Genomic DNA, 61,063 nt, shown 5'->3' with positions numbered 1-61,063 from the left:
TACAAAGGCATGTGGGGCACATAACCTGCCAAATTAAAAATAGGGCATTAAATCTGAGGTTGGTTATTGTATCAATATATAACTTGAAAGAGAAAATAGAGTGAAGTAGTAAAGTATACCTAGATTGCAATTTCATAAGAATTAGACTAATGGCTGATGATGGTTTTCTTTTGATTCCCTTCATTAGTGGGGAAACTAATAATCCGTTTAGACTATCATTCAAGTTTTATATGATCTTACTTGCATGCCAAACAATAGAGGTAATGACAATTTTCCCAAAAAAAGCATCACTACTTCTATTTTCCAATCTAATGAAAATCTACATCATGTGTTCATGAATCAACTGTTCCCCTATATGCATATGAGCCTTGTACATTGAAGTGTCAGGGAGAACCAACAATTCAATATCCGCATGCACCAAACTAATATTAACAATTTTCAAGTTTATAGAATCTTTATAGAGCCTAAGTATTAACAACCAAATTGATATTACGCATCTGGCAAGCTGTAATATACCTAGAATAGATCCATCAAATGTATATATATACGCATACCTAGAACAGAAAATTACTAAAATTTCTAAGGCAACCATAAAACACATGAAAATTTTGAGTAGGGGAGACATGGAGTGGGGTATATACATCATGAATAACAAAGTTAATTTTGGACTTAGCAAATGTTAAGCGCTGGATGGGAAAGTTACTTCTATCTAGTATCTACATAGAAAATCTTGTGGCTTCTTCAACATCCAGAAAAATTCGTGAACACATATACCTCTGCACGTGTATTGTGTTGCACACACTACCTTAAGAGTCTTAAATTTCTAGTTATGTCCCTACACTTATTTTACGTGAATAATGTTACCTGGACCCAAGATCACTGCCAATTACTTGGAGCCTTGGACAACTACCCGCACTAAAAGAAACTCAACTCAAGCCTTTACATTCTTCTTGATACTTTCAAGTATTTGTTCCTCAGTTTTTATATTTCATGGGCAGATTATGTTTTTGGCTTCAATCCTAAATCTTTGGGATCCATTTCTATTTACATAAAATTGGATATTGATGGATATGGATCAAGAAATTAACTGAATTTTTTTTTAAAGAATTTAACTACACCATGCAAAAAGAAAAATTATAAAATAAAAAACTCAAAAATAGGTGTCTTTTTTTTTTTTAGTTTTTTTTTTTTTTTTTTTTTTTTTTTTTTTTTTTTTTTTTACCTTGAGAAGTCGACTGTTTGGCTTGAGGTTGATCTTTTGGGTCGGTCCTCAATTCCTAGAATCATCATTCAGAATGTTAGAAGACCACATAGAAACTCAACATTCAAATTCCATTTAATCTTAACAAAAAAAAATTCCTGAAAAAATCTTTGAAGTGCTACTTTCTATGGAAACAAAAGAGACATTTTATTTTTAAGAGAAACAAAGTTAGAGAGATTTATGGACCTGGCGAAATCGATGCCAAGCATAGAGAACATCTCAGTCATGTATTTGAGGCCCTTTGAAGTCGTTGCTTTAAAATTGAGATTGAAACGGAAAAGTGAACAGTCAGAGCTCAGAATAGCTAGAGGTAGAAATGATGAGTTGGTGTAATTAAGGACAATGTTTGGGTTTTGTAAGAGGCATGAAGAGGAGAGGGTTGTGTTATAAGAGAGAACTTCAAAGCCACTACGTTAATTGTACCTGGCGTTAATTGTAGTTATTATTACTTATTATAGTTTGGCTGGGGTTGAAAATGGGCCTGGGCTTGCTATGAACTCTGATTTTGGACAAAACCTTTTGTTAATTTTAAATGCCAGCTCATGTTTTTGCAAAACTATTCTATTAGAACGCCACATGGCAAAACCTCATGCACTTCCGCATGAGGTCTCTACTTTTATATATACTAGCCTTTAATCCGCACAATGCGCAGGGTATTCCACAAAGTAACTTTTATTGCAGTCTCTTTTTTTTTTTGGGTAACTTTTCTGTACTTTTTAAAAATGTCAATACTTTTTATTCAAAACAGTATCTTTTTGATTCTTTGATTTGGCATGACCAAACTCCCAACTCTTTAAAATCACCATTTATCATCAACAATAAATTTCTATTTAAAAAAAAAATGCAGTTGTATTTGCAATTGACATGCATTCAGATTTACATAAATAAACCCAAACGCACAGGAGTACTCTATGTATTAGTCATGTTAAAACATGTAAAGTCTGTTAATCATTTGAATGCTTTCTATAAAATACAATAAAATTTTAGTAGGTAATTACAATTTAATTGAGTGTGAAATCAACCACAGATAAACTCTAATTATATAAACATTATATCATAAAAATTCTTATATAGCCGTACAAATCATCTTAACATAAATGTTATATCATCGAAGTTTAGCAATAAGTTGCTATTGTACCCTATTCAATTCTTTTCCCTATTCGATGCATTCTATTTAGTAGCCTTGTGACGTTTATGAAGCATTTGGCAAACGTATATGCTACTTCTATTTGCTGATTTTCAATGGAGTTGTCATTCTTTGATTTTCCCACAACAACATTTTTTATTTCCTGCAATGATCGACAATTTAATTAAATGGTGCATCAAAAAGTGTCTAAATATATGCATATTGCTCAAACATCATAATGCTATTTAATGATCAATATCAAATCAAGATGAAGACATCCTAAGCAATAAAAGTTTTGTTTTTTGTTATATATTTTTTTAACATAGACTTTTATCTAGAATGAAAACATATAAACATTAAAAATACCAAGACAAAGGAAAAGGCAAAATATAGAAAAACTGTGAAGTTACTGACTTTAGATAAAATAAGATGGAAATTTTTTAGCATGCTATTTGATCCATTGATATCTGATTGGGTGGGTGCGTGTTCAAATACTCATAATTTAGTAGTTCGTAACATTGCTATCACTATTCAGTAAGGTTCAGAGTTTATGCTCTTCTACATATAAACATCCACAATAATAATCTCTAAGACAATGCATTACTTAGTTTTTTTTTTTTTTTAAACACATTTATTCACAATCTGCCAATCTCACCAGTAATGGAGAATTTAAAGGTTGTCTCAACGGGAATGTGTCAAATAAATTTTTATATTAAACAAATCAAACAAAAACACGTACACACTGTGAAATTCCCCAATCATAGATAGTTCAAAGGTTTTCCTAGATATAACTCTCAAAGTAAATGAATTTAATGGGTTATAGCATGTTCTTATCCTGAAGTTAGCAAATATGACGAACATAATATTCCTATGTCTGTTGAAAAGAGTAGATTTAGATGTACTTCAATGTGAAAGTCATGACAATTAGCCCTACTTATTATGTAATAACCTTCAAATATATCAAACATAATATTTCTAAATCAGTTTAAAATGTGCACATGTCCCAGCCATATGAAAAGAGTGTTCTGAATGTTAGCCAAAAGATAATTCTTTACTTGAAAATATCAATTACATAAAACCAAGAGCTGGACAGAAAGATTTGTATTTACTACTACATGTCCAAATTGCTTTGTAGGAGAAACTGAAAAACTTTCAAATTTCATCAAAAGTTGAAAGTAGAGACTATTTTTCCTTCAAAATTAGGACAAAAGAGCTGTTAGTAGTATGGATTCAACTTTTCACTTTGGTCAACTAAAACAGAGTTATCAAGATGTTTAATTGTTAATTAATTAACTTATCTTCATTGCTAGTAATGTAAGATTTAGTAGCTTCAGTGTCAAAAGACAACATAAAATATTATTTAGATCTCAGAGAGTATGAAGTTGCTCAAGCGAACGAAGACACTCACGCAAAGAAAACAAACAACAAAAAAAAATAAAATTTTAGGATAAGATTACTTGCATTCAGAGACACGATATAAACAAATTAGCAAAGCTCCTATCAAAACACTTTTTTTTTGTTACATTTTTTTTTTTTTTTTTTTTTTTTTTTTTTTAAAACCCTGAATAAAGCAACTTGAAAGAAATGCAAATTTTATTTTTGATAGATCAATATAAGTTTACAATTTCTTATAGATAAATGCCACTAATTAGAGGTGTGCAACTAAAACAACCAAAATAATTTAAATTGACAGGACTGCAACAAACCTTCCATTTTACCCAAAACCCTTTTCATAGATCCACCTCAACTTCACAGACAACAAACCTTTCATATAGTTATATTAAAGTCCGTTGAAGTTAAAAGGGGGAAAAAATGAAGCTATTTTATTAAACGCTTAGTGTGCATATAACAAAAGGCAAAATTTGAGAGAGGGAGAATGGGGTGATTTTCTAGAGATTCTATCCCCATCTAATATTCATGTAGACAAAAAGAAAACCATTTGAAGAATAAGGAGAAAAGAACATAAAAAGGACAAAATACCTTGACCTTGAGATATAATGAGATTGAGTGAGTCTTAAAAAAACTGTTTATCTGGTTCATTGTGCAACGCAGGGAACAAAACAATTAAGCTGAAAATAATATAAAAGGGGGAATTCGAAAAGCTTGCTGTTAATTTGCTGGTACTCATTGTAATGAAATTACTTGCTTCAAACAATATGATTTGTGAAGTCTTCGTCATTTATATCACAAATGCAAGAAAAGCTTAATTAAAAGAGAAAAAGAAAAACCTTAAATAATTTGACAACCACAAAAAAGAACATAGGAAACCAAAACATAAAGAAGAGGGAATTATCTATTATTTAAATTAAAAACACATAAAAGAATGGCGTGAATTTATGTTCTTCCGCCAAAAAAAAAAAAAAAAACCTGATTCAAAGCCTAATATTAACCCAAATACCTAATCAAAACTAAGCCAATCAAAACCTATATAAAACACAACTATCTATTTATTTATTTAAATTACTGGTAGAGGTTTTAGAAATCCAACAGTAATGGATTGGTTTAATGATAACGGGTGGCAGCTTTTGTAGGGGTGACCCTCAGATTTCTCTAAAACCTTAGGGACTCTTATCTCTTAATTTTGTCTCAAATTTAAACAATGTAAATAGAACTATCTCCAACAGAGTTGTGTTTAGAACCTATAAGATGATTAATAAAACAACATTGTGAAGAACAAATAAAAAATCAAGAGCATATTTGAAACCTTAAACATGATATTTCTTTAAAGAATTTTGCATTCAAAAAATCACATACCCAAACCTAAGCCTAAATCAAAATCAAATTGATTGAAATAGCCAAGCCTAAATCATTTTTAAACAATATAATTTTAAAACAAAACAAAAAAACCTTACTGGTAAAGGTTTCGACGTGCTGACAGAACGGTAGAAAAAAAATGAAGCAGTTTGCTTAATCAGCCAAATGAGAAGGTAGAGGGTCTGGTGGTGGCAGAGGCTGGATTGTCTTACAGCTTGAAGCAGTTGGCAGTCTCAGATTTTTCTCTCTCCCTAGTCCCCACTTCGTGCCTTCTTTGTTTACCAAAAGTCTAGGTTTTGGGTCTGCAAAGTCATGTTCTTAAACTTTTTGATTTCTTATGCCCAATTGATGTAGTGTTTTGGGTTTCAGTTTTTTAGATCGTGCAGTGTTTTAGCGAAACATTGTGACTTTTGGCATTTTATTTGTAAACATGGCAGAATTTTAAGTGGTCTTTTTTCCAGGTGTGGGATGTTGAGGGTGCAAATAATGTCCATGACCTAGTTTCATTCATGCAATGATGCAAATGCTACCAAAACCAATAGCATCAAAGAGATATCAAGACAATTTTGTTCTAATGGGTCCCTTTCTATAGGTAGAATAGAAACATTGATAATGCCAAACTGCCATGATCCAGTGAGTGACAGTTTTTTGCCTACTGCTGTTTGGTTTCATTCCTTGTGATCTCAATCTTATGTTCATGTCCTAAAGTTTATGGGTCCCTGATGGCTTGCTTGCAGGTACATCTTGAGTTTTGTTTTTTCTTCTCATTGAATCCACATATATATGCCTTCCCCTTTATCTCTGTACTCTCTGTTTTTGCAATAGTTATAATAAATCATTTTGTATAATATGTTATAGAAAGATTCTCCAGATGTTTGAAAAGTGTAAAAGTTCATCAATCAATATGCCAAAGAATACAATTATAAGGAAATTCTATTAGTATGGAATTACAATTTTCACTTATTGTTAAAACAAAATTGACAGATACAGACTAATACAAATTAAAGTCATACCTCATTTTAAAAGGATAAGAATTTTAGAAGTTAGAAGGTTAACTACTATTCAACAACATTGACACCTCTGTTTACCCTTTGAAAAAAATATTAAATGGATATGAAAACCTCTATTTTGGTTTTTTTTTTTTTTATTTGATTATATGGTGTTCTTACTGTCAAGGAAACCCTACATAATAATGGAGTAGGCATGAAGATGTAGGAGAAACCGGAATAAATATGTTTAAATATTATTATTAAAAGACTTTTCTAAGTTAGGTTGAAGAAGATCACTAAATGCAAGAAGAGAGCAATTAACTAACAACACAAATATACATAAGAATTGAATCTCACATCAAATATTTATTTTTAAATTGCTACACTTCTTAATGCCTACCTCTCATGAATTCCCTCCCAAAGATTGGAGTTGATCAACGGATGCTGCTCCACTCTTAGTCACTGGACCTATTCCTATTTATTTCAGCCATCCAAATATTTATATTTACTGAAAACAAAGAAATTGTATTTGTAAAGAACTTGTGATTGGCTGCAAGTATCTTCAAAGGGAGATTTCTAAATAGTAGAAGATGAACAGTTTGGTGCAATTCAACACCATTTCAATTTCTTTTACAAAAAAACAATAATCTCAAAAAGAATCAAATCTAACCTAAATACCCAAAACAAAAACAATTCTAACCCAAAAACCTTAGCTAAAACAAAATCTAATCCATATAATCATGAACTGATATCAAAAAACCAATAGTTAAAAAAAAATAGTTTATATATCCGTACATGAATCTATATATATTCATTTAATCTAAGGATATAAAAGCATACGAATGATGTCAAGCATATAATTCCATAGATATATCAGAATCATAACAAAGATTCTAGTGCTTCAACTATTACATGACAAAACAAAAAAGTTATATCATATCTCAACAAACCTAGCAATCTCATTAGCAGTGTGCATCTGTAACCATAGCTTTTACGAATCAAGTTTGTACCCATATAAAATTATATACATGCCAAGCCATAGTATCCAAAAATTGAATGAATATATCACATATATCAATCACAGCACACAGATTTATCGAACAATAATTCTAAAAAAAAATTATGCAGGAAAATTAGGGTTTTAATCGCAAAACAGATCTAGGATATTCCGCAAATTCACGGAAACAGAGGGAACTTATAGTTATAAAACAAAATTATGCAGGAAAATTACTGCAGAAATTCGAAGAATCAATATTCTAGGGTTCTGCAGTCTTGTTCATGCCGTAAGAATCAATTTTCACAACAAAGCACCAAAAGGAGAAGAATGTACGCAGAATTGATGCGTACCTTTCATCGGAATAGCGCCGATCTCTAACTTCGTATCTCAAAACCTCTGTGACGTTTGATCGTATTTAGCTTTGACGGATGCCGATAGTGATGGTCTAAGTCCGGTAGGAAATGGCGGTGGACGGTCGTACGAATATCCACTGGTTCACAGAGTCTGAAGAGAAGAGATCGCTAGGGTTTTAATCGCAAAACAGATCTACAATATTCCGCAAATTCACGAAAACAGGGGAAACTTATCCCGAAATCACAGAGAAATTTCAAAACCGAATCCAAACAACAAAAACTCATAGAGAGAAAGAGAGGGAGAGAGCAAAGAACGTACCTGAAAAACTCAAAAGGGGATGGCGATGGCCGGCCAAACGAATTTCCAGTGTGTCGCAAGTTTTTTTTTTTTCTCCTTCCCTTTTCCTCTGTCACAGTATCTCTGGGGTTTTTTTAAGAGAGAGAAAATGGTAATAAGAATCTACTGAGAAGATGCTAGGGTTTTTTTAGTGTGACGTTTTTTTTTTTTTTTTTTTTTTTAAATATATACACCATCACCGTTAAACGGTGTCACCCTTGCAAATCAACATAAGGTATCGCTTTTTTAAAGTGACGTCACTTTTCTGATTTGTCAACACATCCTTAATTGTAGGCACTCACATTCTCTCAGCTTCGTCTATTATATATATATAGATATTGATGACTTCATTTCTGCTTCCACCATCACCTCCACTACTAACACATTGCCCCAGCCACCTTCACACTTAGTTTTTTTGGATAAGTACACTAATATTTAATGGTATTTTGCACAATACTTAAATGGACTTGTTAGATATTATTGCTATTATAATAAATATAACTCTGGCTGCTCATACTCATACTGATCCATAATTTTTTATTCCTTGTGCTTTCATCAATAACCATAGAGGAAAATGAATAGAGAAAGACATGAGAGTATTATGTGGTTCAGCCACAAGGCTTGCATCCACAGAACAAGAACCAAAGGGTTACATTTTCTTCATTCACTTGGATGATGAATCATTACAATAGAACCCATTTTTATAATGGGAATTATATACACTACAATCACAATTTTGAATTAATTGCTTCAATCCTACAATTTTCTTTGGCAATCAATTTCTTGATTGATTCTAATCCCATGATTTTCTCCAATAATCAAATGCCTTGATTTTGTCTTCACTAAGATGGAAAGTATATACTTTCCTACAACAATGTTTGCTGTTATATCATTGCTTATATTTTCTTAAGTTCATCTCCCACATTGCATGAGTGTTTTTTTTTTTCCCCTTCTTTTAAATACCTATCAGGGTCCCAGTCCACCACTAGGACACAAACGGAGAATACATCTCTAAGAGAGTTAGGTGGCNGTTCATTCGTTCCATTTGTGCAGGTTCGGGGTGCTTTAGAAACTCTTGTAGGTGCTCTGACTCCTATTGAGCATGCAAAAGGGCCAAAGAATGAGGTTCAACCAGCTTTAATGAACACTGATTTGCTTTCCAGAGAAGCAGACAGCATTTCTCTTCTTCTAAGTTTGTTGGTGAGAGCTCCTCACTTAAATTTTGATCACCATGGATATGTTTTGGGCGCGTTTGGTATTGCTGTCGGAAGTAGAGTTCTAGCTGTAGAGCATTTGAGATTAAAAAATTTAACTCAATAATGCTAAGTGCTATAAAACTGTTAAACTGTTTGGTACCCATTTCTAAGGAGCTTTCATTTGTTCAAATTTCATCTCTAACCTCAAAGTTGTTAAAAACTCTTCATTTCTGCTAAAAAGAGCTCTAAGAGCCTTACAGAAATTTTCACCTCTCTTACGTTAATACTAGACACACACATTAATTGTATTTGGTGGGTTTACTATATTTGCTTGGTTTATGCATAGCATCATGGCCTTTTTCATTGTTATTTTGTTTGGATGCTTTGGCAGTCAGAGGAGGATTTCTATGTACGATATTATACTCTTCAACTTTTGACAGCGCTCCTCACAAATTCTCCAAATAGGTATTAGTTTCTCAACTACTTTTTGCTTTTGTGCAAATTTGTGGATTCTTTTAAGTTGTAGCAGGAAGAATTTTTGCTGAGTTGTCTTCAGGTTACAGGAAGCCATTCTTACCATTCCTCGTGGAATAACTCGGCTGATGGATATGCTAATGGATCGTGAGGTACAAAATGTGTTCATGGAATCTTGCTTCTGCTACTTTTTCTCGATGTTACTTTATAAAGGCATATTTCTCAACAATATAAGCTTTTAGCAGTGATCTTATTTGGTAGGAAAATTCAAATTTTTTTATTGTCTCCCAGAGTTTTTCTGCTTACAATTCCTGCCTGTTAGTTGAAATTTTGGCACTTGCAATACTTTATGAGGAGAACAACGTATCTTTAATTGTTTGTGTTAAAATAATGGTTAGATTAAAATCACTACTTGGTAATTTATCAGTTTGATTATCTTGTTGTACTCTTATTGAAAACAATTGTGGTTCTTAGGTTATTCGAAATGAGGCCTTACTGTTGCTTACTTATTTGACCCGTGAAGCTGAGGTAAGATCTTCCTTCCACTTTGTCATCTGATGGTTCTGCTAAACTTGTGCTTGAAAATGTGTTTGATTTCCCTACTAATTACTACAGTTTTGTGAATTTTAGGAGATTCAAAAAATGTGGGTCTTTGAAGGTGCATTTGAGAAGATTTTCAGCATCATTAAAGAGGAAGGAGGTTCAGAAGGTGGTGTTGTTGTGCAGGTGATTTACTGTTACTCAATTTATCATGGTAGTTTAATCAATTGGCTCTAGCCTGTTTGCAGATAAATCACTTGCCTTGCAAATGGCTTCTTATTGTTTGGGCTTCTACAATTTAAAGCTTATTTTCTTTATGGTCTTTTGAATGTGATACTTTTTTCGTTTATATCAATTGATTGATTAGTTGTCATGGATTACTAAGACAGCTTCAGCAATGGAGTTATGACAGAGTTTAAGTGCCTCTATTGCATATCACTAATTCGCTAGCTAAATGAGCTGTTTATATGCTATAATTACATTGACCTTCTGCACTATTTGCAGCTTTTGTTTCTGAATATTTTATTTTGTCATTGGTTCTTTATGGTTATGATTTTACTTGTAGCTCAAATTAAGGACTGTTGTAGTTTCACCAGTTTTTTGAGTTTGAAACCCACGTGCATTTAATGAGACTTCTTGAATTGCTTTGACAAGTATTGCATTTTCACTTTATTTTTTATAATTGAACCAGTCTTTGCTTTTAGGTAATGCTTGACTTTTATGAAGAAACATTGAACAGGATAGTGACTTCTGATTTAGTTTAGTTTAGCATATGCCAAAATTTTGTGAATTTCAGTTTCAATATTTTTAGTTCTAACATGCACTTACCAAAATAAAAAATAAAAAATTATAGTTCTAACATGCGAATGAGTTGTATTTCAACCGGCACTTTCTTCTCCTCTAATAATGGGATGGAGGGTGAGGTCAAGGGTTCACGACCTACTGGATGCATGTGCAGCTTATAATTGTTATTTTATTTTATTTTATTTTTAAATTTCTAGTTCTACCATGATATTTTGCTTTTGGTACAATTTATTTTTGTTTTCACCTATGAGAACTCAACTAAGAAATCTGTATTTCTCTGTATTCTACAATATGTTATGCCTTCTGTTAAAAGTTTTTGTTTAAAAAGATAAGACAGAAAATTATTACAATAGGAATCACTAATGGGTTCAAGCATCATAATGGGTGCAAGTGTAACTTGCCCATAAAAATAAATAAATAAATAGAAAATATTTTGTAAATATACTTATTAGTAATGGGATGCCCCGCTGTCTACAGGTGTGAAGTTGCAGAAGGTAATAGGACATATTCAGTTTGTGAATGTAACTTTTCACTATCCTTCAAGGTTAACGGTACGTCTTTTTTAGGTTGAACTGACTTTGATTTATCTTCCTTTTTGTGTCCCAGATGTTTTCTTATATTACCTGTTTACATAAATTTGTATGGAGAAAAGTAAATGACCAATAGTTCTTTGTAGTCCATAAAGTACTCACTGCTTAGTGACATTAAACAGGTGCCCATTCTAGAACATGTAAACTTCTCTGTGAAAGCAAATGAAGTGGTTGCAATTGTAAGAAATTTATCTCCTTATTTAATACCATTCCTCGTTATGATGCTGGTGCAAGGATTTAAGAAGTTTCTGTACATTTAAACTTTTCCAAGGTTGGTATAAGTGGCAGTGGAAAAAGCACATTAGTCAATCTTTTGCTTCGTCTCTATGAGCCAAGCAATGGTCAGGTAAGTAACAATTACCTTGCATCTCATGTTAGCATCTTGAAATATATATATATATATATATTTTTATCAGTAGCATCTTCAAATAAAATCAATAATTATATTAAATGAACTAAGGATTTTGACCTATTACTAAATGATTCATTGTTTTTTCAAATCTTTTTTTTTTTTTTTCTTGGGACAATAGAACATACTATACCCTGTAAACAACGTCTCCTTATTAATGATTGCCACCTAACTCTCTTAGAGATGTATTCTCCGTTTGTGTCCTAGTGGTGGACTGGGACCCTGATAGGTATTTAAAAGAAGGGGAAAAAAAAAAACACTCATGCAATGTGGGAGATGAACTTAAGAAAATATAAGCAATGATATAACAGCAAACATTGTTGTAGGAAAGTATATACTTTCCATCTTAGTGAAGACAAAATCAAGGCATTTGATTATTGGAGAAAATCATGGGATTAGAATCAATCAAGAAATTGATTGCCAAAGAAAATTGTAGGATTGAAGCAATTAATTCAAAATTGTGATTGTAGTGTATATAATTCCCATTATAAAAATGGGTTCTATTGTAATGATTCATCATCCAAGTGAATGAAGAAATGTAACCCTTTGGTTCTTGTTCTGTGGATGCAAGCCTTGTGGCTGAACCACATAATACTCTCATGTCTTTCTCTATTCATTTTCCTCTATGGTTATTGATGAAAGCACAAGGAATAAAAAATTATGGATCAGTATGAGTATGAGCAGCCAGAGTTATATTTATTATAATAGCAATAATATCTAACAAGTCATTTAAGTATTGTGCAAAATACCATTAAATATTAGTGTACTTATCCAAAAAACTAAGTGTGAAGGTGGCTGGGCAATGTGTTAGTAGTGGAGGTGATGGTGGAAGCAGAAATGAAGTCATCAATATCTATATATATATAATAGACGAAGCTGAGAGAATGTGAGTGCCTACAATTAAGGATGTGTTGACAAATCAGAAAAGTGACGTCACTTTAAAAAAGCGATACCTTATGTTGATTTGCAAGGGTGACACCGTTTTCAGGACATAAGAAATGTAGTTGCAAGAGAGGCAAAAGGTGGCAACTAAATTGCTTTGAGAAAACAATACAGTAGAAAACAGGCTACCAGCTGCATAAACCAGCTAAATGCATATTCCTCAAAAATTCCTAACAGAACCGATGTATTTTTACATTAACCACCTATTCCAATGAGATGATACATTATTTTCAAATGCCTAACTTCTTCTGAGTTCAGACACATTACAGTAATGATCCCTCTCCAAACTCCAATGAAGGACCAAAAACAAAACAGGATAACAATTTTATTAAAAAAAAAAATGAATAATACGAGAATGCAAAGTGTGTCTGAGTCATAAGTCATAAACCCTTATTTCTCAAAAACAAGTTCTTCTAGAATTAGTTAAGACAGAAAAAGACTAAAGTCGTATCTGGGTCATTTTCAATTTCTTCAAATTTATAAATATCATGAACATAAAAGAGAATTTTACCTATCTTCATTTGAACCAGAATTCTCATTGCCAAAAACGAGCCCAACAACCCCCTGCACAATCATTTCAAGCTCAATTACATCCAAACATAATATAAAAGGCACAACCACAAAATCCATTCAATCATAAATTGGCTCAAAATCAAATGGCAACAACCCTCACTAACCAAAAAAAAATCCATTCTGCCCATGACTTGTACATAATCAAATCATACCATTGGTAGAGAAAAAAAAAAAAAAACTATTGTGCCCACCATTCATTGTAAACCCATATACCAAAATTTTAGAGTTTGCAACTTTAATATATGCTATAGATGACCATATGAAAAGGGTTATTAAGGTCTAACCATACAATTAAAAGCCTAAAACATTAAAACGATTATAATCAATTAGTCACAAATGATAAAAATTTACAACTATTAGAACATGCATTAAAGAGAGAGAGAGTGATAGAAGTGACCTTGTAGCCAAATACCAAATCCATGTTGTTGGGTCACCAAATTGCAAGAAATCCTGAAACAACAATAACCAAAAAAAAAAACCCAAAAGAATCAAGGTATTATTGGAGCTGGTTTGAATTTGGAAGAATCATGATCATGCACATAAACAAAATATGGATGCTTTGAGTGTCAGACTCTGTGACTTGCTGCACATTGAGTCCACCAAAGAGACAATTACAAAAATGGACACTTGAGAATTTGACAGGAAATTAACAGTAAGAATTATTGCCTTCCAAGTTCTTTCCTTTCAGTTCCATAAATCCGGACAGTTGTCGTTAAAGAAAGTGTCTCTTGTGCAACCTACATTTGAAAAGGAAACGGAAATGAGCATACAAAAAGATTCTTCAAGTGTCAAATTTTTAATAGCAAGATCAGTTTTCCGCCTATACTTCGTTAGCAGCAGCAGTGTACTCTTGGATTAACTTTGCAGCTCTCTTTTGGTACCTGTTAACCAGAACACCAGAGCAGGTTTGACAATGCCATTAAACAATCAAGAGGCCAGTAAAAGACCCCCTAATAAGCAGAAAGCAAAAATTCTCAGTGCAGGAAGAAGCAATAAACATTGAAGTTTAAGCATATATACAATGTCCCAATCAAAGCCAAAATTTAGAATTAATAACCCTACAGCTATTGATTCAAAGAAGATCCTCTATATAACAGAAGATGAAGATGTATAAAAGAATTTAGATGCAACTTTTCACATTACACAATAATTTATTCCTCTTCATCTAAATTGTTGAGGACATGAACAGACCAAAAAGAGATCTTGTAGCAAATAATAAGAGAGGACAGCAACTTGATAGTTAACAATAAATTATTCTGGATAAGGACAACTTGAATACACATAAAGATAATCGATACACCACTTTGTTTTTTATATAATATAGATTTTAGTGGAAACTCAATTTTTAAAAGACTAATATGATACGCCTGTCAAGTTTAGAAAGAGTACAGCTTTTGCATTTGATGCAGATGGGGTGCTCATCCTAATGCATTTTACGTTTATGTTGTCTCCTATAATGTTTGGTAGGTGGGGGAGGGAGTACTACATCTCCTTGGTGAGGCTCCTCGTGTTGCTGCGAAGATGGGAGTTACAACCAAACAATGGATTAGATGAATTATAATAGCATTAACAACAATTACTCAATATTCATTACATTAAATGAGTTGTCATACCGTGGGGCCAGTCTTGTGTCCTGCTTTGTGACCACCTGTCCCACAAGGAGGTGCTTTTGTTGTGTGTTTAGGTCGACCTTGTGGAGGTGACTGTAACCCAACAACTACCTACTCAGTCTCAACAGGCACATCTAGCATATTTGCTTGACTCCCAACAACTGAAGATCCTACAACTGCGGGGGAGGATGGTGTAGCAAATGAAGTGTGAGTGAGGCCCGTAGTCATGGGATCTATATGCAGTCCAGGAGTGGGCATGAATGACATGGAGTGACTATGGGGTGGTACATGGTCTATATGACCGATGCTGTACGAGGGGGATTGAGTGTGCATGATAGGTGGCGGCTGGCTGAAATCATAGTCAAGATCAAAGCATGGCGGAGTAAATGAAAGATGAGCGGGGTCAAAAAATGTACGTGGGGTGTGTGAAGGGATCTCGGGGTGAGAAGATGCATGAGCAGTAGGTAGAGGGATCTCTAGGTCAGGAACTGCATAAGCAGTACGTGGGGGGATATCTGGGAAAGGAGATGCATGTGGACGTGGAGGGAACTCTGTGGCAGGAGATGCATGTGGGGGTGGAGGGAACTCTGGCATAGGGGATGCATGTGGGGGTGGAGGGGGATCCGACCTACTGACAACCTGATGGGGTGCACCATGCTGACCATGGCTATGGCTGGCACGATTTGAGCTCGTGCTTGGTCGTTCAGTATCTTCTGTTGCATGTGGATTTGCCCCATCAGTCTCTTCCAAGGGAAGTTTGGCAGTTATACGATGAAGGCATTCCACATATTTAAGTACAGCTAAGATATGTTTGTACATGGGACTGCCTACTGGATATTGCGTCAACATTTTCTTGTGACTTGCAACCTGCAAGTACAAAAATACAATTAGTACATCTAACAAAAAAATTATGATACGCAACAAAAATTGAAAAGAAAGGTCGAAGCGATTACCATAATAAAAAGTGAAGCGGAAGTGTGGTCGACGAACCTCCAAGTCACCCTATCATACCAACCGAAGTATGCATGAGTAGGTGACATATCACCCTGTAGTCGTGCTCCATGACATAGAGATTGTGCTCGACTATTCCATACTCGGATATGGCCATCATGTTTGTCCCTCCAATTCACCTCTATCTTCCCCCTCAGGTCTATGTCATGAAGGGCGTCGGCAGTATCAACATATGGGGGGATTTCTTGTACCATCTCAAACTGACGAACAACACGCTCCGGTGTATGTTTCTCTACTAGCCAAAAGCATACAAGCGGCACCTTCGCCGTCCATACATCCCTTCCTGCGACACAGAACGGAGGCAAGTGGGCTAAGTCATCCTGATATGGCTCCCACACCACCTGAAATAACCAAATAAAAGGGCAGCACATTATGCAATGTTCCATTATTTTCGACTATGAGCTATTTTACAAGCAGTAAATACAATAGTCATAAACAATAGAAGGAACACAATTTGGGTACCTGGTTGGGACGCATACAGTCTAATAGCTGACGGTACCGAACCAGACAGATCTCTTGGGGGCTATTTTTCGTGGTCATGACCCACACAGTCCTACAATTAAGAAAGAGAGAGTCAATACTTGGAATTGAGAATTTAAAGTATTGGGGGCTATTTTTCGTGGTCATGACCCACACAGTCCTACAATTAAGAAAGAGAGAGTCAATACTTGGAATTGAGAATTTAAAGTAATCAACAACAATAAATGATGGGCAATCGTAAATTTAACATTACATACCACTAACTTTATACCTCCTCTGTATTGGGAATGGAAAGCTAGATTGTGTCTTCGTGTTGTTGGAGAGCTAGAGAAGCGGAAGATTGGAGCTAGTAATTTCTTCTTTGCATATTCACTCTATTTAAGGCAAACTTGATAAATTGGAGCTAGTAATTTATGATATTATTAGCTTGTGAATTTTATAGTTGCACACAGATAACATTGGCAGGTGATATTATTAGCATGAGAATCATGCTCAACGATCATGAATTCTTTACATTTTTAATGCAAGATTTCGATTTATGCTCTTTAGGGAGTGTGTTCCACCACTTCATAAAGGTGGATTTCCCTGAAAACACATCTTTACCCAACTCTCTGCCTTTGATCCATATTTGTACTTGTTCTTCTAGTTTTAAAACCTCTTCCTTGACCTTGACTTGTGCAAACCCTCCTGCATTGCTAGTTTTAATGTGCAGCTCCTCTACCTTGGCCCAAAAGCATGACTCCCAACTAGATTTAGTTGGCATCCTCTTAGCATTCTCAAACCATCTCTGGGTAAACTTGTAGCGTTTTGGCCTACCCCTATCCGTATATGCTCCTGTGTCTTCATTCTTTAAGTGGCGATAGTAGTTGGCAATATCTAAGGGCTCAGCAAGGCGTCAGTACCTTGTTCCAAGATCTATCCAATCGTTCTGGCATTCAAATGCATCTGGGAGTTCATACCTTTTTAAAAATTCGACGATTTCATCCCATATACCTGCTAATTCAAGTCTTTTCACATTAGCATCGAAATCCTTGGAGGATTCTTGCAGCTTGAAGGTATCATAACAATCTAGGCCACAATAACCACAATTCAATTGGTAGTCTTCCAGTAGGTATTTCATTGCTTTCCCAATGTCTGTCTTCTTGAGATCGATGCTGTCCTTGTTTCCAATCTTCCGCTTCTCTAGCTCTCCAACAACACGAAGACACAATCTAGCTTTCCATTCCCAATACAGAGGACATAAGTTCCAGAGGGCTTGTATGGGCTTAATGGAATGAAGTTTGTCACAGTTTCCAATAACAGGTTTGTGTTTCCCATGAGGTTGCAAGCAACATGGCTTTCATGCTTTGTGGCAAGCCATGTTGCTTGCAACCTCATGGGAAACACAAACCTGTTATTGGAAACTGTGACAAACTTCATTCCATTAAGCCCATACAAGCCCTTTGGAACTTATGTCCTCTGTATTGGGAATGGAAAGCTAGTTATCTTGAGGAATCCAGATGCTATTTTGCAACTATTATTTTACTCCTCTCAGTTGTGCTAAGAAGAAGAATGTACAGATGTTGCCCAGAGAACTCTTCAACAACATTTCGGCTATGAGAGTGAATTGCAAGACAGCTTCCAAATGCTAAATGAGGTTTACTTGGAGCCACTGGAATAGCTTCCATTATCTGCAAAATCTATTAGTGATAATGCAACAATTAATGCAGCCTTGAACGACCTTGGCTTGGTAATTTCTATTTCCTTTGCTTGTTTCAACAAACTTCAAAATCTTGAAATCAACTCTTCTAAAAAAATAATTGTTCTTTAAACATGACTTGCAATAGACTAAAAGTATTTCAATGCTAGAAAATGTGTTGAAGTTAAGAGTACTGGTCACCAAAGAATTTTCTTTGTCTTTTCTTTATGCTTTTCCTTGTGAGGTGTTTAGAGTAGAAGTTTAGAGTAGAAGAGCTAGATTGTGTCTTTGTGCTGCTGGAGAGCTATAGAAGTAGAAGATTGGAAACAAGGACAGCATCAATCTCAAGAAGATAGACATTGAGAAAGCAATGAAATACCTACTAGAAGACTACCAATTGAATTGTGGGTATCGTGGCCTAGGTTGTTATGATGCCTTCAAGCTTCAAGAATCCTCCAAGGATTTCGATGCTAATGTGAAGAGACTTGAATTAGCAGGTATATGGGATGAAATCGTCGAATTTTTAAAAAGGTATGAACTCGCAAATGCATTTGAAGGCCAAAACGATTAGATAGATCTTGGAACAAGGTACCGACGCCTTGTTGAGCTCTTAGATATTGCCAACTACTATCGCCACTTGAAGAATGAAGACACAGGAGCATATATGGATAGGGGCAGGCCAAAATGCTACAAGTTTACCCAGAGATGGTTTGAGAATGCTAAGAGGATGCCAACTAAATCTAGTTGGGAGTCATGCTTTTGGGCCAAGGTAGAGGAGCTGCACATTAAAACTAGCAATGCAGGAGGGTTTGCACAAGTCAAGGTCAAGGAAGAGGTTTTAAAACTAGAAGAACAAGTACAAATATGGATCAAAGACAGAGAGTTGGGTAAAGATGTGTTTTCGGGGAAATCCACCTTTATGAAGTGGTGGAACACACTCCCTAAAGAGCATAAATCGAAATCTTGCATTAAAAATGTAAAGAATTCATGATCGTTGAGCATGATTCTCATGCTAATAATATCACCTACCAATGTTATCTGTGTGCAACTATAAAATTCACAAGCTAATAATATCAGAAATTACTAGCTCCAATTTATCAAGTTTGCCTTAAATAGAGTGAATATGCAAAGAAGAAACCTCCAAATCACAATCAGCTAGACGAAATACTCATGAAGTAGAGGTGGCTACTGTATCTTCTTTTGCCCATTCCATTTGGGGTCAAAAGTTTCAAAAATTCATTAAAATTAAGTGAATACCAAGTTAAAAGATTGAATTCTTTGATAAGAAAAATGAAAATTGGTGCCTCATATAAACAATATATAAAAGTAATTAACCTTAGACAGACATATTAAAGGTATGCCAAGTAAATTGTATAACATACATGTTTGCAAAATATGCCAAGTTCCTCGAGCTTAAGGGTGCAGGTGACAAGGAATTCTCTTAAAGACTGAAAGTCCCTAATCTCAGTATCAAGCTTTGCTACATAGGTTTCAACTCCCCTCCAAACTGCATTAAAAAACACTCTAGAATTCCAACCTTTCACTGCATAAAACAAACATGGTGTTGTGCGAGTTTGTTCAAAACAAGCCGTCTACAAGCAATTGCTATGCCTACAATGCCATGAATCCAACATTATGTTTGACACAAGAATATGTCATAACAAAAACAATGTTATCTTTTTCAAGAACACACACACACACATATATATGGGTTCAAGTTACACCTAGTGTAACTTTATAAGAATTACACTTTTTTTGGATCATTGATTTATATTAGATCTAAGGGTGAAAAAAAAGTCATCGTTATGTCATTATTATTCCCTAGAATATCACATGAAGCAGGTCTGTGATGGATGCGTCTGAATATCACAATCATAACAGACAGAATAGTCAAAAAACAAAACAATTGCCTACAATAACCCATGACCTCAGCCTCCATTCATTCTTGTGGGAGGCAAAAGTGTCATTTGATCTAGAACTCATTGGCAAAATAAGCATTTATCTTTGCAATGTAAAAATACAAACATAGCACATCAACTTCTCTTCTCCTAACTACAAATTTTAGATCAACCAGGAAAGAGAAAACGTGAATGCCACCTATAAGAGTGTCTCACAAATAACCTCACTTAAATTAGTCTACTTGCAAATAAAGCTATATTTGATTTTTAAGTTGACATAAAATCATGCAGTAATTAATGAATCTTCCAAACCTCTAGGCAAAAATAGTTCACGCATATTAGAGATGAGTAAAGAAACCTTCCCGCTGGATGCAGAAAGGGAGGATACAACTAGAGCTAGTAAATTGTAACTGGAAGTTCCTGATTCCCAGGAACACTTCTTTTCTTTCCTTTTTCTAGTTTGATATGAAAATGTATAAAGATATAGCAATAAAAAAGGAGGAGACACCCCTAGGAACTAGAGAAGAAAAAAGAAACATGTAAAAAGACATAAAAGGAAGAGTAAACAAAAGCAATAGCTACAAATATAGAACTTAGCCACAGACATTTTCAACGTTCTATCACGAACACGACTCCTAAGTCCACCTCTTCAATATCACTATCAAACTCATCAGTGAAGCATATAATACTTTCTCAAGAGAAATCATTCATGTCCCCTAATCAAGTCAGACAATTTAGCCATTGGCTTTCTGCTCAACTTCCCTAAAACAACACATTACAAAAATCCATTTACAAATGAAATAGATTCAATTTTGATTATGAGAATCAATTTCCTGATATCCTATCTCAATTCATATTTTGAGCATGTTCAATTATGGATAGTATATTTTTCTAGAGTGATGGTATATATACTAATCAATCATACAAAAATTTCATGCAAAAATGATGTGACAGCATGCTTCACTCCCCAAAAGCACAAGATTGGGATCATGTGTTAAGCAGATATATCTTGAAAATAGAGCTCCCAAATTATTTAGCACGAAAATTAAGTTAGATTTTTCCCTTAAGAAAAGAATTTCCCTATCTATAATATCTTCAATATTGCAAAATTGGGTATGTAAACTGCCAATCCTGTTCTCCGCTCTAAATCATGAGCCAGGTAGAGTATACATTTCATTTTCAACGCCCATGGCACAACAAATCCTAACTCATCCTGTCCATAAATGCCTCAACCATCCTAATTTCAGAGTAAATATGGTAGTTAACAACTTAACATCAGTAATCCACCATTTTTTATAAATAAATACATAATCACAATAGCACTCAAATAGAAAATCTATAAATATGCCCCTTCTTATTTATGGCTTTCCATTTTATGGAAGGGGATGGAGAGGGGAAAGAGAGAGAGGCGAGATCTCTTTTCAAGAACAAAAGCAGCTCAAACAGTTCAAACAATAAATTACCTTGAATGTTAACTTATCCATGACCTTTTCATAATAGGGCAATGCTTCCTTAAGCTTTCCAATATTCATTAATGAGTCCCCATCCTTCAATGCCTATAAACATGATAATGGCTCTCAAAAATGAAAAATGCAATAGAACATTAATTTACTGGCAGTAAAAAAAAATAATAATAACAGAAACCAAGCTTCAAACTGAAAAACTAGTTTCCAAACCCAGTGAAAGCAACTTCTCTCTAACTAAAAGTTTCTATTTTCCAACCATATTGCAAAGCCAAACCTTATTGAAAATTGTAGATTATCCTATCCAAATTCTCAAATTTTTTACATCAATAAGTACTGTTTCCCTAAATATGGTTCACAAAAGTGGCAAATTTATCATTATCATATTCCTTCTATTTGATATAATTTTTTGAGTAGTAAGTTATACACCTAGTGGGTCGAAAACCCACAACCTTACCCTCCATCCCATTATTATGGAAAGACGAAGCCCATTTGAGCTAGAGCTCATTGGCTCCTATTTAATATATGCTAATGAAAATCTCATTTCTTAATCATATTCATTTGGATATATACTTGCCAAAAAGTTGGCTTAAAAGAAGCTAGTTCTATATTCTTCCCTTTCTTCCAGAACTGAACGTGATCCTTGTGAAGTGACAAAATTTTTTTATTTAAAATGAAATCATAAGTATGCAATAAACAACAAATTGATACTTTTACTAGTTCCATTAATTACTAAAATAGCTTGCAATAGTTGACTTCCCTTCAAGCAGCCACTAATGGAAAAATGAACTCCATCCTAGCTTTTATCACCAAAAAATTCCACTTATGTTGATTAAAGAAAAAGAAAAAAAAAAAAAAAAAAAAAAAAAAAAAAACAATGAAAATCTAAATATGGACTAACTTAAGTTGAGCTGGGAGTGGGGGTTGTAAGAGGTCTTTTTCAAAACTCATTAACTTATTTGTGGCTATTGTTCTTGTTGCCCAAAGCATGTTGAACACTAATGAAAAAAGGAAATATTATAATATGCTCAATTAAATTGTAAGCATTAGACCACTGTAACAATGCCCGATAATAGCAATTAAGCTGAAGAGATGAGTTTGACTGATATTGGAAATATCCATATTCAATGTGGATGACCAAGTTTGAGAAAGAAATCAAATTGGCTTTCCATACCTTTTGACAAGCTATTAGAAACATCCTTTACTGGTATCTCCATTATACTGAACTGAAGAGATGAGAGCAAAGATCTAACCTGAAGCAATAAGAGAATTGTTAGCAAGACAATCTCTATATGCAAAAATGATTCATATAATACAAACAAGAAAATTAAGTACACCTTCTCAGAGCATTTGAATATGGAGCTTGATACATCTAACCACCTCCAAGCAGCAGCTTTAGTTTTTTTCTCAACAATACAACCATACTTGATTTGAGGAACATTAACTGGACTGCTAGACACTTCAAACAGTAAAACACAACATAAATTTTATGCCAATTTTAAAAACTATTATAGGTCAGGATATGGGTCAAAATCAGCATTAGATGTTACCAGCAACAATATTATCCCCATCCAATGTAAGGACATTCAATTTGGATAGCCAGCAACCATTTAATATTTTTTTTGATAGGTATATAGCTAATATTATATTCTGGAGTCAAAACCACCAGACATACTAATTGCTCACAATCATGCAATTAAATTCACCCATCTCAGTGTCATTTAAACAAGACACTATTCCAAACAAGGGCAACTAATAGCATGGTCCTCTCTCCCACAGAATTATGTAAAACACAATACTGATGGTGATGGTCTTGCAGAGGGCTGTCCTGGCCCTTCTGGAGGTGGTGGGCTTTTTAGAGATGAATACGGCAATTGGGTGCTTGGGTTTTCGTTAAATATAGGCACAACAACAAGCATTGTGGCGGAATTGTGGACAATACGATTTGGACTCCAACTAGCTCAAAATAAGGGATTCAATCACCTCATTGTGGAAACAGACTCCCAATTGGCCTATAACTGGCTACTCACTGATGATAGTAATTATCCACCATTACTCACAAACTTAATTGTGATTGCACGTACCTGGTTCAAGTGGGAACTCAGCCCCACTTCCTTAAAAACGCCTACAGGGTAGATAACAGGGTGGCAGATGCACAAGCAGAGAAAGGGAAAAAACAAATCCAAAAACAGAACATGCCAGCAACCCAAATCATACAACAAGTAACAAAACAAATCCGTCTAACTTAAATCTTACACTAACAAGAAAAATTAAAGCACTAACAAGGGAAATTATCAAACACAAACACTTGGGCTAAACCCAGATGGAATAATTATTTAAAAAGCTCAAATTTTTATAAGAAAAAAAACCTTCAAACCTGAAAAATCTGAACTTTCGTTGGTAGGGACAAAAGGGATTTTCAAGGTATGGGTGAGGGGACCGTTTGAAGCCGATTGTGAGGAAAGAGGAGAGCGTTTGAGGGTGAGGGTGATTTTTGTTGCACGCCGAGGGTTGAGGATGACTGATTTCGGTGTTTGAGTGAGAGTGTTTGAACTTTGAGAGAGTGTTTGAGAGACTGAGAGAGTGTTTGAGACTGATGTCGGTGAGGGTGATTTTTGAACTTTGAGAGAGTGTTTTGAGAGACTGAGAGAGAGTGTTTGAAGTTTGAGCGAGGCGTTTGAGGCTGGCTATGGATGAGTTTGAGGAGACTGATTCTATTTGAGAATTTGAGGAGTGAGATTGAATTTTGGCATTGCCGAAATTTCAAGAAAAGTAGGAGGGAATGAGGGAAAAGGTGGAGAGAGAAAAATTGTGAATTACGGCAACACTGATGCTTTAATTCGCTACTCAAATATCTGTCCGGGTACTGTGAGACGAAGTGCTCTGAGTGGTGCCCTAAACAAACTAAAAAAATTTGTCCCCATTGTGGTAATACCATTGCCGAAAATTGGAGTGGAAAAAAAAAAGTGTATACCGAAATCTGGGAGAAATTTAAAAAAAAAAATATAATATGCTACATACACAATATTTTCACAACAAATTATAGGTAACTGATTATTATTAATTCAAATTTAAATTTAACATTGAGATTACTATTTTAATCCAACAATAACAATAAGTAACAACCTGACACTTAGAATTTGTTATAAAAATATTGTAAAAATTGTGTGCACTTCATTTCTAAAAACAAAAAAAAACAAAAAATTTCCCAATTGTGGCAATGTATTGCCGAAATACCATTGCCACAATTGGAATTTTTTTTTTTTTTTTAGAAATGAAGTGCACATAATTTTTACAATATTTTTACAACAAATTCTAAGTGTCAGATTGTTACTTATTGTTATTGTTGGATTAAAATTTAAATTTGAATTAATAATAACCAGTTACCTGTGATTTGTTGTAAAAATATTATAAAAATATTGTGTACGTAGCACATTTTTTTTTTTTTTTAAATTCCTCCCAGATTTCGGTATTCACTTTTTTTCTCCACTTCCATTTTGGGCAATGGTATTGCCACAATAGGGACAAATATTTTTAGTTTGTTTGGGGCACCACTCAGAGCACTTCGTCTCACAGTGCCTGGCAGATATTTGGACAGTGAATTACGGCAACAGTGTTACCGCAATTCACAATTTTTCTCTCTCCGCCTTTTCCCTCATTCTCTCTCCTACTTTTTTGGAATTCGGCAACACTGTTGCCGAAATTCAATCTCTCTCCTCAAATTCCCAAATAACTTGTAATAGTACCTATAACGCAAATATGTTTAGAATTAGCAATATTTAGCCAAAAGACTCGATTTTAAGGGTATGAAAAAGTGAGAGGATGGAAAATTATAGGAGGATGGAAAATATTTAATTTTTCCTCTTGTATGTTTGGTTGGAAGTGTGAAAAAATAGGAAGGTAGAAAACTTTTTTGTTTGGTCGGAGAGAAAAAGGGAAATATGAAAAATGTAATTTATATAAATTGACTATTATACCCTTGTTACATAATAAATAAGAAATAGATTTATTTGTCTCATTACATAATATAAAAGTTATCACATCATATATATAAATTTTTATTATTATTTTATTATTATAATGTAAAAATTACAATAATGTACAACTTGATCAGATCACGTTGAAAAAAAAAAGTGCTACGTGCTTAATAATTTACAATATTTTCACAATAAATAATATGTGATAAGTTTTACTGATTTTAATTTGAACACATCACTTAAATATATTTTATCAGTATTAGTTAGTAACAACCCACCATTTAAAATTTATTGTAAAAATATTGTAGTGACATTTCTCAATTTTAATTTCTTCTTCTTTATTTTATTTTTCCCTTTATCTTTTTTTTTTATCCACACATTTCTTTTCTTTTACTTTTTTCTATTTTTTCTCCCCCATACCTTTCCCTTATCTCTATTTTCACTTTTTTTTTTCTTTGTTGTTTGGCACTTGGTCTAAGCTCTCTTTACTTTACTCTTTTTTTTTTCTTCTCTTCTCTTTTTTTTTTTTTTTTTTGATGGGATTTCTTCTCTTCTCTTCGTCTACTCCACTGGTACTCTCCACTTTCTTTTCTTTTTTTTGTTTTTTCTTTTTTTTTTCTTTTCGTCTACTCCACTGGTGCTCTCCACTTTTTTTTCTTTTTTTTTTTTTTCTTTTCTCTCTTCTTCTCTTCGTCTACTCCACTGGTGCTCTCCACTTTTTTTTCTTTTTTTCTTTTTTTCTTTCTTCTCTTCTTCTCTTCGTCTACTCCACTGGTGCTCTCCACTTTTCTTTTTCTTTTCTTTTTCTTTCTTTTCTCTCTTCTTCTCTTCATCTACTCCACTGGTGCTCTCTTCACTTTTCTTTTTTCTTTTTTCTTTTCTTCTCTGCATCTTTTTTTTTTTGGACAGTTTGAAAGCTACAACTCTCTTATCCCTCAAGTCTCTGCTTTTCTTTTTCTTTTCTTTTTTTTATTCTCTTCTTCTCTTCGTCTACTCCACTGGTGCTCTCTTCACTTTTCTTTTCTTTTCTTTTTTCTTTTCTTCTCTTCGTCAACTCCACTGGTGCTCTCTTCACTTTTCTTTTTTCTTTTTCTTTTCTTCTCTGCATCTTTTTTTTTTTTGACAGTTCAAAAGCCACAAGGCAGAGAGAAGATGATGAAGATGATTGCAACATATGGGCTTGATTTTGAGTTGATTTTCTGTGGATTTTGGGTTTAATTTTGAGTTGATTTTAAGTTGTTTTGGGTTGATTTTGAGTTATTTGGTTGCGGTGATGATAGTTAGGTTGTACTGAGTTGATGGTTGGAAAATTGTCTTCTTTCTTCTTGCTGAGTTGTTGTGACCGTTGGGAACAAGAGGGCATCATTGTGTAAAAGTGCTCTTCATCAGTTTTCCACTCAGGCTTTTCCTCCCGATTTGGGGAGACGAAATTTGTGGGCCCTGGATAGAAAATATTCTCCCGGGTTTCTCTCTCCCTATTTTCCTCTCTTTTCCAAACAGTGAAAAATACTGTTTTTCACTTTGTTTTTCACTCTATGTTTTCCATCCCCCTAAAATCACCCCAACCAAACACAGTGTAAATGATGCTTTTTGAAATCACTTGTGGCATCTTTTTAAACAATAAACACCATTGGAGTGGCAGTACCGTAAATATTTCCAAACGCAGTGGGGACCACCTGATGTGACATATCTGTGTTCAGTTCTCTTCCTCTCATCAGACCGTTTGCCCTCATCAAATAAAAAATTTTATTTTGTATAGGGTGTCAGCTTTTTTTAAAATCAAACACACACATACCAAACACACAAGGCCGGCTTAATAGGTGATGCAATTACCTAAGGCCCTAAAATAAAAGAAGGCCCACTTGAAAAAAAAAAAAAATATATATATATAATATATTTATCTATATATTTTAATTAAAAAAGAATTTTAAACCCTTTTATTGGTTAATAAAATGCATTAAAAAGGCCCTATTGTATCCTAAAATGTAAAAAATTAAAAAGTAAAAAAAAAAAGTCAAACTTCAGCTAACAAAATTAAATTTTAGCAGACAAATTTATTAATTCATTCTTGAAATATGCTAAAATCAAAATTAATAACAGAAAAATTCATTAATAATACAATATAATTGTCTTGAAATATGCTAAAATAGAGAATATAAATTTCAAAAACAAAAGGAAAACCTATCATCTCTCTATCTCTCTGCCTCTCCATCTATATTCTTACGGTCTTACCTTTCTTTTCTTCATCTTCATCTTCATCTTGATTCTTGATCTTTTTCCATCAACTCAATTAGCTTGAAATTTTTCTTTGTTAATTCCAGCGCAGCAGTCTACCAGTCGGCAATCACTAGAGCCAAAGGTAATTTTCTTCAGTTCTTCCCCTCTTTCTCTTTGTCTTTCTGAAAGTAAAGACTTTTGGTCTTCTATTTATAGAACTTAAATTATATATATTTTTAGTTTGTTTTACACTCACTGCACAATTATTAATTTGATGGGATGGGACACGTTTTTTGCAGCTTTGCTATGATGGCTTTTCTAATTATGCCCCTCTTTGGACCCTTTTCAACCATAAGAATTGATAGGACAGGTATTTTATTTAAAACTTAGCCATAGGATGATAGGGATAGTGGATTAAAGGCCGGAGTTTCTCACTTTTTTTTGGATAGGAGTACAGCCCACAGATCACAGTTTTATAATTTACACGATTTCTCACTTTTTTTTTTTAATCTGTCACTTTATCTATTGTTGTAAATTATTATATCAATTAATAATTTGATGTGTATCATATTAACTCATTTATATTATAGTGACACTAATTTATTAAATAATGTATTAAGTTAATTTTTATTTGTACAGGTTTAAACTTTAAAGTGGTCACGACTTTAGAAAAATTGCAATAACCAGGTTCTATTGTTCTATACTTTAAATTTTATTTTTAGTTATATTATCATTTTTAATTATAAATTGTGTTTTATTTATCTATAAAATATTACTAACAATACCTGTTACAGTTGCATCTACAGAAAAAAGTTTTTCAAAATTAAAATTAATAAAATCTTATTTAAGGTCTACTATGTCACAAGATAGATTAAGTAGATTAGCTATATTATCAACTGAAAAAAAAATGTTAGAGAAACTTAAATACAAAAACTTAATTAGTAATTTTGCATCTCAAAAAGCAAGAAAAATAGATTTTAAATAAAAAAATTAATATATATATATATATGTATATAATTTGATTAATATTTAATTATAAAAAGGTCCCATTTAAAATTTTCGCCTAAGGCCCCAAAAGTTGTTGAGCCGGCCCTGCAAACACATATTTATGTTTTTTGAACACTAAAACATGTTATTTAAACCATGATACCAAACACATTTTTTTTGTTTTATAAACACTAAAACATGTTTTTCAACAACATTTTCTAAACCACAATTTTCACATCTTTTTAAATGACAATTTTTGAACTCTATGACCAAACGGGTTTAATATTTCCTTTTTCTTTTGTGTTTGTAAAGGGGACCATTAGGTAACTACACGTTTGAGAATACTTTTGTGTTTGTAAAGGGGACCATTAGGGTATTGAGATTGCACCTGTTCCTGCAGTAGGACCAAGCGAAACCATCAGGAATGGACGATGGCACCTACCAGGTAACCAGGCCGTAGAAGATCTATTTAGAGTTTTAGCATTTTTAGTAATTAACAACTAGTATCAGATTAACTATTGTTTATATTTTAAAAAAAGTATTAGATTAACTATCTAATGGAAGTTTAGTTTGTATTGTTAGCCTTCATATTCACTTATGCAAAAATTCATGTCCATATTAAAAAAAAAATTACTATTTCTATTTTACTTATTCACTTTTCAAAACACACCACATTATATTATCTATTTTACAATATATCCCATTTAAATATCAATTTTTCTTATTTTTTTAATTATTTCTTTTTTTTCATAGACAATCGTCACTATCCACTCTCTTCCTTTATATTTGAAATATATAAAAATAATAATAAAAAATTAAATGTAAAATAAATAGTGTGCGTAAATGTATATATTACTATAACAATGATGTATTTTTAAGCAACTTCATATAACCTCATGCGGGTGAGTTTTGCACTTAAATGTAGCTAAAATTTGATACTTTTTTAACGAGTGTTCTCATTGAATTAATGCAAATATAAAGGATCCATTTGATACGTGAGTTTAAACAACAGTTTTCAATTTTTTTGAAAATACATGTGGGTGAAAAAATGTATAAAAATATATGTAATGTTGTTTAAAAATTGAAAACTTATGTTTGAACTCGCGTACCAAACGGAGCCAAAGTTTCCAACATTGAGTACAATTTTCTTGGAACCCACAAAACTAAAGTGATAGGGAAATTGGACAATTTGGTAAACGCACAAAAGATTCTTTTCCAAGTTGGCATAAAAAATTGATTTTTTTGGGGGTTGGAATGGGAGAATATAAAAAATTGTCACTTCTTCTCCAAAAATATAAAAAAATTTAAAAAAAATTTTCACACTGCTACTATGGTTTCGGGCTGGATAAATGCCCCATAACCCAAATCCGAAAAGGCCCAAAAGTACCTATGCTTCCTTACAAATAATACTAATCGTAGCATCAGCATTGTATGCAGTGCCTCCAAGATCAACGGTCATCCTCTGTTGGCGCACACCAAGATTTGAAATGGCTACCGAGTTTTAAAAATCTCTTCTAATAATGGTACTAAAATAAATAAAATATAAAAAGTAGGGAGAAACCATGTTAGAGCATCTCCAGCAGTTTCAGCAAATTTTTGTACTGTTTGGAGAATGAACAGTGACATTTAACTTTTACCTACCCACTTTTTTAAATACATTTTCAACAGATTCTCTATCTCATTTAAATATTATTTCTTCATTCATTCTTTATCATCATTTATTCTTGGGATAATTACAGTAAACTCACCTGAGGTTTGGCCCGTTTTCACTTTGCCTACCCGTGGTTCAAAACTTATCACTTTGCCTACCTGAGATTAGTTCTGTTAGCTTTCCGTAACCCACCTCTCTGTTTGCCATTAGAAAAAAACATTTTTAGGCTAAAGCAAATATAACGAGAATAAAAAAGCTAGGGTTTTTCATTGCTCATGAACTTCAGCGAGAAGAAAGTGGAGGAACAACACACCAATCAAATGACTCAATGAAATTATTTTTAAGGGGAAACTGTAGTTAACCCACCTGTGGTTTGGCCTGTTTTAAAAGTGCCCACCCGTGGTTTGAAATTTGTCACTTAACCCACCTGAGGTGACCTCCGTTAGACCCCCGTTACCCACCTCAGCCCTTTCCATTTAAAAATCTCCTTTACAATATAAGCCAAAAATTAGAACCCAATTAGAACACACTTAGAACCCTAAGGACTGAGCTCTCTTCCTCTCTCTACCTTCAAACCCTAAAAAATCCCATTAGCCTTAATCCCTTTCCCTCTGTACTCCGATTGCCAAAGTGAAATCCCTCCCCGAACACTTGCAAGCAAGGAGCAGTGCTGAAGTTTGAGTTTTCCTCTGTATCAGGTATGAAATTACTTGCTAGGGTTTGCCATTGTTGTGTTTATTCTTTTTCAATGTGTAACGATTGATGAAATTAGTGGTTTACCATTATTTTTTTCCAATGTTTATTCGAATTAAAGTTTTTTTGTCATAAAATTAGTGGTTTACCATTGTTGGGTTTACCATTGGTGTGTTTGTTCTTTTATAGTTGACATTGACGACTGTGGTCCCTAGGAATATTTTGGTTAGATGCATGTTTAGGTTATTTGTGGTCTCATGGAGACAAATTGTTTAGTTGGTTGTGTTTCTTGTCTCTGACCCCACGTTACTTGGTGTTTGGTGTGTAACTGAAATTATTTTGCTTTTGTGTGTTGTCTTTATGCATGCATTGGTTATGTATTTAATTACTATTGTTTGTGCATGTGTTTTAAACCCTACAGATGACTGCTGAAATTCGTTTTGATTTTACCATTCACCATAGTGGGAATTTTGAGTGGAACCCTGGTTTAGAGTATGTAGGTCATGAGGTATCTACAATGGCTAATGTTGATCCAGATCTACTAAGTCATTTTGAGATACAAGACATTTGTGCTGAGGCTGGAGGACCCATTAACAGTAGGATTTATTATTTAATACCTGGTAGTGACTTAGAGCAAGGGTTAAGGTTAATTACTTCAGATGAGGATGTGACCTACATGTGTGAACTACATGTTGAGTGGCCAACAAATGAAATTACACTTTATGTAGAACCTGAAGTTGAACCAATTGCTATTGAAAAACCTATAGCTGAACCTGATCAACCAATTGCAGTAGACTAGCCATGGGAAATGAATGATGAAGATGATGATACTGATGATGATCCTGATTGTAAGGAGGTGACCAATACTGTTAGGGAGTCTGTGGTTGACCAAAATGATGTTAGTGAAGAACCTGTTTAGGGTTTAAGGGATGGCAGTGTTGGTGGAGCTATGCATGTGGATGACCAAACAACCCATGGACAAACTGTTGGTAGTGAATATGTTCATGTGGATGAACCTGATTAGCTAGAGGAAGGGTATGAAGGACTAGATTATCCTGATGACATATTTGGTGCTGAGAACAATGAGGTGCCCAATATGAGAGAGCATGAAAGAGATAGTGAAAATGTTAATAAGGGAGATGGTGTGAGAGAGCAAGTTACAGATGATGGGAAGAGACCAGAAGTTGCTGCCAATGATGAAGCTACTGCCAGTGATCAAGCTGGTGATAATAATGATTGGACTGAAAAAGCCCTTGATGATGATGATGCTAGGAGCATAGACAGTTCAGAGGATGAGGATGAGAGGGTGGCATATCCAGAGTTTAATGAGAACACTGGCATGAGCAACCCTCAGTTATGCAAGGGTATGAAGTTCCCAAATGTTAAGGTGTTTAAGGCTGCCTTGAGGGAATATGCAGCGAGAAAGTCTGTGGACATTAAGTTCAAGCTTAATGAGAAGACCAAAGTTTCTGTCTACTGTAAGTATGACTGTGGCTGGAGGGTATATGCATCACAAATTGCAGGGGAGTTAACCTTCCAGATAAAGACCATGGTTCCAACTTGTACAGGTGGGAGGACATTCAAGTATAGCCAGGTCACTTCTACATATGTGGCTAGGAAATACTTGGAGGATTTCAACAAAACCCCTGATTGGGTAGTTTCTGGTGTGAAGCACCGAGTCATGCAGGATGTAAATGTTGACTTGAGCATAAATCAGGTGTACAGAGCTAAAAGGAAAGCTAGAGAGTTCATACTAGGCGATGAGAGGTTGCAGTATAGGAAGCTTAGGGACTATGCAGAGATGATAAAAGTAACTGATGTGGAGAGTAAGGTGATCCTGTAAACTGAGATTACTGAGCCTAACACACAACCCAAGTTCAAGAGGATGTATGTGAGATACAATGCACAGAAAGTTGGATTCTTGGAGGGGGTGTAGGCCACTTGTAGGATTAGATGGTTGCCACTTGAAGGGCAAGTTTGGTAGACATATATTATCAACAACTGGCAGGGATGGGAATGACAATATTTTCCCTATTGCATTAGGTGTAGTTGAGCAAGAAAACAAGGATTCTTGGATGTGATTTTTACAAACATTTGCAGAGGATATTGGAAGGCCAGATGAGCTGAATCTAGTGTTCATTTTAGATAGGCAGAAGGTAATACTTGTTTATTCATTTCTGCTTTATACTTGTTTGTTTTTATTCTTAGGCTGATGGTGTTCATTGTTGATTGTATGTATCATAACTAGGGATTGATACCTGCCATGGAGATGTTGTTCCCAACAGTAGAACATAGATTTTGTGCGAAACACATTTACAACAATTTTAAGTTAACATTCAAGGGTTTAGAGTTAAAGGCTGCATTATGAAGGTGTGCTGCAGCAACAACAGTTAGGGAGTTTGAAAAGAGAATGCAAGAGCTGAAGGAATTGGACAGAGAAGCATGGGAGTATGTAGTAGATATCCAACCAACCCAATGGACCAAGTCACGTTTCACTCCAAGGGCCATCTCTGATTGTTATGTGAACAATCTTAGTGAGTCATTTAATTTTATGATACTAGAAGCTAGGGATAAGCCTATCATTGCCATGCTAGAGTGGATTAGGGTTAGGTTGATGACTAGAATGTACAGTAAGAGGACTGGGATAGAAAAATTCTCTAGTGACCTTTGTCCAAACATAATGCAGAAGCTTGAGCAGTTGAAAGTTGATTCTAAGCCTTTTTCTGCTATTCCATCAGCTTGCTATATATATAAGGTTGATAATGAGTATGAGAGACATGTGGTTAATCTTAGTAGAAAGTCTTGTACCTGTAGAGTTTGGGATTTGACAGGAATCCCATGTAAACATGGTGTTGCAGCAATCTATGAGAACCTAGAGAGGCCTGAGGATTATGTGCATGCATGCTTTAGAAAGGATGCCTATGTGGCTGCATATAAGGAGATGATTACCCCACTGCCTGGCCAAGATGAATGAGTTGAAACGAGCCAACCTGCTCCTGTTACTCCAATTGTGTACAAGCCTTCAGGCAGGCCACCAATGAAAAGGAAGAAAGATGCAGATGAGCCAAACAACCCATAACAAAGTCTCTAGGTCATATAGACCTATAAAATGTGGGTTTTGCCATCAGCAGGGGCATAATTCAAGGAGGTGTAAGGCTGGAATAACTGGTGAGACACCATGGTAAAGGAGGCAGAGAATTGAGAGGCAAAAAAAATTTGTTAGTAAAATAATAATGTGTCCACTATGACAATTATATTACAAGTCTATTTCTGATGCAAGACAATTATTTTTGTAGGGACAAAAGGGACAAGGACCAACTAGCCAACCAGCCAGCCAATCAGCCAGCTAGTCAGTCAGCCAACCAGGCAACCAACCAGCTAGCCAGCCAGTCAGCCAACTAGCCAGCCAGTCAGCCAGCCAGCCAGCCAGCCAGTTAGGCAGGCAGCCAGGCAGCCAGCCAGCCAGTTAGGCAGCCAGCCAGCCAGCTAGCCAACCACCAAGGCAGCCACCCTGGTTTGCCAACCAGGTAGCCAACCAGCCAGGCAGGCAGGCAGGCAGCCAACCAGCCAGCCACCTAGGCAACCACCAAGGAGGTTTGCAAGGCAGCCAGCCAACCAGCCAGCCAATGAGCAAGCAAGGCAGTCAACAAGATTAGCAAACAAGAAGGCCAAGGCCAACCAGTCAACCAAAGCAGCAGAGAACCAGACAACCAGTCAACCAACAAGTGGGGTAGCTAGCCATTCAATAAGAAAGCCAACTACCCATCAAGCAAGTCAACTAGTCAACCAGCCAAAAAAGCAACCATTGAGGCAGCCAACGGCCAAACCCTACACACAGCCAGCCCAAACATCTGCTTCAGTTTCAACCAAACCACCAAGCAAAGTACCCACTGCTCAATGGTTCTCATGCAGCCAGCCCATCTCTCAGGATCCTTAGGTATATACACAAACACAAACACTACCTTTTATACTTACATAATTAGATCTTGATATAGAGTTTCTTTGTATTTTGCAGGCTTGAAGGGGGTTGGTACCACCAAGGGTCGTTGGGAGAGGAGGTGGAGGAGGTGGATTAAGAGCTGAGACATCTGGTGCAATGTTCTCAACAGGCAGGGGCAAAGGCAAGGACAAGGGCAAGGTCTTTGAGAAATGAAAATTGGAGACTGCAAGCAGGAACTTTACTTTACTTTTTTTTTGTTATTGTGGCAAGGACAAGGGCAATTGTTTACTTGATAGTGGCATGTCACCACTTTTTTGTTTTTTTGTTATTGTGCAGAACTTTATACTGTAAAGTGTTTTTGTTGTAGTCTTAGTGGGGACAGAACAACCTATTGTGTAGATGAAATTTGGCAGTGTTTAGCCATTAATGTTTGGTGGAGACCACTTGTTTTGAACAATGCTTATTATATAGTATGAAATGGTACTCTTGCTTAGATGAAACTTGGCAGTGTTATATATGTATGGCAGTATTATATATAGTGTTTAGCCATTAATATTTGGCAGTATTATAGGTGTATGGAATAGTCTTACTTTAAAACATAATTCTTTATACTTCTTCAATTGATGTAAACAGAATCTTGTGGGGTGCATGTCCTTGCCTACCCAATTGATGTACAACATACACAATCTTTTTAAAGAATAACAGATTGCATACCTTATTCAAATTACAATATCACATTACATAAAGAATGTAGCATTACATAAACAACAACAGATTACATCAAGAAGAACACATCACATAAAGAACAACATTACATAGTGCCAAATAAAGAACAACATTACATAGTACATAAAGAACAACATAAAGAACACATTGCATACTATTTTCAAATAAACAACAACGTTACATGGTGCCAAATACATGGAATGCACTTGTCAAAAGTGGTAGTACCCAAAATTATACCCAAAATTATACAATAACTACAACAACTTGCCTTCAAGGCAGACACAATGGATTTGTTCCAAATCATCCCCTCCTACCAGAAAACACATAAAAAATAGTAAAAAACCCCCATGATACAAGAAGTGCAAATTTGTACTTCTGTAACTTCTCTTTAGCTATCCTTTCTCTCAACCTAGCTTTTTCTTCCCTTCACTTGGCTTTGTTTTCCCTCTCAATAGCTGTTGTTTCCCTATCACTATCCTCTTTTTCCTTTTCTTCTGCAACTCTTGCTTGATTCTTGTACATTTTGAATCTTGCAAGGACAATGGGTGCAACTTTAGATCCACGCTTACAGGTTTTGCCATCCAACCGCCTAAAGTATTTACAAGTAGGTTCCTCATCCTACAAACAAAATCAAATTTGGGTTATTCATAAAGCCAACAAAACCAGAAAGCCAACAAAACCAAAAATAAAAAATAAAAAATAAAAACGGAACAAAATATGAAACCCAACTATTACTCACCACATCATAGTAGCTGCACCCATAAAACCTTCTCCCAAAATTGTTCAAGGTCAGAGCAGTGCGTAGCCGACAATGGTCAGCAAAGCATGAATGGTGATTGGCACCGGAGTAATAGCTTGAAGAAGACATGTTGAGGATTTCATCGGAGTACAGAGGGAAAGGGATTAAGGCTAATGGGATTTTTTAGGGTTCGAAGGTAGAGAGAGGAAGAGAGCTCAGTCCTTAGGGTTCTAAGTGTGTTCTAATTGGGTTCTAATTTTTGGCTTATATAGTAAAGAGGATTTTTAAACGGAAAGGGCTGAGGTGGGTAACGGGGGTCTAACGGAGGTCACCTCAGGTGGGTTAAGTGACAAATTTCAAACCACGAGTGAGCACTTTTAAAACGGGCCAAACCATAGGTGGGTTAATTGCAGTTTCCCCTATTTTTAATCTATAAAAAAATATCAACAATTTCATAACAGGCCAACTATCACAACAGCCACAATCACACTAGTACTTAACCCTTTCTTCGAAGAAAATTTTCCTTTTGCTTGACTCATTACAGGCGCTTCTGGTAACGAGCTCGGGGTCGATGGCACCGTCTGAGCCAATGCAGTCGCTGAAGATGTATTGGTGAACGAACAAGCAGGCAAAGGACTCGACCCACATAGCCCATTGTTCCCAGAAAAGCTTCCTTGACCAAAGCACAGTGATGGGTTTCATTTTCCTTCATTCTTGCTTCATGGGTTTCATTTTTTTGTGGATTTGTTGTAGGTTCATCTAATTTTTGTGGTTTTGGTTGAGGGCTCATCTAATTTGTGGTTTTGGTTGTGGGTTCATCTGATTTCCTTCGTTCTCGCATTCGTCTCGATCTCAGCCTCCGTCTTGGCGGTTTGAAGCAGATCCAAGAAGAGGGCCGGCGGTGGTTTAGAGAGAATGGAGCTCGATCTCGGCCTCTATCTCGGCCAAAATGGAGCTCGATCTCGGCCTTTGTCTCGGCCGGTGGTGGTTTTCTTTTTTTCATTTCTTTTTTTGCTTTTGGGTTGTGGGTTTGATAATGATTTGATTATGGTGGGGTTATGGGTTGTGGCTTGTGGTGTTTGTGGATTGTGGATTGTGGGCGTCATGGTGGTGCTAAGTTATGGGTTCTAATAATGGTGGTGGTGGAGTGTGTGGCAACGCTTTGTGGGTTTCAAATTTTTTTTTTTTTTTTTAAGCTCGGGGTCGATGGCACCGTCTGAGCCAATGCAGTCGCTGAAGATGTATTGGTGAACGAACAAGCAGGCAAAGGACTCGACCCACATAGCCCATTGTTCCCAGAAAAGCTTCCTTGACCAAAGCACAGTGATGGGTTTCATTTTCCTTCATTCTTGCTTCATGGGTTTCATTTTTTTGTGGATTTGTTGTAGGTTCATCTAATTTTTGTGGTTTTGGTTGAGGGCTCATCTAATTTGTGGTTTTGGTTGTGGGTTCATCTGATTTCCTTCGTTCTCGCATTCGTCTCGATCTCAGCCTCCGTCTTGGCGGTTTGAAGCAGATCCAAGAAGAGGGCCGGCGGTGGTTTAGAGAGAATGGAGCTCGATCTCGGCCTCTATCTCGGCCAAAATGGAGCTCGATCTCGGCCTTTGTCTCGGCCGGTGGTGGTTTTCTTTTTTTCATTTCTTTTTTTGCTTTTGGGTTGTGGGTTTGATAATGATTTGATTATGGTGGGGTTATGGGTTGTGGCTTGTGGTGTTTGTGGATTGTGGATTGTGGGCGTCATGGTGGTGCTAAGTTATGGGTTCTAATAATGGTGGTGGTGGAGTGTGTGGCAACGCTTTGTGGGTTTCAAATTTTTTTTTTTTTTTTTTGGTTGTGGGTTTTATTTGATTTTAGCTTGCTAATGGTGGTTGACCTCCATGGCCGCCGTTAGCACCACTATGAGCCACCGCCACGACAGCCAAGCCGCCGTACAAGTCACCATCAAACTTTAGGTCGAAGAACTCGACCACCACCATCGGTAGGATGAACAATGGTGCTGTTTTTCTCTCTTTGGTTTGTTTCTATTTCCTGTTTAATCTATGATTGGGTTCTAAAACTTTTTTTTATTACAGTTTGGGTTTGAAAAATGAGAGGGATTTTGGTATGCATTCAAAGGATTTAATTGGTTTTGGATGTGTGTAACTGAAAATTTTGAACTATATTTATAAATGTTGTGTTCTTGTGTTCTTGAGGAAAAGATGTAATGGTTCGTATTTGATCCGTGTTATGTTCTATTTTTAATAAAATGGTGTTTTTCTAACGTCTGAGGGTGAGGTGAGTAACGGATGGGTAACAGATTGAAGTACAGGTGGGCAAAGTGATAAGTTTTGAACCACGGGTAGGCAAAGTGCAAACGAGCCAAACCTCAGGTGGGTTTGCTGTAATTATCCCTTTATTCTTCCTATATTTATTCCCAACAATTATATTTTTTAATGAAAAGTGTTATATTTACAACATTTTTCGCAGTACTTTCACAACAAAATTTATGTGGAAAGTTGTTACTAATTCTAATTTGAACTCACCACTGAATTATTTTTTTTTCTCGCCAATATTAACTAATAACAATTTGTTACTTAAAATTTATTATGAAAATATTGTGGTAGAATTTCTCAATTAAGATTTTTTATTTTTTATATTATTTTTTATTCTTTCATTTCATTCTCCTTCACACACGTGTCCTCTATCCTCCTTCTTTTATTTCTTTTTCTCCTCAAGAACCTTCCAGCAACATGATCATTTGCTATTCACATCAGAGAAAAGAGAGAGAGACAGAGAGAGAGAGGAGAAAGACTGGGAGATCGACGTTCACCATGCCTTCAGAGATCGAGGATCACCATGCCGTCGAAGATCAGCGTTCACCATGCACTACCACGTCCGCCGTCCCACCGCCGCTCGTCCTCCTCCCCACCACCAGGCTAGGTCAGATAGGCTTGTTCTTTTTCTTTTTTCTTTTTTTCTTTTTTTTTCATATTTGCTTTTTCTTATTCAACTTTATTTTATAAGAATTGGAATTTGTTTTGTGTTCTATGTTTGGATTATGTGAGAAACGGGGTCAAATTGGCTTGTTCTTTTTTTTTTTTTTTTTCTTTTTTCATATTTGCTTGTTTTGATTCAACTTTATTTTTTCAGATATGTTTGTGATTATGTGAGAAACGGGGTCAAATTGGCTTGTTCTTTTTTTTTTTTTTTTCTTTTTTCATATTTGCTTGTTTTGATTCAACTTATTTTAAGAATTGGATTTTGTTTTGTGTTTTGTGTTTTGTGTTTGGATTATGTGAGAAACGGAGAGAATGAGAGAAAAAAAGAAATCCGGAGGAGAGAGAAAGAATTGATATAATAAATAGCTAGTATAATTTTTTAATCCAATAAATTCAATTGCTAATGTACAGTAGCCCATCAGACCTGATGGGCTATTGTTCATTAGCAAAAAAAAAAAATCCAGGTTTACCGAGCCTGTTGGAGCATGAACAGTGCACAGATTCTCCAAATTTTAGCAAACAAACCCGGATACATACACTACTAAAGATGCTCTTAGAGCATTAGCATTGAGGAATACAAATGCCAAATGTAAGGAAATTTGGCATTTGTAACCCCGAAGTGCTCTGCATCAGAGAATTGTAAACGCAAGTATTGCAAATTTTTTGCAATACTGCTACAGTGCAATTCTATAGGTAGAATTGCACTGTAGCTGTATTGTAAAAAAATATATATATTTATGATGCCTTTTTCCCCCGAACTTTCTCTCTCATCTCTCTCATTATTTCTGTTCTCTTCTCTCTCTTCCTTCTCTGTTTCTCCACCTGCTCTCTCATCTCTGAAGCTCCATCTCCGAATTTCTCACCCATCTCCATTGCTGAAGCTTCACACGGCCTCTCTCTTATCTCTCACTGTAGCTCAACCGATTCACCCTCACCCATCTCCAAATCCCTTTGCCGATTTACTCATCTTATAAACCCAACAGTCTAGATAGATCTACCCATTTAACTCTTCACTCTATCACTCTCTCTTCAAACGGAGATTCTCAAGGGTTTTTGGTTTAGGTTAAGATTTTACAAAAACGAAGTTCCGTCGGTGTTGGTGTTGACTGTAAGGTGGGTTTTGATCAATGTACTAGAGTTTTTGTGTTTGTGTTTCTTTTATCTCTCTGCAAGAAAAATAGGGATTTAGCTTGTGTTTGTGTGCGGTTTTGTACAGAGACAGAAAGAGGGAGACTGTGTGTGTGTGTGTGTGAATCTCAAAGAGGGTGTGGGTTTTAAATGGCGTGGAGAGAGAGACAGATACAAGAGAAAGATGGGTTCTAGAGAGTTCAGAGAAAAGGGTTTAAAGAGAGTAGAAACTAATCAAGGGTCCGGATGGTTCTAGAGACTACAATGAACAGTCTAAATGTTCTGTTTTGGTCTTCAAAATATAATATTATTCATTACTATTATTTTAAATTTTTCTTTAAATACATTCTCAAATTCTCAAAAATGACTATTGGAAAGCCCAGGAAAATGTGACTGTAGAATCATGCCAAGTCTGAAAAAAAGTGACGGTTGGAAAAAAATAATAAAGAAAAGATTAAAAAATAATATTTTAATAAAAATAGAGTTTTGGGATGCTGAAGGTATTGTAAAATGGTACGATATAATGATAAAGTGACTTTTTAAAATGATAAAATAGAGTAGAATTGGAATTTTCAATGCTAATAATGCTTACAGCAACTCACTCATCAAGCGCCATCACTACAGTAACTTATTTTTGTGGTTTCCAGCTCAGTATTATTTGAGTCAAGAGACAAACCCAAGAAAAAAAAAACTAAAGTAACTAAAGCACTTCAATTAAATTTAATATAATTTGATAGTAGTAATTTGCTTTTTTTTTCTTTTTCTTTTTTTTTCTTTTTTGAGAAGCGATAGGGATAGTAGTAATTTGTTAATTGTTTGTTTAATTGATATTACTCTAGTTTTTTTTTTTTTTTTTTTTTTTTGAGAAAGGATATTACTCTAGTTGGTAATTACGCGTATGTCACGCATAAAGTACACGTGCTTGGAGCATCTCCAATAGATGCTCTCTCTCTACTTTTTGGAGAAAAAAGCACATTGTTCACACTCCAACAGTATCTCTAAACACAAAACTTTGCTAAATTTTTTTTGAAGTTGCTACAGTAGTTCTCTTAATCTAGAGAACACTGTAGCAACTCCAAATCAATTTTTCTACTTAAAAAATTCATACATATCAATAAAAAAAAACAATTCTTTCTCTCTCCTCTCACAGCTATAAACACAACGGCTACAAACACAACAATCTTTCTCTCAAACATCTCTAAACTTAAGCATAATCAGATTATCAGAATATAAACTCACAAACACAATTTAAAATTAATCAAATCATAACCAAAAAAAAAAGACAAAAGCAAAAGCCATCTGACCCATCTAGACTGCGTTGGGGCAAAGACGACCAATGACAGTGACCCATCTCTCTTGTTCTTTCTCTATAGGACTTTTCTTTCTTTTCTTATTGCAGAGAGCTGATAATGTTCTGGAATCAAGTAAAAGAGAGAGAGAGAGAGAGAGAGAGAGTTGGAGAAAAAAAAAAAAAAAAAGAGCTCGTTGGAATGTTCTTGAATGTGAGGGAGAAAAAACAAAAAAAAAAAAAAAAAAGAAGGGGGGGGGGTAGAGATAGGCTGGACATGTGTGTGGGGAGAAAAACAAGAAAAAAGAAAAAAAATGAAAACGTATGGATGAGAATGAATTGAAAGAAATGAAAATAATATAAAAAAATAAAAAATCTTAATTGAGAAATGCTACCACAATATTTTCACATAAATTTTAAGTAATAGATTGTTATTAGTTAATAATGGTGAGTAAAAAAATAATTTTAGCGGTGGGTTCAAATTAGAACAAGTAACAACTTTTCACATAAGATTTTGATGTAATTCTTGTGAAAGTATTGCCAAAAATGTTGTGAATATAACACTTTTCATTGAAAAAAATAATTGTTGGAAATGAATATAGGAAGAATACAGATGATAAAAAAAGAATAAAAAATGAATGAAGAAATAATATTTAAATAAGATAGAAAATTTAATAAAGAATTTGATGGAAAGTGTATTTGAAAAAGTGGGTAGCTAAAAGGTAAAAGTCACTTTTCATTCTCCAAACGATACAAAAATTTGGAGAATCTGCTGGAAATGCTCTTACACGTTATTTTGGAATGAAGCTTTCATTCTTGTTTGTAACGCATACAAGTTACTAGCCTCATCACATGCACTCCGCACGTCTGATAAGACTCTTCTTTTATTTTGAGTTTAATATAAGTTTTCAAGATAATACAAGAAATGATTTTTATAAAACTAAAATTTAGAATTTGAAATGGAGTAAACTGATGGGATTAGTGTGTGCTAATTTTTAGGAAAAAAAAATTGTATAAAACCTGTGTGACATATGTTTAGATAGAAAGTGTGTTAATTTTTAGGAAAAACATTTCTCACGTAGTTTTTTTTTTTTTTTTGGTTGAATTACAATTTTAACCATATTTTTTATTTTTTAAGAATAAGGATTATCTACTTAGATTATGAGTATTTTTGAAATTTTTTAAAGCCATAATTAATTTTCTGAATTTTCTTAATATATAAGGATAAACTGCATAAACATATGGGCTATAAAATGCTTAAACAACTCCTAAGAAATAGCCTTAAAACAGTGAAACACGTATCCTTTGTTACAAATCCTAAAAAATAGCAAAAAGCAATTAAACAATTCCTAAAAAATAGCAATCAATGATAGCTAATAATAATTCAATTATTAGCTTTTGGATGAATATTAATTACTTAATAATGTTACTATTAACGTCTATTAAAATAATTTTTTATTAAATAGATTATTCAAAATTAAATTGGTGAGAATCTTATGCAATACAAAGATTATAGTATTTATTTAAAAAAATATATATGACAGAGTAATGCTATATATTCACAGTAATTTCATAACAAATCCTAGATGAGAAGCAATTAATGGTTTTAATTAATTTGAGCCACCATTAACATCACTAACAACTTGCCATCTAGAATTTGTTGTAAAATTATTGTTAAAATATTGTGGATGTAGTATTGCCCTATGACAAATGTTTCCAAATTTTAAATGGCAATTTTTTTAATGATAAACGTATTATACACATACAATACACATACCATTATTTCTCCATTTCTGTATTTTTCTGCCAAATTTTTGAAACGTATTTTTCTTTAAAATGTTGAATTATATTCGTCCGTATACTTACCGTAATGTACACACACCGTATTTAAACTAACTATGGATATTAGTGGCTTGGATAATTAAATTAAATTATCATTATAAACTTGTTTATTCTATCAATTGGAAATACTGAGATTATAAAATTTAATATTCAGGTTTTTATATTCTGTAATAATTTATGGGGGAAAGATTTACAATTGATGCAAAAATGAGCTCTCATGTTGTTTGCACCATTTTAGTTCAGAATCAATTATAAGTTATTTTAGTGCCATGAAAGAATTTTTAAGTTAAAGTTAATTTGTGAAATTAAGATTTTTTTTATACATAAAAACTTTATTATGCTTATCTTGAACCTCCCTGGAAAAATTTCCTGTCTCCGCCACTGGTGGGGGGTTGTATTGCGAGATAGTCAAGGATAGTTAATACATATAGGTACTTCTACTAATCACTTGGCAGAAATACGGGCAGTAAGATATTGAAATATGGCTTGGTAATTTGGCTTTAAATATATATAAATCTAGATATTTGTGGGGACCCGAGGACCGAGGAAGAATAAAACTGTTGTGAGTATCATTGTAAAAGCATTTTAAGCCTGAGGAGTGGGTTGGCCCAAGGATAGGAGGGGAAGAGACAAAACACTTCTTGGAAGTCCGAATGGAGAGAATGGCATTTAGAGAGAAAGTCAAGGTAGTTGAAAGAAGTTTCTTGTGAAAGCTCACCTACTGCCTCCGCATTAAATGACTAGCAACAGCTTTATCAGCTGCATTGATGAGGAAATGACCCGAACAATGATTCACAGCTAAGCAGCTCCTTCTACCACCTTCAACAGAAGTCTAATGGGACAAGTGTCCTAAAGAGAATCTAGAGGATCGCAGATGGGGGGCTAGGATGCAAGAAGCTTAAAAGCATATAAAGGAAGAGAACTTCCAGGTGAAGGGATTCGGGAAAAAAAAATTACGGAAAGGAGACTAGAACAAGAACAGTGAGAAGAAAGAAAGAGAGAGAACAGTGTGTACTCTTGCATAAGAACATCGTCCTCGGGCGAGCTTGTAAAGAACCACCAATTTACTTAATTTCAACTTCGGTTCATTCCCTTCGTGTTTGAATCTTAGGACTTAGCTCAATTTGTTTTACCCAATCTCTTAACAAATATCTATTAGTTTGGGCCTAGTTTGGTGGTACAAACTGCACTATTCTAATTGGGTTTGGGCCTCTAAATTTCTTGTCCTTACAATATTGATTTTGTGCTTGTTATGAATCGACTATCAACATGTGGTGTAATGGCACCAAAAATTGCTATTTTGATATGTGATTGCAGGACCCTACTCACTCAAGAATGAACCGTCCTTCCTCATCACCTATGGTATACCATGAAGAGAATGGAGTGGCAGATGGACTAACAACAAGGGAAAGGGAGTGACAGTGCACCATAAAAGAATATTTCCAATGAAAGAACTCCACAGAAGTGTCCTATGGACTAAAGTTGATGTAATAGTACTCTCTATTATTAATAAATAAATCCCCTCTTTCTACCGCGAGAGAGAGAGAGAGAGAGAGAGAGCGAGCTCTTTCATTTGTGTGCTGCTGTAATGATATTACGGCCATGCAACCTGCAGCTAAGCAAAAGTAATTGACAGCTTGAAAATAAATATGTTTAAAGCATCTTGGTATTCTACAACATTCTTCATCTACTGGTTTTGGATTAGACATGAAGAAATATGGATCCCAGAATGTGCACTCAGGACTCCATAGAGCATAGAAAAGGAGTCATCTAAAACATATTTAAAGGGATTCTGATGTGAAGCTTGAACTAAAATAACCTAAGCAGTCTATCATAATAAAAATAAACATGCAAAAGAGATTCCATATTAAGAGTTTAATCAAACCTCAATGATTTTTAATTTTTGTTGTTTGGTACAGTGGAAATCAATGATTTCAATGAATTGGGTCTTGAAAGAGTTATTAGAAGAAACTTCCAATGAAAAGAATTGGCTTCCAAAATGGCACAAGATTTTCTTGCTTCAAGAGTTCTCCAAAGACTCTCAGCATGAAGTCATGAACAACCAAATTGTCTTAGTCACAAGAAAAATCAAGAAAAAATAAAATAAAATAATTGAGGTTGATGGTTTAATTTAAAAGTTTATGCACATAATTAAAACTTGCCTTTTGGGTTTTGTTTTCATTATATTTTCAACCCCATAAATTATGGCATATTGTCAAAAAATAATGTTAGAGATACAAATTATTTTACAAAAAATTTTACAAACTGCTGATGTGGTGAGTGATTATTGATAAATGAAAAAGTGATATTAATTGTGAGCCTAGATGAAAACCAATAAAAGGTTGGTCACATCAACAGTTTGTAAAATTTTTTGTAAAATAGTTCATGACTATAGCATTACTCATTGTCAAAATTTTTAAGACGGCATAGATGGGAATAGTATCATCACTGTTTCTTCTGTCAAATTAGTCCATAACCCCAATATTTAAGCAATCATTATGTTTTCTACACCTATAAAAGCAAAATCTTTATACATCCTTGAACAGCATGCTAGAAATTTATGATCTTTCCCTTCAAACGCACAGCGTATGCAAAACGACTTACACAAAATATTCCAAAATGTTTTTTAAAGAAATTATTATTATTATTATTATCAATTTTACAATAAAAAAAATATATAAATTGATGTAACACAACAAATAAATATTTGAACATTTTATTTTTTTTGTGACACATGAGTTTATTAGGTGTATATATATATATATATAAAATAAATTTTATAGTATATTAAAATCAATCTTTTACTATATAAAACTTATGTTAACATGCCAAAAACTCAACTAATTAGCATCGATCTCCTAATATTTCTTCTTAAGACATTCAGAATTCGAATCTTCACCATCTTGTTGTAACTATAGAATTATCACCAAAGAAAAGTTTATTATATATATGGTAAATTTGTCATTATTTTTATAATTCGATAGTTACAACAATAAAAAATAGATTTTGATCTTAATTCTCTAAGAAAATATTATATCACAGAATTACAAAGTTTTGAGCCAATAATATTTAATTATTTATTATAAAGCTGATTACTTTATAAGCATTTAGTAAAAATAGAATTTGTTGTAATTTTTTTGGGTAAAAAAAAATTAACAGTTTTAGCAATCTTATGCAAATCATATAGGTTTCCACAGTGTGGTTCGTCGATGATGGGAAGAGAGACTCACAACCACCACCAACAACAACAGTACGACCATATCACTTTGCCAAAAACTAGAAAACAATCCCTAGTGGTTGGGTAGTAGCAGAGAAAGACTCTTTTACAAAATTCGAGAAATGGGGTTTTGGATTTTTGTACCTCTCTCATAAGAGCACTCACAGTAGTGGTGCTAAATAGCTATATTGCTATTTTTTAGCACCACTTATCACAAAAGAAGAGTACAGCAGTGGAGCTATAAGCAAAATTTTTTGCTTTTCAGCTACAATGTACATCTATCTATAGATGTGCACTGTTCATGAGAGCTAAAATATATATATATATATTATTTTATTTGGCCAGTGATTAAAATAAGAAAAATTCCTCTCTCTCTCTCTCTCTCCGTGCTCTTCGACCCACGCCTCCGTCGGCGTCAACATCACTGGCCCAAGCCAACCCAAGCCCCAAGCCTCCGACACACGCCTCCGCCAGCCTCAACATCATCGGCCCAAGCCCCAAGCCGCTGATCCATGTCTCCAACCCACGCCTCCGCCCACTTCTCTTTCGCCGATCAAACCCACGCCGACACTGTCCTCCCCAAGCCATAAGCCATCGCTGCCGCCCATCTCTCTATTCTATTTGCTATGATTGAGTTTTTTTTTTTAAATGTATTTTCATATGGGTTTGGTGGTTGATTTTGGCTATGGTAGTGGTGGTGGATGATTTTGATAGTGGGTTTGTGAATTTTGGTTGTGGTGGTGGTGGATGATTTTGGCTTTGGGTTTGTGGATTTTGGTTGTGGTGTTGTTGTTGGGTTTGTGTTATTTTGAGGTTTGGTATAGTTTTTCTTTGTTGATTATGATCTGGGTATTAATTTTTGTTATTGGGTCTGTGTTATTATTGCTTTGGTTTGTTTTGATTTGGATTTTCAATTATAGTTGCTGAGTTTGAGTTATTTTGAGGTTTGGAATAGTTTTCCTTTGGCTATTTCTGATGAAGGTTTCAATTTTGGTTAATGGGTTTGTCTTACTTTTGACTTTGGTACAGACGCAAAATTCAGCTTAAGAGAGTAATTATCTAGCAAAACATGTTCCTCTATTCTTTAGATTTCAGGCCTTTAGAGTGCACCTTATCCTCCTTGTAATTATTTTGAGGTAGGCCTGTGGGCCTGTGTCTAGTTGTGCATTGTGCTTTTGTTTTGTGTATTGCCGATAGTTTACAGACTCCTTGTAGTTCACTTTTTTTAAAAGTAATCTGCCTGAGATAGAGATAGACAAACAAAAGAATGCAAATATACAAAGAAAACAATCTACATTAGGGCTGTCCACGGTCGGGTCGGATCGGGTTTTGGCTTGACCCGCACCTGACCCGATCGGATCGGGTAAACAAAAAATAGACCCGCAACCGCCCAAACGTTTGGTCAGACCTGGTGGCTCGGGTCGTCGGATGAGCGGGTCGGAGCCGTCGGGTGATTCGGGTCTGAAGCACAGAGAGAACAAGAACACAAAAAATATGAAGAATAGTTACACAGAACTCAATACCCAGACCCAACAAAAATCAAAACCCAAACCCAACAGAAATCAACCCAAAGAACATAGAGATTTTTCCAAAAAAAAAAAACCCGAAGAACATAGAGAGAAATCAAAAACCCAAAGGACAAAAATCACAATCCAAACCTAAAGAAATCAAATAACACACCATAATACCCAAATCTATGAAACTGAAACAAAGAGAAAGAAAACACCAAACCGGTACCACCACCACTCCATCGCCCACCATCGCCACATCCATCACAAGATTAGTACAAAATTTTTTTATAAAAAAAATATATGTATATATATATATATATATTTTTTGACCCACCATCAGATGAACAAGATCAGAACCTCAAATTGTAGATCAGAGGAGGCTTCAAGAGAGAGGGGTTTGAGCGAGAACAAACCTAGGAGAGCGGTGAGTCAACAACAGTAGCAGAACGATCAACTTGATAATGGCGACGAAAATAAGGGGGCTACGGTTAGGGATTTGAGAGAGAAAGGGAGAGAGGCAGAACGTGAGGTGAGTGAGAGAGACTGAAATGTATTCGTGAAAACCCTTTCTGTTTCTTTTTAAGTTTCTAACGAGTTGGGTCGGTTTCTACAGGTTAGTGAATGTGAAATCCGAACCTGAACCGAAAAACCGAATTTGACACACTGATAAACCCACACCCGACCCATCTAGGTATTCAGATCCGCCCGTGGGCCTTCGGGTCGGATCGAGTCGAATAGGTGGGTCAGGCTGACAAGTCTACACACAAGGAAAAGAATGGTGAGTAATCATGGAGATATGATCATCAATATTCTATTTTTCTCATCCTATAGGCTGTTCTTGGTCTCTCAAGTGGAGCAGGTGACACTTTTAGTTCTATTCTATCAATTTCATTGTTAGTGAAAAGCCTTAGTGTTTGTAATTGTCCTTTCGTCCCCAACTCCAGAAGAATTTATGGAAAGTGACCATCCAATTTCTAAGCATTATGAGCTTTATAATTGAGGAATAAAAGATGTATTCAGAGTTTGGACCATATAATAAATGATGTGTCTTTAGCCACCCAACAAGGAAAAAAAGGGTGAAAATTGAAAACATAGTCTGTTGTGCATGCATGCACACGTGTATTCTTTTTCTTTTTTACTTTGTGGCTGCAAAAACATTAGTAAAAAAAATGTGGATTGTGTCTATGTTGGTTGTCATGTTAACAACTTTTTGCCCCAGAAAAGGTTATTGGGTTGTAGCTGGGAAAAAGATTTTCATACCACAAGTTGCTGTAAGAAAGTGAAGTTCTGGTAATGCCAAGGATTATTTATTGAAGTTCTTACGTTGCGGCCACAGCCGACTCTAGCATATAAGTAAGAGAGGCAGTCGCCTAAGGCCCCGTGTAAAAGAAAGGCCCCCTAATGTTAACCAATAGAGTTATTTTTTTCATTTTAATATTATTAATTAAGCTCAAATATTAGCCAATAAATAAAATAATACTTTTTTACGAAAAAGAAATTCTACATTCACAATATTTTTCATAATACTTTCACAATAAATTCTAAGTAGCAGGATGTTACTGGCTGTTATTGGTGGTTAAAAAAATAATTTCAATGGTAGGTTCAAATTAGAACTAATAATAACTTAACACCTAGAATTTGTTGTAAAAATGTTATGAATTCAACACTTTAATAAATNGTGTGGGAGGATGATTTTGGCTTTGGCAGTGGATTTTGTAGATTTTGGCTATGAGTTTTGTGGTTTATGGTTGTGGCAGTGGCAGTGGGTTATGGTTGTGGTTGTGGTTGTCATGGCTGGTGGTTTGTGGTGACTAGTGGTGACGGGTTGTGATTGTGGTTGTGGTTTTGTTTTTGTTTTTGTTTTTTCTATGTTGTATTGTGGTTGCAAAGTAGAGTGGTGGTTGTGGCCGGTGATGGTGGTTGTGGGTGTGGCTAATGGTAGAGGTAATTGTGGTTGGTGCTGTGGATGTTTTTGGGTAGTGAGATATATTATTTTATTGTAGATGATATATTATTTTATTGTGATGTTTATATTATTTTATTGTGTTGAAAGCTAAAATAGATCAACTGCTGTAGCATGTGTACAGGTAAAATAGATAAAATAAGCTAAAAAACTAAATTTTTAGCTCCACTGCTGTGGATGCTCTAAGAATAGTAATAAACCTAGTCAATGAAGAGAGAGAGACTGAGAGATTCGTGGTTCACATGGATTGCACAAATGGTTGCAGAAGCAGTGAAGAGCTTTTTCATTTGGTCATGTTTGGTGGGCATCATATGGGTCCACCATCACCATCATATGTTAGCTGAAGTTCTCTCTCTCTCTCTCTCTCTCTCTCTCTCTCTCTCTCTCTCTCTCTCCCCCCCCCCCCCCCTCCCTTTCCTTTCCTTTCCTTTCATTTCTCTCTTTTTCCAATTTTTTTTTTTTTGTTGAATAAATACTTTATTGATACAAAGAAACAAAAGATATACAATCCATAGAGGGCCTGTAACCATCTCTATCTAAAACCTTAGCTAATATCGGCGACAAGTAGAGATGAGAACTGGCCCACTCCAATTCAAAAGAGCAGACCATTGGGATACCCAGATATTCTCTTTCCTATTTGAGGATTTTATTCCCATTGAGTTTGCCAGGCGAGTTCTTTCACTTTGTTGCACATTCTTGCTAAAAATGATCACTGACTTTAATAGGTTAACTTCTTGCCCTGACATCTAGCAAAGTTTCAAGACAAGCTTTAATGCTCTCTATATTTTCCTCATTAGCTTGAGCAAATAGGAACAAGTCATCTGCAAATTGAAGGTGGGTGATAGGCATCAGGTCTGGCAAGACTTTTGTTGCTAGGACAAACAGGAAGGGAGATAAGGGATCTCCTTGCCTTACTCCTCTGTTAGGTTTGAAAAAGCTAAATGGTCTGCCATTGATTAAAATTGAGAAAGAAGTTGTAGTTACACATTGCATAACCCACTGTATCTAGATGCTTGGAAAACCAAAGGCCTGAAGAACTTTCTCTAAAAAGCACCATTCCAACCTATCATAGGCCTTTTCCATGTCTATCTTCAACCCATCCAACCTTTCTTACCTCTTTTCTTTCTCTTGTCATTAGGATTTCTTGTGCCAAAAACGTGTTCTCTTGAATTTTTCAGCCTAGAACAAACGTTGTTTGCCAAGTGAAATCAATTTGGGAAGAATCTACTTTAACTTATTAGCCAGCAATTTAGAGATGATCTTGTATAAGACATTGCACAATTTATGGGCCTATATTGAGAGACAGTTGTAGCATTACTCCCTTTAGGTATGAGAAATATAAAGGAGTGGTTTATTCCTTCAACATGTACTCCCTTTGGAAGAAGGTAGTGATGGCTTCAATAACTTCACCCCCAATTATATTCCAATAACACTTAAAGAAATGTGCTGACATCCCATCAGGCCCTGGACCTTTATTTGACCCAATACTGAAGACAACTTCCTTAATCTCCCCTGGCAAAAGAATTTTAGATAGCATTTCTATATCCTCATCAGAAATGCTAGGAGTTATAAGATTCTCAAGGTTACTGGGAATTGAGGGGTTAGAAGATGTAAAAAGGTTTGTAAAGAAATCTTCAAAGCATTTTCCAATTTCTTCTCTTCCCGAACCCAAATACCTAGCTGGTTTTTTAGAAAATATATCGCATTTCTTCTTCTTCTAATAATAGTTGTGAGATGAAAGAATTTGGTATTCAAATCAGCTGCAGCAAGAAACTTGGTTCTAGACTTTTGTCTCCATAACATTTCTCTTCCTTGGAGCCATTCTTGGAGTTCCAAGTTAATATTAGCTTCTATGTTCAGATTTTCCTGAGTTGAATCTTCATTATGAATCTTTTCCAATTGATCCAGCAATCCTTGATTCTCTTCTAGATATTTCCAAACCATTCTTTGTTCCACCTTCTGAATTCCCTCTTGGTTTCTTTAATCTTCCTACATACTTTATACAGAGAGGTACCATATACATCAGACCTCCAAGCTTTTTCCACCACAAAGAAGCTTGTCTCATTCTTGTCCAGGCCTCTTCAAACTTAAATGGCTTTTTGACATCTCTTTGTTCACCCTCAGTGAATAAGACAATGGGAGAGTGATCTGAAGATGAGGCAGGTAAATTATGAATTGTAGCTCTTGGAAAAATTAGCCTCCATCTTTCATTTGCAAAAGCTCTATCCAATCTTTCTTTAATATTTGCAAAACCTTCCCTTTTATTAGACCATGTATAAGGGTTACCGGAAAATTGGAGATCAATGAGCCCTTTCTTGTCTATCACCTCATTCGGGCCACCTCTAGAAGAATTTGACACTGGTTTACCACCTTTTTTGTCAGCCTGGGAAAATACATGGTTGAAATCACCAATACACATCCAACCCCATAAAAGCATCTCCCACCTTTTCAATAGCTTCCTAAAATAAACCTCTGTTATTGTAATTTGGAGGACCATACACAAAAGAAATCAGCCAAGGCTCATTGATGGATCAGAAAAAATTAATCCATTAACTATATTACTAGATTTGAAAGTAATTTCCATTTCTACTCCAATCTTCCATCCAACCACTAGCCTCCTTTTTCCCTCTCGGATCAACACATTCTATATTATAGAAACCCAATAACTTCAAAAATTCACTAATTTTATTGCTGGGAATTTTGTTTCTGATAAGAAAATAATATCTGGGCCAATCATCACAAGATTAGTACAAAATTTTTTTATAAAAAAAATATATGTATATATATATATATATATTTTTTGACCCACCATCAGATGAACAAGATCAGAACCTCAAATTGTAGATCAGAGGAGGCTTCAAGAGAGAGGGGTTTGAGCGAGAACAAACCTAGGAGAGCGGTGAGTCAACAACAGTAGCAGAACGATCAACTTGATAATGGCGACGAAAATAAGGGGGCTACGGTTAGGGATTTGAGAGAGAAAGGGAGAGAGGCAGAACGTGAGGTGAGTGAGAGAGACTGAAATGTATTCGTGAAAACCCTTTCTGTTTCTTTTTAAGTTTCTAACGAGTTGGGTCGGTTTCTACAGGTTAGTGAATGTGAAATCCGAACCTGAACCGAAAAACCGAATTTGACACACTGATAAACCCACACCCGACCCATCTAGGTATTCAGATCCGCCCGTGGGCCTTCGGGTCGGATCGAGTCGAATAGGTGGGTCAGGCTGACAAGTCTACACACAAGGAAAAGAATGGTGAGTAATCATGGAGATATGATCATCAATATTCTATTTTTCTCATCCTATAGGCTGTTCTTGGTCTCTCAAGTGGAGCAGGTGACACTTTTAGTTCTATTCTATCAATTTCATTGTTAGTGAAAAGCCTTAGTGTTTGTAATTGTCCTTTCGTCCCCAACTCCAGAAGAATTTATGGAAAGTGACCATCCAATTTCTAAGCATTATGAGCTTTATAATTGAGGAATAAAAGATGTATTCAGAGTTTGGACCATATAATAAATGATGTGTCTTTAGCCACCCAACAAGGAAAAAAAGGGTGAAAATTGAAAACATAGTCTGTTGTGCATGCATGCACACGTGTATTCTTTTTCTTTTTTACTTTGTGGCTGCAAAAACATTAGTAAAAAAAATGTGGATTGTGTCTATGTTGGTTGTCATGTTAACAACTTTTTGCCCCAGAAAAGGTTATTGGGTTGTAGCTGGGAAAAAGATTTTCATACCACAAGTTGCTGTAAGAAAGTGAAGTTCTGGTAATGCCAAGGATTATTTATTGAAGTTCTTACGTTGCGGCCACAGCCGACTCTAGCATATAAGTAAGAGAGGCAGTCGCCTAAGGCCCCGTGTAAAAGAAAGGCCCCCTAATGTTAACCAATAGAGTTATTTTTTTCATTTTAATATTATTAATTAAGCTCAAATATTAGCCAATAAATAAAATAATACTTTTTTACGAAAAAGAAATTCTACATTCACAATATTTTTCATAATACTTTCACAATAAATTCTAAGTAGCAGGATGTTACTGGCTGTTATTGGTGGTTAAAAAAATAATTTCAATGGTAGGTTCAAATTAGAACTAATAATAACTTAACACCTAGAATTTGTTGTAAAAATGTTATGAATTCAACACTTTAATAAATAAAAAAAGAGCAATACACAAAAATATTTCACAAGATTTTTCACAAGTTGGCAAATTTTTATTAGTTCTCATCTAAGTCCACCACTAACGTCACTTTCTTACTTACCATTATTAATCTACTACATCAACAGATGTGAAATATTTTGTCAAATTTTTTGCGTCTATAGACATTCTCAAAAAAAAATATTCTAGGTGGTTCATATTAATTAGTAATTTTGCATCTAACAAGAGAACAGATTGGCAAAGTTTGCCACTTCAAGATTTATGGGGGATGCATCTCAAGGATTGACCATTCATTCCTAGTCTATTAAAGTCTGCCCAAAAAATCTATTCTCATTCACCAAAATGAGTTGATCGAGTTCATTAATCAGACTGATCCTGTTGTATCTCCTCACTGATTGGAAAGAATATCTTAGTATCAAGATGAATCAGTGTTAAGCTCAGTAGGAGAACTGAAAGAAAAATTTATAATATCCAAAAATATATGCATTGTTTGGACGAAAGATTTATACAACATGAAGACATAAAGTGATTTGTAGCTCAACCATTTCAAGCGTCTTGAGACATAAAGTGATTTGTAGCTCAATCATTTCAAACGGCAGAAAGACGTGTTAGATTGAATAGACAGTAGGGCTAAAGATGTTGAATACATTCAAATTATTTTGTACAATTGCAAGTTATTTAAAAATTGCACAATAAGCATTGTATTTAATTAGTGAATTTTGTTTTTACTTTAGTGTACTCTCTTTTGCAATATGCCATGTGATATTTGTAATGTGAGTTCACAGTAATAAAACACTGTTTACTTCATTTTATTATCAAAACTAAGTTTTTTTTGAGTTATAAGTGGGGCATTTAAGCCATTTCATTTGAATTTATTGTGAGTTTTGGCTCTATGTTCACCACAGGTTGCCTCATCAAAAAAGTCCACCAGACTTCATTTGCCTGCACTTAAAGAAAATAGTGGGAACTAAGAGCTATGTGTATAGATGTGTTGTACATTTGTGTGGAAGTGCATATTTGTGTATATGAAAATAATTTTCGGTGATGTGAAATGATATTGTTAGTTTAGTATTGGCTGGACATGTTGTTAAGCTGAGAAATATATCGGTGCAAATTTTACTTGATGAATGAAAAAAATCAATGTTTTCTTTCAAGTTTCTGACATCCAAAATACCAAAGTAGGTACTATTTTTCCAAGCAGGTCTTGCATGAAGTGGAGATATGATCTTGAAAGCAAAACATATAACTAGTAAAGCAATTGGCTACATTCATCTATGATCCAATAAGTACAGCCCTCATCCAAAACCAAGAAGACCCTAAGATTTTCAAGTACACTAATTAAATAATCCACACAAAAAAATTGTACACGTACAACAATTGGCAATATTCAGCTCAAAAGAAATGAATGATGCAATCTGTAATATTATGCACACATGTATTTATTACCACTTTCACCATCAGATACACAAGCAAGCCTATTCAATGAGTGCAATTGATGCAATTGCATTAAGAAAACAGCAGCCCACACGCTGCAGGCAGCAGCTATACAGTGCATAAATCCAGCAGTACCCAGTGCAGAGAAACCAGTGCAGAGTACAGAAATCCAGCAGTACCTAGGGCAGAGAAACCAGTGCAGGGGGAAAAACAGCAGTACCCCAGTGGATTTCTGCACTCTAATTTATCTCAAAACGATATGACAAGACCCACAGAAATTTCTTGACATAAAAGAATACAATGTCAAACTGTAAGAACATAAAATAGAGAATCAAACAAGCACATTTGAGTATCAACCAAGAAGTCAAGCAAGTATAATTTGCTTCTCTTGTGCCATATTAGTTTGTTAAAGAGTAAATCACTCAATTGACCAAGCAGCAAAAGTATCAGTTCGCACTTAACACTCCCAAGAGACAAAGTTTGAGATAATGATAATCTTTAACCCTAATTCCATTGCTAGACAAAAATGAGTCAAAAAATGTTATAATCTAATGGCACATGGAAGTCTAGACTTAACAATATAGATCCCCAGCATTCAAGGAAATAACAAGGATATCAATATTATTAGCTGTTAAGAGAACAAGAAAATGAGGGGTTGCACCAAGAACTTATTGACTACCATGCAAAAAATGGAACCACTGCTTCAAGATTCAGTTAAAAATTAGTTGTTGGTATACATACTACACATACTTTGAACATGTAAAATAGTTTAATCTTGTCAACAGATTTGAATTCAAAGTGATATACGGACTAAAGGTGCACCAAAAGCCAAACATCACTTCATTTTCATAGCTCATTATCCATTATTCATTAAAAACTATTTACAAGAACTTTTTAGTCTGTATATTTTGGGGAGTTGACAAGAATTCTGACATGATGAAAACATTGCATCGATGATAGTTTCAACTACAATAACCATTAAGAGAAGCACACATATGAGAATAAATGTTATTAAAATTGGCAAAGGAATTGGCTTTGCATGAGAAAAAGAGGAAGGGGGGGGGAGGGGGGGGGGGGGTATTTGGGCAAACAAAGGGCAGATCATTCACAGATAATTCACTCATGATACAGAATTATAAAATCAATCAATAGGTGAAGAGCATACGTGTGACTGCTTAAAACATGCAGTGGCACGCTTAGCTTCCTTGTATCAAAGAGACCAATGGTGGTATCTGAAGATGCTGTAGCCAATATCCGTTCATTGTAAGGATTGAAAGAAAGATAGTTCACCTGGAATCACCATAAAAGAATCATCTCCATAATATTCATACTAGAACCAAGAATTGAAGAAAATTAGAGGCCAACAATGTTTGCATTTCAAAGAGATGGAGATGCAGAGAGAAACAGAGGGTAACAAAGATCTCAATTCAACATCAGTAACAAAGGTTGGTTGACACTATGGAACAGAAATTACTAGTATATATGTTATACATAAACTAACCAGCAGGCTTTCCCAAGACCTTATAATTAATTGCATCAATAAAGCACAATAAAAGAAACAATTTTTTTTTTTTGGCTTAGGACAGAACAAAATAAAATGCATCCAGCACACTTATTATTATGGAAATTCGGTAAAAAAATTCACAGAAAATTTAGAGCAAATGGTAGGTAAGACATTTATTAAACAAATTGGAGAGCCACTGTCACAGAAATTAATATGCTTTCAAGATTGTTACCTCTCTTTCGTGAGCTTTGACAGATTGTTGGGGTTGGTTTGTGCGCAAATCCCAAATCATCAAATGATAATCGTCCCCCACAGACCCAAACAAATTTTCATTCTTTGAATGCCAGGATACATCTTACACCAACATTTCATGAGCCTGTGAGATACATTCTCAAGTCCCATAAACAAAGTAACAATGCAGCATGACTAACATACCAACATCAACCACCAATACGTAAAATTTGACTCAAGAAAATTACCTTATAAACATGCAATGCATCAGGCACCTTATCTTGAGCCACAGCAGACACATCCCACATACATATCTTACAGTCGTGTGAGCCACTCAAAAGGTATCCTTCCTTACAGGGACTTCAAGACAACCCATATCCTTCCATATCATGACCCCTTAACCTCAAATCAGGCTCACAGTCACCCCCTTTTTGCTTCTCCAATTGCTTGCTACAATCAAATACATACACATCACACCCACCTGTTTTTGCACCCACAACTACCGGGTTCTGTGGCATACACCGTGCCCTATTCACTTCTCCATCAACACGTATCTTCTGCGTCACCTCCACCTACAAACATTCCAAACAAAACAATCAAACCTTGAAATCTCAACACTGAGTACCCACAAAAAAATTCTTGAAAGGAATACTCTTGAGTCATTTTTTTGCCCATGAAACCACCAAAGACTCAGTTCATATAAATACATTCAGCTAGACATTTTAACAAACACTTGGTAGCCACGAAAAAAATTCATAAAAATAACAAAATACAAAAAGACCCACAAAACAATTCACAAAAACATTAAACACCCACAAAATAACTCTCCAAAACAAGCATAAAAACCACAACAACAAAAAAACACGGACCTTAGGTGTGATGGGGTTTTCAGCATCGCCATTGATGTTGGCTTCAGAAGCTTTGCTAGGAAGGTGAGCATCGGCGACCATGAGGAAATTAGGGACGCCCGAGGAAGTGTGGGTCCCGAAGACGAGTTTTTGAACGGCGAAAGATGAATCCGAGGTGTGGGTGGGCGGTTGTGGGACCCATTGGACAGTGAGAGACGGCCATTCGATAGGGTGGGATATGATCAAATCGTAGAGGAACGGCGAGTTCTTCTTCCACACTGTGTACTCTTCCTCCAATTGACCCAGACTCGGCTCGTCTTCTCGTTGTTGTTCCGCCATTTCTTTTCTGTGAGAGTTGGATATCAGTTTCCCGCCAGGAAAAAAAAAAATGGTTATGGACCACAGCCACTCACCACCACATCGCCGATCACTTCCATGTCTCCGGCCACTTCCATTTGGTCAATCGCAGTATCCTCACCTGCTTCAGCTTCTTCTTCCTCGCCTTTTCTTCTCCGTTCTCTGTTTTTCTTCAACTTTTCTGCTTTTGGTATTTCTAGTTTTGAATGCCAATTGCTGTATATTGTTTTGTACACTAGTGTCCCACTCCCCACGTGAATACTGAAGTCATTAAATGAGTCAAAAGTTTTTCAAAAATTTCAAGTTTATCTCCAACCACCCACGACCTTAGCTTTAACTTTTGCACATTGTTTTTTATTTCTTTTGTTTTTTCACTACTGCATTTAGTAAGTACATGGACTTAGTACTATTATTAAAGTACAACTCTTTAAAAAAAAAATTTATACTACAATGCTTCTCAAAAAAAAAAATTATACTACAACCATAATTATTACTAATATTTAAAAGAATTATTATGCCAGACTTTAAAATTATTTTATATTTTTAAGAGTATATATAAAATTTTTAAGAAAATATATATATTTAGTCGTAATTTTAAAACAGTACACTGGCATTAACCGGTACCGAAATATTTTGTTTTTCTAATTAAACCAAAACGGCTTTTGGTACGGTATTAGAGAGGTAAGGGTGTGTGCACACATGAAGTGTGTGCTAGTGTGTGCTAATGCACAATGGGGTGTGTGCTAGACTGCTAGTAGTTAGTAAAGAAAATTAATGAAGCAACTAAACATCAATAATTAATAATTTAATTAACTAATACATTATAAAAAACAAACAAATTAAATTATCTTAGGCTAAACAACAATTAATAATTTAATAATTAATGAAACAACAATACAACAAATTATAGTTTATAAAAGAAAAACAAATTTATGAAACAACTAAACAACAATAATTAATAATTTTATTAATATTTCAAATGAACTTATAGTTTATTGTACAGGTACTTTGGTTCATTTCTTTTCTTTTCATTTTTATTTTCTTTTTGAGATTTTTTGGTGTATAGAATGCAAATTTGTTTTGGTTTTAAGAACATTTTTTCTTTTAAGCACAAACTTCATGCTAGCCAAATCTTGAATTTCAGCCGGTATTTACCGAAACGTCCCAAAATGGACTGAAATTACCCAAAATTTTTTCAAAGTAGAATAGGAACACCCTGAACAAAATTTCTAGAGTCGCCACTGACCACATTAGTTCTTAAAAGTATTGATGTTTCTTTGGGAAGCAAAAATGTTATGAAATAGAGCATTTTTTTCTTTGAAGTTTAAATAATCAATATGACATTGTTGTGGTTAAGGTTTTGGTGCAGGGTTATCACAAATGGGTAAGAATCATTAGATAATGAATTCAACTTTAAAAAACAACGATGTGATGGTCTTAACTCAAAGACTATTACTTTTTACTACTTGGAATCACCAAATCTTCAAGTGAAATTGAAGTTAGATTATGGCTCAATCCACGTGAACGAGCACTTGCAGGTTGCAGCCCTCTTACCACTTGAGTTCCTTGGGGATTGATTTTTTGACGGGAAAGATACATTGGAATATAATTTTCACAAATTATTTCAGCTTTACCCTTCTTATTTTTTATTAAATATATATATGTGTGTGTGTGTGATACATGACCATGTAATGTTCACGTACTAGAAAGTAGACCCCATGTCTAGCATATCACAAACTGTTATTTAACTTATTTCCAAGTGGATAACTTTGGACCTTTGGCAATTTGCAATTTTTTTTCATAATTTCTACCCTTTTTTTTTTTTTGTTTGACAATGACTTCTTTTATTGCTACGTAGTTTACTTGGGTCAACTTATGATTATTCTTTACAAACAATACATACACAATGCAATATGCGACAAATAAAGAACCGATAAATTTGCAAATGCTTTGTGTCAACTGTGTCAAGTAGATGGAAAATAAGATTATCCTTCAATCTGAATTTGTCAAATGTTTTCAGAATGCTACACATTCAAACCGCCCAGTTGAGATTAAGAATTCAACTATACTTAAACTCTCTACTTTCTCAATGGTGATGATGATGTACATAGAAAAGTCATGCATAAGGATCTCCGAGAAGGAAACAGGAAAAACCCAAAGTTGTTGTTACTTGGTTTCCAATCTAAGATTACG

The 61,063-nt window shown here is 34.9% G+C and overlaps 2 protein-coding genes, 2 long non-coding RNA genes and 3 pseudogenes across 10 annotated transcripts; 3 read left to right on the top strand and 4 right to left on the bottom strand.

Annotated features, from left to right (window-relative positions):
* Positions 1–2,200: 2,200 nt before the first annotated feature.
* Positions 2,201–8,825, bottom strand: LOC112007331 (uncharacterized). The gene is made up of 4 exons (XR_002882459.2): positions 7,800–8,825; positions 7,478–7,631; positions 6,531–6,638; positions 2,201–2,550 (listed from the first exon to the last, which is right to left on the bottom strand). It is a non-coding gene; the product is annotated as an uncharacterized LOC112007331 (long non-coding RNA).
* A 45-nt stretch (positions 8,826–8,870) lies between these two features.
* LOC112016706 (golgin candidate 6) lies at positions 8,871–12,333 on the top strand (the record flags this gene model as incomplete). Of its 2 annotated transcripts, XM_065772274.1 has the most annotated exon segments (8): positions 8,871–9,017; positions 9,405–9,478; positions 9,570–9,639; positions 9,962–10,015; positions 10,118–10,213; positions 11,309–11,382; positions 11,544–11,600; positions 11,693–12,333. In XM_065772274.1, coding segments are annotated over 6 exon segments (447 nt in total), but the record flags the coding sequence as incomplete, so codon positions are not given.
* A 486-nt stretch (positions 12,334–12,819) lies between these two features.
* LOC112024029 (uncharacterized) lies at positions 12,820–23,095 on the bottom strand. 6 transcript variants are annotated; one of them, XM_065772269.1, is made up of 13 exons: positions 23,036–23,095; positions 22,823–22,944; positions 22,660–22,738; positions 21,486–21,578; positions 19,507–19,735; positions 16,429–16,519; positions 15,909–16,307; positions 14,959–15,822; positions 14,735–14,858; positions 14,172–14,226; positions 14,012–14,082; positions 13,743–13,795; positions 12,820–13,336 (listed from the first exon to the last, which is right to left on the bottom strand). In XM_065772269.1, coding segments are annotated over exons 5-8 (1,248 nt in total). In that variant the 5' UTR covers positions 19,509–19,735; positions 21,486–21,578; positions 22,660–22,738; positions 22,823–22,944; positions 23,036–23,095; the 3' UTR covers positions 12,820–13,336; positions 13,743–13,795; positions 14,012–14,082; positions 14,172–14,226; positions 14,735–14,858; positions 14,959–15,066. The 6 variants fall into 6 exon arrangements, with proteins under 6 accessions (XP_065628341.1, XP_065628342.1, XP_065628344.1 ...); XM_065772270.1 differs by having other exon boundaries at positions 19,507–19,667; XM_065772272.1 differs by having other exon boundaries at positions 19,507–19,631.
* LOC136067050 (protein EDS1B-like) lies at positions 16,900–18,113 on the bottom strand (annotated as a pseudogene).
* LOC112024022 (protein EDS1B-like) lies at positions 18,259–19,161 on the top strand (annotated as a pseudogene).
* A 15,788-nt stretch (positions 23,096–38,883) lies between the features above and the next one.
* LOC136067066 (uncharacterized) lies at positions 38,884–45,312 on the top strand. Its single transcript, XR_010628571.1, has 2 exons — positions 38,884–39,334; positions 44,969–45,312. It is a non-coding gene; the product is annotated as an uncharacterized LOC136067066 (long non-coding RNA).
* Positions 45,313–55,723: 10,411 nt separating this feature from the next.
* On the bottom strand, positions 55,724–58,906 carry LOC112023979 (WD-40 repeat-containing protein MSI2-like; annotated as a pseudogene).
* Between the last annotated feature and the right edge of the window lie 2,157 nt (positions 58,907–61,063).

Source organism: Quercus suber, unplaced genomic scaffold, assembly GCF_002906115.3.
Source record: "Quercus suber isolate HL8 unplaced genomic scaffold, Cork oak 2.0 scaffold_56, whole genome shotgun sequence".
Taxonomy (NCBI): Eukaryota; Viridiplantae; Streptophyta; class Magnoliopsida; order Fagales; family Fagaceae; genus Quercus; species Quercus suber.
This window is presented reverse-complemented; position numbering and strand designations above follow the sequence as displayed.

Coding starts and splice junctions, on each gene's coding strand:
- LOC112024029 (XM_065772269.1), bottom strand. Junction 16,308..16,428: donor ACTGTATGCGTCCCAACCAG/GTACCCAAATTG, acceptor TGGTTATTTCAG/GTGGTGTGGGAGCCATATCA. Junction 15,823..15,908: donor CCGCTTCACTTTTTATTATG/GTAATCGCTTCG, acceptor TTGTACTTGCAG/GTTGCAAGTCACAAGAAAAT.